Below are 72,089 nucleotides of genomic sequence, written 5' to 3'. Positions count from 1 at the left end.
GCGCGGGGGTGCAGGGCAGGCTGCGGAGGAGCTGGGGCCGCCCCAGGTCGGGCTCGGTTTATGGGGAGCAGGCACCAAAGCGTCGCAAGCCCGAGGCTGAGGGGATGGCTTGGGGCTGGGCCCTTCTCTTCCATCCCCCACCCGGCCCAGGCCTGCTAGGATTAGCCCGGGTGGGGTGGGGTCAGAGGTGAAGGGTGGGAGGCGGAGTGGGAGAAGAGAAGCTGCAGCTCGGCCTAGGGAGGCGCCTCCTGTCCCGGGAAGCTAGCGACTTAAAATTCCATTCCTGCCCACCTCTTCTGATTGTTTCCTGCAGTTCTCCTCGGGCTCTGGATGTTCTTTTTCTACCAGAGAAACCATTTAACTTTTTCCCCTAATAGGACCTGCCCACTCCTGCCCCTCCACCCCGCCCTCCCCTGGGGTCCTTGGAATGGAGTCTTTGACCCTTCTTTTCTGCCTGGACTATCACTCTTTTGTATTTTTGCTTTAACTTTATTACCATTTTACCTTAAATCCTACTTATGTGTATATCTATATCTATATCTATATATAGATCTATATCTCTCCCAATTTAATTTTTAAGGTCCAACAGGGTAAGACTAATCTTTGTATTTCAGAGTCTTGAATATAGTAAGCTAGTCACTTATTAAATACCTCCTGTTGATGAGTTCTGGACATGCAAAAATAAAAATAAGTGTTGGTCATAATGGAGCTTACAGTCTGATGAGAGGAGACATAAATCTATAACCGGATGGTGTTTGTCCTTTTGTTCTGGAAGAAGAACCCGACATCAGGGAGATGATGTCAGGAAAAGCAAGAGAATTGGGTCTCACTTTCTCCTGCAGAGCTATCTAGATCCGGTGGCCAATTATGAATTAGTATTACTGGAGCCAATCAAGGTTAAATGGCCTGGCCAAGGTCACGCAGTCAGCTTTGAATTCAGGACCTCCTGACTCCAGAGCTGTACCACCCACCTGCATGCCACCATAGACAGAATACATGCAGAGTAAAAGTCTGAACTAGTTAACATAAAGGAAAGCATATGGAGTCTTTAACTTTAAGCAGAAGCAATTAACCCTTGTTCTACTCCTTGTTGAATGGTAGAATTCTGGTTTCTAGTCCCTAATTGTTCAGAAATGCTGATGAGTGTGCAGTGGTGGAGTGTAAAGGAATAGGTATGAGAGGACTGATTTGCTTCCCAACTCATTCTTTAGATCTTAAGTTACTCTTCATACTCAACTGCACAGTTAGATTGTTCAGCTAAACTGTTTGTTGTCCTTTCACTGTTTCTTGGTCACTGGAGTACTGAGATTTCTTTGCATCTTAGCCCTGAACTTCACTCATTCAGCAAACATGTACTCTAGAGTGGTTTTCTGATAGACAAAAAAAGATTGACAATTTCTCCTAGATTTCATGGATTTTTAATGGAAGAGGTAAAGAAACTCAAATAATTAATATAAAATGGAGTGTGATAGATACATTTATTAGTTCATCAGAAAGGTGGTGTTATTATGATCCTGTTTGGGATTTTCTTGACAAAGATACTGAAATGGTTTGCTATTTTTCCTTCTGCATGTCATTTTACAGATGTGGAAACTGAGGCAACATGGTTAACTGATTTTGTCCAGAATCACACAGGTAGTCTGGGGCAGGCCTGTCAAATTTGAACTCAGGAATATGGGTCTTCATTTTGACACTTAACTGTTCATTGGAAAGGTACAGAGGGATAAATTAAAATTACTTCTCCAAAACAGAAGATAAGAGATAGTGTTTAAGCAGATCTGTGGAGAAATTGTAGTTAGGAAATTGGACATTAAGGAATTGGCACAAGCATGTTTCAGGTGCCAGTATATATAGTTTTGATTCCAATCAGGAGGAGTAACGAATGGGACATTTAAAGAAATGTACTTTAGGAGGAATACTGGGCTAAATGGATTTATATTTGATCCCTTTGAGAGTGGAAGCCATTCAGAATTTTTGAATTGGGGAATGAGGTGTTCAGATTTGTACTTTAGGTAGATTACTCTGGCAGCAATATTGGGATGGATTGAAGATCAGGAAGCCATTTAAAAATATTTTTTAATAATCTGCATGATAATGATGGCCTGAGTTTTGGTGGGAAAGGTAGAAATAGAGAGAAAGACATATGGGAAGAGTTGCTGAAGTGGCATATACTTAGTGAGGGTCCAGATGGTATGACATGTTAAAGGAAAAAGACTATGACATTTTTGAGCTGGAGTGACTAAGAAAAGGATGGTGGTTCCAAATAACGGAAATGGGGAAAACAACTGAGGAGGAGGGGCAGAGGTTTTTGATGTTTCATAATAGAGACAGGCAAAAAAGAGAAGACTTGAGAATTTCATAGATAAGTCAGAACGGAGGAGGGACAGAAAAGCTGCTACGACTGTTGAAGAGGACCCATTACATGGGGGAAAAAAAACTAAGAAACGACAACAACAAAACTTGAGAGCAAAAAGATTGTGTCAGAGAAACAATGGAGAAAGAAACAGAAATATGAGTGAGAAACAGTGTTAGAAACATAGGGACCACAGAAATAAGGGAAAGATAGGTTGGCAAAGATTAGAAGAAATTCAAAGACTCCCAAGGAAAGGGACAAATGTAGGCTTCAGAAACAGGAGATTAATGAAGAATTGGCAAATTCTAGCTGAAGTTTCCACTTAGAGCTTGATTTCCCATTATTTTGCTGACAACTTGGTGTCTTAAATGAAAGAAGGTTAAGTAGAAAAAGTAGAAAAAAACATGTTACCTGCCTCTGGATAATGATTATGGTCTAAGAATCTCTCTTCTTACTTCTAGCTCCTTAAGGTTTATTTCAGACTTGAAATACTGTTCATATAAGCTTGATATAATGGAAAGTTAGATCTGTTTTCCTTTTCTTTCTAATCATTTGATTTTTCTTGAAGTATCTGGAGATTAATTTGGGGGTGTGTATGTGTTGCTATAGGCAATATTGATAGTTTATACTATGCTAGCAGTTGGGAATGACTGAATATAGTTCTCCACCCACTGAAAAATTAAATAGAATTAGTGCAGATAATCGTGTCAATTACCTCATCTTCAATGTGTTTTGGAAAAGAACTTTGGAAGGCAAGTTAACTTATGGAATTGGGCCTGAAACCTTCATTCTTGGTGATAGAATGGGGTTTGTTTAGTGGAGTGGAGAAAGGGTGCTGAGGACCTAACTGAAAGGTTTAGGTACATAATTTTTCCTAGACATATAATCTAATGTCTGTCCCTTTGAAAATCAACTGGGCCAGGCTCTAATTATGTTTTCCATTTCCCTGAGAGGCAGCATGATGTGGTGGATAAGAGAGAGACTTAGAATCAGGAAGACCTCAGTTCAGGAACGCCTCAAATACTAGCATTATTTTTCTGTGGATGTCACCAAACCTCTATTTGCCTCAGTTTCCCCTACTTGTAAAATAAAGGATTAGACTTGAAGCCATCTAATGTTCCTTTTGGCACAAATCTGTGATCTTTCCCTTTGGTTCATGTATACATACCTCATTTTTACTTCCTGTTAAATCACAATATTTTAAAATCTCCTTTCTGTCTTGTAATGTCTTTCTGATGCAACTTCTTTGAAAACAGGGAAGAACCGGAGACTGAAGCAAGCAAAAGAAGAAGCTCAGGCTGAAATTGAGCAATACCGATTACAGAGAGAGAAAGAGTTTAAAGCCAAAGAAGCTGCGGTTGGTTCCCACTTATTGTTTGCCTTGTTCCCTTAGTCTTCAGATATGGAGACCATACTACTCCATTTGGAAGTATGCTTGTCCTTGCCTGATGGATACACTAGTGAAAATTAGCGGAGCTTAACTTCAGAGTTCATTGTTTTTAAGCCATAACCTATAAGCAAGTTTTATTTGGGAGTTGAGAACATCACTGAAAAATACTTTATACTACTTAAAAGAATTGCCTTCTTTTAAAAGTATTGGTATTAAAATTTGAAAGCATGCCTTTTTTCATTTAAACTCCAGATAATATAATTGAAATGTTTTCCTTAGTTACATAAAGGTTTTATTGGACTGCTGGGGTTATTGGTATGGTTGAGAGCTGTTGAACTTCAAATTTTTTCTTGTGTGGAAAATATGAATCCTTAATAGTGTTGTAAGCTGCTAACCTAATTATTATCTATATTCTTGGATATTTGGACATACTATGTTTTTGGACATTGTTATTCTTTCACTTAACAGAGTATATCAAAGCTGTTAAAAGTAAGATTTTTCCTGTGTAGGAACCATTCTTGCCTCCCAAAAGTTGGTAATTAAGTTCCTATAAAATTGATGCATAATTGATAGTTGTCAGGACCATGATTTATATCTAGAACCTAGAGTGACATTTTGAAATTGGTACAAAATGAGAGCTAATTTTTTGTGATTGGATGGTTTGAAGTGTATACCTGAAAATATAGTCATATTTTTTTTTAATATTTCTTGACTGTTTTCATGTGGAATTCTTAACTGTAGAAACTGAGATTTTTTCCATTACAAGCCTATTGGTATGTGTATTTCTTTATGCCTTCAGTATTTTAAACATCGCAAGATCCCCCAACATTTGAAACTAAGATATTAACCTGGAAGTGTTGCTGTCTGTAGAAGGAAAGTGTTCATTAAAAGTGCTTATTGCTGAATTATTTATATTATTGGTGAAATTATGTTTTTCTTGAAACTAAACAGTGTACTTTTTAGATTATTCCCTATAATCTTGACTTTTGTTCTCTATCCTTCCCCATCAGGCTCTTGGTAGCCATGGCAGTTGCAGCTCTGAAGTAGAGAAGGAAACCTTGGAGAAGATGTCTGTCCTCCAAAACCACTTCCAGAGGAACAGGGAAGAAGTCCTGGAAAACCTGCTGGCTTTTGTGTGTGACATCCATCCAGAAATCCATGAGAACTACCGCATAAATGGATAAGATAAAAGGAATAAGCTCACATTTGAAAGATGGATTGGCAGTTCAATTTGCCCTATTGTAGAATGTGAAGCTTTATCCATGCTGCAATTACATTCTTGTATAAAGATTTTAAATTATTTCTGTATAGTATTTGGTATAGTACTTCAATCATTTTGGAGTCTAGAGAATCTAGCTTCATAAAGACTGAAAGCTCATCCAAAGAGTTAATATCCTTTTTTTTCTTATTTCATACTAATTGATTTATTGAGTACAGCTTTTTTGTGCCTTTTTAGTTGGTAACCTGGAGAATGCTACATGTTTTCCTAGATGGTTTCAATGATGAAGAAAAGTCCAAGAAAGGAATTAAAATGTATTTGAATATGTATTCTAAGTAAGGTCTTCATTATTGTAAACATCAGAGAAATATTGGAAAGAAATGGGAATGCTTAAAATAGCCCTAGCTAGATGAGTTTTAGTGTAATAATGTTACTGATAGAGCCATTTAGAATCCTTTGAGTTACCCTTGATGGAAGAGAACCAGCTGACAGAACTCAGGTGCTTATGAAGACCTTGTTACATTTAGTACTCTTATGGTCTCTTGAAAGTAAAGACTATTCAATATAAGTATTCCTTAGCTTGAATTTTTTCCTTTGACTCAGGCTTTTTTAAAGCAATTAGTCTAAAAAAGTCAGTTGCTCAATTACATTGCTTGGGAAATTGATGGTCTCCAAAGCCTTCAGAAAATGTATATTATGGATACTGTAGGGAGAAAAAAGAATAAATTGTCTTAATGTTAAGTAGAACATGTTAAATCTGTTGGCCTTTTCTCAGGGGTTCCCCATATTACTGACTTTCTGTGTCTTATTTAATCTGAAAAATAATTTCTGGTGTTCTAGATGTTTAAAGCCAGTACATGCCATATATAGGCATGTAAGTTTATTATATGGGTCACTGAATTCAATCAAATATTTATTGAACTTCTACTCTGTGCTCAGTATTGTGTTGGGTTTAGTGAGGGCAGCACTAAAGTTATGGGTACAGGTACAAAAGGAGAAGGTGCCAGCCACTCCTCAAGGAATTCTTAGTCTACCCTTTTGTGGTTGCTAAGCTTTTTCATTATGGGAGAATGCACTGGAATTCATCGAGATTTCTTAAGGAAAATCTCATTCTACTGCTGACCCATCTTCTTCCTGTTGGAGGAAAGCTGTTACATTAAAAACATCTTCTATTACATTAGTACCATTTTCTCAAATCTCAGAAGTTTTAGAAGTGTTAAAAAAAAAGTGTTGCTGGCACAACTTTAAACTTGGAACCTCAGAGTTTATAAGACATGATAACTGTAAATCTGGCCCCTAGCATTTATTTTCCAGTTCCCCTCTAGAGAACTCCACTAGATACCCATTCCAGTTTGGTGATTCTCTAGAAAAGGTCACATTGTCTTAAATGAGTGTTGTAAAGATAGACCCCTGAATCATTTGAAGTAGTTGCACTGTAGTTTGACCAATAGGAAAGGATAGGGGCTGGACTTCTTGTTCTTAGTAATATAGGGAGTTCTTAGTGGAAAAAATTCCTACAAATGTAGGTCAGCATTTGTCTTAAGTCTGTTTGCCAGTAGTCTCTTTTTCTCCCATATTAGACCTGTGAGAATTGATCTGTGAGATTTGTGATGGCTCTTCTCAGATTTCTACCTGTTGCCATTTAATAACTTTTACTTCTCCCCATTTCAAGGACCACTTTTTCTTAAGATACCTCTCCCCTCAAAAGAAAGAAATATAAAGGAGAGGCATGATCATATTCAATCTCTGAGATCTGCCTACTGCTATAATTCTGTATATCTTTAGTAGTTGCTTTGTTCTATCACTTCTTCCAACCCTTGGCCATCCCAATTCACTTATATCTCACATGTTAAATTTCTCATATAATTGAGAAAACCTTTGATCCTAAACCCACATTTTCAGGAAACAACTAGATTAATCATCTGACTATCTTGGAAACCATTCAACATGGTCAGGGGCTAATAAATCCTTTTCTGAGTGGCATGGTTACCTATCTCCCAATGTCATGAGGAAAGCTCTATTAAAAACTTGAAATTTATTCAATTATTTCTGGGTAAAGGGACTACACTGGGTTTATGCTTCTAATTGGGTAGAGGTCATACCAACCTTGCTTCTAACTGGGTAGAGGTCATGACACTAATCTGAATAGGTTAATCTGCATTTTGTATGTGTACATCTGTGATATACATTGACTTGGATGATTTGACTATTAGCATTCACATTTGTATGGTTCTTGCTTAATTGCAATTATTAGCATTCCCAGTTGAGGGAACCAAAACTTAAAGGAGGTAAGGGGGAGGAAGTTAATCCTTTGTAACAATTTAATTTTAATAGTGGTTACCATACTTTTGGACTAACCATGTTTCTTTTTGTATGGTGCCTGACATTTGCAAAAATAGAAGTAAATGATTAATAAATGCTTTTTGAACCTATGACTAGTGTTTGTTTTTTGGAGGGGGAAGTATTAGCAAGGTATATTAAATAATAGGGAAAAATTTTTCTTTATATACAGGTTTCTGTGTCAAAGGGAAAGTCTATCTCAGGGTATTTCTTAGACTATATTTTTCATTGACAAGAATTGATATGTCTGCAGGTCATTTTTGCCAAAGTAGAAGCTTTTGGTTTCTTTAGTTCAATCAGGATGTTAAGTCAGGGAATTAATTATTTGAACTTGGGCAAGTCATTTCATCTGAAACAGTTTCCTCATGAGAGAATTGAGCTGGATGATCCTTTTTTTAATATTTAATATTTATTCTCATTTTGTACAAATAATTTTTTTATACATTAATAACATTCTTGTTTAAGAGTAAAGAAAATGCCCCCTCCCCTCCAAAAAATATAGACTCGCTTGAGTGATAAAGGGGGAGAGGAAAAAATTAAAATTAAAAAAATAATACTAATAATTGTAGGTATGGCCCGGTGGTACAATGGACAGAGCACCAGCCCTGGAGCCAGGAGCACCTGAGCCCATATCCAGCCCCATAGACCCAACAATCACCCAGTCGTGTGACATGCAAGCCACCCCAACCCCACTGCCTTGCAAAAACAAAACAAAAAAAAAGACCCCAAATAAAATAAAATAATAATAGTAGGGGTGACTGGGTGGCAGACAGAGCACCCGGTTCCAAATCCGGCCTCAGACACCCAATGATCACCCTGCTATGTGGCCCCAGGCAGGCAACCCAGCCCCATTTGCCCTGCCCCCCCAAATAATAAAAAACCGTGCTTCAGTCTTTGTTCCAACACCAACAACTCTGTTGCCGGTGGATCACATTCTTTAGGGTAAGTCCATCACAAAAGTGACTTCCATATTTTTCCACCTTTGCCATTGCTGATTGCAACTCCCTCCCCTCGTACTTCTCCATTACCATGTACCATATTTTCTCTCCCCCTTCACTCTGACTCTGCTGCAGGGTAGCTGAGTGGCACAGCAGACAGATCCCTGGTCCTGAGGCTAAGAGGCCCCGAGCTCCCCCACCCCCACCCCTTAGGCCCAGCATCCACCTGGCCCCATGGTCCCTGACAGGCCTTCCAATCCCAGCCCCTTGCAAGAAGTAAAAAAGAAAATGTGTTATATCTGACCACTCTTCCCATCATGCTCTATCCTCTCCATCACTCACATCCCCCCTTCCCTCTGTCCCCCCCTCTCCAGATGCCTGTGCCCCATTGAATATATATGCTGTTTCCTCTCCTAGCCACCTCTGATGAGAACGAAGACTCCCCCATTCCCCCCTGTCCTCCCCCCCTTCCATATCATTGCAACAGCTCACTGCAATAAAGAAAAATCCCACTATATGAAACATCCTGGCCTATTCCCCCTCTCCCCCCTCTTTCTCCCATTACATTTCCCTTTTTTCTATTGACAACATTTTTATACCATATTATTTTATCTTCAAATTCAGCTTTCTCCTGTGCTTCAACTATAAAGGCTCCTTCTACTGGCTCTATTAATTGAGGAGGTTCATATGAGTATTATCAGTGTCATTTTTCTATGCAGGAATACATGCAGTTCATCATCATTAAGTCCCTCATATTTTCCCCTTCTCCAATCTCTATGCTTCACCCGAGTCCTGTCTTTGAAGATCAAATCTGTTCAGCTCTGGCCATTCCAACAGGAACATTTGAAATTCCCCTGGTTCATTGAAAGTCCGTCTTTTTCCCTGGAAGAGGACATTCAGCCTTGCTGGGTAGTTGATTCTCAGTTGCATTCTAAGCTCTTTTGCCTTCCGGTGTATTATATTCCAAGCCCTAGAGCTTTTAATGTAGTTGCTGCTAAGTCCTGTGAGATCCTGACTACAGCTCCATGGTATTTGAATTATGTCCTTCTGGCTGCTTGTAATATTTTCTCTTTGACTTGGGAGTTCTGGAACTTGGCTATAATATTCCTAGGGCTTGGTTTTTTGAGATCTCTTTCTCAGGGGGATGGTTAGATTCTCTCCATTTCTATTTTGCCCTCTGCTTCTAGGATATCAGGGCAATTTTCCTGTAGTAATTCTTTGAAAATGATGTCAAGGCTCTTTTCCTGATCATGACTTTCAGGTATTCCAATAATTTTTAAATTATCTTTCCTAAATCTGTTTTCCATATCAGTTGTTTTTTCAATGAGATGTTTCACATTTTCTTCTAATTTTTCATATTTTTGGTTTTGAAGTAATGAGTCCTGATTTCTTGTAAATTCATGAATCTCCCCGAGTTATATTCTTTGTCTGAAGGATTTGTTTTCCTCAAAGAGTTTTCTTATCTCTTTTTCCATCTGGCTTTTTTAAGCATTCTTCTCAATAACTTTTTGAACTGTTTTATCCATTTGACCTAAGCTGGTTTTTAGCATGCTATTTTCTTCAGCATTTTTTTGGATTTCCTTGACTAAGCTGCTGACTTCATTTTCATGTTTTTCCTGCATCTCTCATTTCTTTTCCCAGTTTTTCTTCTAACTCCCTCATTTGATTTTCAAAGTCTTTTTTGAGCTCTGTCATAGCCTGATCCCAGTTTCTGTTTTTCTTGCAGTCTTTAGATGCAGGAGCTTGTGTTTCCTCACCTTCAGACTGAGTATATTGATCCTTCTTGGGATCATAGATAATGTATTTCTCAATGGTGTTCCTCTTATTTCTCTGCTTGCTCATTTTCCCAGCCTAAGCTTGTTTTTGGGGTGCTTCCTGAGCTTTTGGGACACTCCCACAAGGATCTCAGTGTGTGAGGCTCTGTCCTCCCTCCTGGTCTGTGAATAACCATATATGCTCCCCTCTCCTACGGGGCTGGGGTGGAGGGGGCCCCCCGCTGTTCTATGGGGAGCCTAGACTGAGATCAGGATCTGAATGTGGTCATTGCCCCAGAGTCCTGTTCCAGGGGCAGAGGACAGAGCTCAGCAGTCTCTCTCTTCACTCCCCTCTCTCAGATCAATGGGCTTATGCCCTGGGGGCTCCTACTTACCAGCTCTGCCTGCTTCTGTTTCCTGCCTTGGCCATGCTGCTTGCTGTGTACCCTGAGGGCTGGACTTAAAGTACTTGCTCTGGCAGAGGTCCCCTGCTGTTCCCCCAATTTGTATCTGGTGCTCCCCAGGTGTAGCTCAGGAATCTCCCCTGCTGCTGTGAACGGCAGCTCCCAGCACCCTGGGGCTGCCTCCAGGAGGCTGAAGTTCTTTTGCTCTTGTGGGCCACCCCTCTGGCGGGCCGCCCCTCTAACCCTGAGGAGCAGAGCCTTTCTGCTATTTTCCAGGTTACCTTGAGTAGGAGAACTGCCTCACTGGGTCCCTCTGTGGGTTCCGTCTCTCGAAAATTTAGTTAAAATCCTTAGTTTAGAAGTTTTATGAGAGAGTGCCTAAGACAGGATCCTCTCTTGTTGCCATCTTGGCTCCGCCCCTTCGAACTGGATGATCCTTAAGGGCCTTTCTAATATTCTTGAGTAGGTTGCAAGTAGCAGTTGGTTTGGCTTGGTGGAGAAAGAGAAAGAACCAGAGGAGCTTAAATTCCAGAATGGATGCATGGGAAGTAATCAGAACCTAGTGGAAACTCTTAGACATAATTCTAGAGCTGAAAGGATATTTAAAGAGCAGATTAATATACCAGGTTGGCTGGTCAAGGAATATGGAGCTAGGAAGAGTACTGCAAAGCAGGTGCCTTTTTATTTAGGTAAAAAGTTTGCTTTGAATTTGGGAGGTCAAATATTTGGGCTAAGACTGGAAAAGTGACTGCAGTGTAAGAGGCTGTTTAATGGATGAAAGTAAATTGGAAAATTAAAGGTATTAAGCTGTTTTTGAAGAAAGTGCTTTAAGCCAGGTGATAAGTTTTTTGTGCCTCATTTTTTTTGTTATTTTTATGTTACCAATGTTCATTTTTTTTGACCTCTCCTATTTGTGCAAATCAAAACAAAATCCCCATACACTCATACACATATATACACAATCCAGCAAAAATTTCCACATTAACCATTTCTAAAAGTGCATGTCTCAACAATGTTAACTTCATTTCCTTCTGAGGAGTCAAATGGGCACAAAAAAAAATTGGTGTTTGACTACCACGTGAAGAATCTCTCTTAGACTATGCAATGAGCAGCATATATCATCAGGCCTAAATCTGCCTTTCCAAAATGGTAGAATTTGTCAGAACTTGCCCTCCACAGAAGAAACCCTTCAAGAACCTATGGTTATGTCCTTCTTAGAAAGAATGAATTAAAGTAGTACAGAGCTAGAATTAAAGGAAGCATGAAAGACATTGAAAATGAGGATAGAGAAGAAAGGGGAAGAAATACAGTGCTAGGATTGAAGATTTAGGAATAGAAGATAGAAATATTTTTGAAGGAATTACCACAATAGGTAAATGATTGGAGGTAAGAGGTGAAGGGGAGAAGGAGTTAAACTCACGGGTTATAAATACTGGACTCAATGAATGAATGGGGAGGTATTGACAATTGACAAGAGAAGGTTTGGGGGAAAACTATCTGAGTTTTGTAAATTTTAAAATTGAGGTACCAGTGGGGCATCTGGGTGGAAATGTAGGTGATTGCAAAACACTTTGTATACACACAAACATATATATATGTATATAGTATATAGTGTATTATGCATATACATAGAAATGTTTTAAAAACATTTAAAAATTAACAATTATTTTCTCTCCCCCATACCTGCAAAAACAATTGGGAAAAATCAATGTCCAAAAAATTTATGTCTCAATACCATCTCTTGTCATGAATTGAGTGAATTGAGTAGCATGTTTCAGCATGAGTCCTTTGGAATATACCTATTATGAATTTTATTCTTTTTTGCATGCCAAATCCAAATCCAAATCCAACACAGCACAGGAATACTATCTCAGAAGCTATTCTAAATTGAAGTTGGAGAACCTGGATTTGTGATTACATTCCTGGCTATATACATGACATGTAACCTCCTTGAGGAACATTCCTAACTGCTCTGTTGACTCACCAGATTGGTGACAGTGAAGATAGTATGTGTAACTAGAATTTTAATGATTCCATAAGGTTTGCAAAGCACTTTACTTTTTTTTTAATTTAAAGATTTTATTTTTTTGAATTTTACAATTTTCCCCCTAATCTTACTTCCCTCCCCCCACCCTCCACAGAAGGCAATTTGCCAGTCTTTACATTGTTTCCATGGTATACATTGATCCAAATTGAATGTGATGAGAGAGAAATCATATCCTTATGGAAGAGCAAAAGAATAATAAAATAATAAATAATAAAGTTATAAAAATAAAGTAAAAGAGATAGCAAGCTCAGACAATAAGATATCAGTTTTTTTTTCCTAAATTAAAGGTAATAGTCCTTGGTCTTTGTTCAAACTCCACAGTTCTTTCTCTGGGTACAGATGGTATTCTCCATTGCAGACAGCCCCAAATTGTCCCTGATTGTTGCACTGATGGAATGAGCAAGTCCATCAAAGTTGATCACCCCCATGTTGCTATCAGGGTGTACAATGTTCTTCTGGTTCTGCTCATCTGGCTCAGCATCAGTTCATGCAGATCCTCCAGGTTTCCCTGAATTCCCATCCCTCCTGGTTTCTAATAGAACAATAATGTTCCATGACATACATATACCACAGTTTACTAAGACATTCCCCAACTGAAGGACATTTACTTGACTTCCAATTCTTTGCCACCACAAACAGGGCTGCTATGTATATTTTTGTATAAGTGAAAGTACTTTATTTTTAATGGACATCATCTCGTCAAAGACCTATCCAGCATGGTGCAATGATAAGAGCTTGGGATTTGACCTAAACTACTCAGGTCAATTCCTGACTTTTTTTCTTACCTGTGGGACTATAGCAAGTCATGTCATTTTTCCTGGGATTGATCGTCTCAAAATTTGCTCTAAATCTATGATCTTAGGATACAATTTTTTTTTCCTTAAGAGTGAGAAAACTCATAACGGTTGTATAAATTTGGAAATACCTGCCTCTCAAGCCTCCATCAGTTAAATGAAGTGCTTTCATCAAGTATATGTCACCATATATTTAAGGCAACTAGGCCTTTGGGAAACACAATAATAACCTATGCTTTCAAGTAGTTTATAGATGACTGATAAAACATGCACAAATAATATTCAAGATAGAATATGATGGGGCAGCTAGATGGTGCAGTGGAAAGAGCACCAGCCCTGGAGTCAGGAGTACCTGAGTTCAAATTCGGCCTCAAACACTAAAAAATTACCTAGCTGTGTGGCCTTGGGCAAGCCACTTAAACCCCATTGCTTAGCAAAAACCTTAAAAAAAACAACAAAAAAAGATAGAATGTGATAAGTGTCTTGAAATTCAACAGAGTGGTTGGAAAGGGAAGGAACAAATACTAGTTGGGCATACTGGGGAATATGATACCTGACTTGGGCCTAGGGAAAAGGAAAGGAAGGTTTTTCAGCAGTTAGAGATGTGGTATAGGGTCCCATACAAATTCAACTAATATATCCTGTAGTCCTTCATAGAGTCTCTTTGAAGGTCAAAAATAAGGATCTCTATTATTTTTACATACTATAATTTTATATCTTCCCATGTTCCTCAAATAGTTTTCCTCTGATCCACTCCATTTAGATATATTGGCAGTATCTATCCCTCCTCCCACCCCCCCCCATAAAAACCAGAAAAGAAAACCTAGGTTGAATTAAAAACCTTTTAAATTTTATCAGAGTAATTGAATCCAGTTCATTAGAAGGAAAAAAAAATCCTTATCCTTAAAAAGTTTGATTTCTAAAGGAAAAAAGAAAGCTTTCATGTTCAAGGTCCTATTGTACAGCATGTCCCCAAAGTCTTAGTGCATTTTTAAGCTTTAGTACCTTTAGAAGTACAAATGCTATACTTACAAAAGATATTTTAAAATTTAGTTATTTAAATCTTTTTAAAATTCATTTGGTTTTCTGAGTTTTGTGGAAGAACAAGATGGGTCAGTTTATATGCATTGAATATATGAAGTTTCATGAATATTGCTTGAACACTTGATCACCTGGTCTATGCCCATTGAACTTTTTCTTGTGAGGTATTATACATACATCAAAACCTCATACTCTATCTTTGAATGATCTTAGAATTAGAATTATAACTTTGAATCTTTTAGTCCTTGAGTAGCTGCTAATGAAAACTTTGACAATATTTGCAGATTATTGGACTTGGACAATAGTACAAGAAGGTAGCTATGTTTAATTTTAATAAGTAACACCAACATTTAAAAAATTGTAAATAATTGATCAGATATTTTTGTAAGCTTTTAGCATTTACTCCTCTGAATTTTTTAAAAGCTGAAAACTACACTAAGACTTTTGTGTTATTTATTTATTATTCATACAAGTCTTTGTATTAGTCATTATTTGTATTAAATATAATTGTATTAAATATAATTACACTGAAATAGTCCATTTTAGCTTATAGAAGCACTGTTTGATAAGTTTTGTATGCTATATTTTAAATTTCTCTGTTTAATGTAAATTGATATACTCAAGGGTATTTTTTTTTTCCTTTTCTTGTGAGCTGACCTCACCTATTTCAGTGGCTTTGAAATCCTGGAAAATGGTTGATTAGCAGGATTTGGCAAACCTTTGATGAATGCTTAAGTTGGTGGTTGTGTGGGTGTGAGAGCTGTAAGACACAGTTATATTTAACTGTTGTCAGCAGCTACTTCAACTTAAAAACTAAAACAAAAACAAAAACATATCTGTAACTATACTTCCAGTTCTGGGTTATTAGAAGGCAGAATCTGGACTCCAGGGCTCTCCATGTTTTGTTTTTGTTTTGGGGAAGCCAGGGAATAAATGCTGGGGACAAGCTAACCTAAGGAAAGGCAGTATGAACTGATCATGATTTTAAGGCATTTTTTGGAATTGTTTATTATTGTTATCTAGTTTTTTTAAATAAAATAAAGATTTTATTTATTTTGAATTTTACAATTTTTTCCTCTAATCTTGCTTCCCCCCCACACACAGAAGGCAGTCTCTTAGTCTTTACATTGTTCCTATGGTATACACTGATATAAGTTGAATGTGATGAGAGGAAGAAAAATAAAGTATAAGATAGCAAGATTACATAATAGGGTAATGTTTTTTTTTTTTTTTTAAGTTAAAGGTAATAGTCTTTGGTTTAAACTCCACAATTCTTTCTCTGGATACAGATGGTATTCTCCATCACAGATAGCCCCAAATTGTCCCTGATTGTTGCACCGATGTAATGAGCAAGTTTGTCAAAGTTGATCATCACCCCCATGTTGCTGTTAGGGTGTACAATGTTTTTCTGGTTCTGCTCATCTCACACAGAATCAGTTCATGCAAATCCTTCCATGCTTCCCTGAATTCCCATCCCTCCTGGTTTCTAATAGAACAATAGTGTTCCAAGACATACATATACCACAGTTTGTTAAAACATTCCCCAATTGATGGACATTCACTTAATTTCCAATTCTTTGCCACCACACAAACAGGGCTGCTATGAATATTTTTGTACTGATGTTTTTACCCTTTTTCATAATCTCTTTAGGGTATAGACCCAGTAGTGGTATTGCTGGATCAAAGGGTATGCACATTTTTGTTGCCCTTTGGGCATAATTCCAAATTGCTCTCCAGAAAGGTTGGATGAGCTCCACCAACAATGTATTTAGTATCCCAGATTTCCTGCATCCCTTTCAACATTGACCATTTTCCTTTCTGGTCATATTGGCCAGTCTGAGAGGTGTGAGGTGGTACCTTAGGTTAACTGGGGTTTTTAAGGAGAAAGATATAAACATATAAATGATTGATAAAAGAGCATTTGCTCTTTTGATCATAGTATCAACTATGGAATATTAACTTTTATTTAATGAATTTTAAAAATGAATATGAAACTGGTAGGCCCGGTATCTTAAAATATTTTTTTCATTCTGTCACAGATAAGAGAATCCACCTCTTAAAATCATTTCTCAGATTTCATCTGTTATTTTCCTCAGGGAAGTATTTTTAAATAAAGTTCAAGTAGATCTTGGGCATATCTTTTATTGTTTTTGCTCAATCTTGACCTCATGGACCATGCCATGAACCCTTCTATTCTCCACAGTCTCTCAAAGTCTGTCCAACCACATGTTCTTTGAGCCTAGCTGCTGAAGTCATTAATTAGTTTGCTCTTAATAGTAGCTGCGGATACTCTGAAACTGGACTTTGGATCTTTGTAGAATAGCCATTTTATAGAAGTCTGTGCAGTAGGAAAACTTTATGTCTACTGGAGTTTTGGACCAGGCTAGAATGAGAAAATTTCCAAGCTGGAAGAAATCTTTACCAAGTCCAGTCCTCTCATTTTACAGTGGAGGGGACTAATCAATCAGGACATTGAGTCTCCCAGATCATATAGACATCATATGCCACTTCTTCTCTGCTCCTACCCTTGCTTAACTCAGTGGGAAGTAATATAATTGCTCCATAAGTATGTATTGAGTTACTATTTCATTGTAGGCCCTGGCTCTCAAGGATCTTGCTCTGAGAAAAATTCCAGTGTGGTCTATTGTCATAAACTCAGTTTTGGTACTTGAGTATGCCTGGCAAAAGTTTGGAGGATAGAGAGATCAAGTGAAGGTTGTCAAGTAAGCCTTTATGATGAGAAGACTTGAGGTAGGTAGGATTTGTTTAGATAAAGGGGACTGAAAGGGATAATTATTTCAAATTATACATTTTATTTAAAAAATAACTTCATTGTATTTAAATAACTCTAGCTTCTTCCCCCTCCCCTAATTCTTTTTCCTTTTTTTTTTAAATAAAGTAGATTAACCTTACTTTACTAGCCTGTTGCTTCAGTACTGTCCTGCCTAAGCTACCTTTTGCTTCCCTTATGAGGCCTCTTCGATTACTACTCAATCTCCAGGTTATAGTTATTTAATCTTATGGAAGACTGCTGTTCCTCTGGAAATGAAAAGTAAAGCTGTACTTGATGCTGGCAGACTGTGCGGAAGCCATTTCAGCTGCCAAAGCCAACTGCAACTAGCTCAGGAGAACAAATTGTAAAAACAAATAATTATTTTTGGGAAATCAGAACTTGATTCATCACTTTGTTAATTGTCCAAACTTTAAAAAGCGATGAAGAAAATGTTAATAATGTAAATTAAACTTGAATCTGTGTCATTTGTACATTTTCCAGCACACTTCTGATTTAGGAATCTTTCCTCTACCCTGTTCCTCCATGGTTCAATCAGCATTTATTGAGTGATTTCAGTAAAATTTGTCGAATTGAATGAAACTGATTCCAGAAGTTGAGGCACTATGAACTATTCCTGTAATTTCAGAATTCTTCTTATTAAGGGTTTTTCATCAAACCGGAAGAGGACTAAGAATACAGAAATGAAGAGCTGGAGAGAATTTAGTGATAATGAAGAATGGGTCCATTCCTAGTGGAGGAGGAAATGATGGTGTCCAAGATTGTGCAGTGAGCAAGCTCGGGTGAAGGTAGAGTTCGAGGAACTCATTGCGGGGTGCTCTTGCCTCTCCCTGGGGAAGGGGGTGTGTGTGACTCTTCTAACCCCAGTGTCCTCATCTGTAACATGGAGATACTGGTAGCGCTTATCTCCCAGGCTTGCTGAGAAGATAAAGCGGATGATGTTGGCAAAGTCTTTGCAAACCTTAAAGGCTTAGCCATTGTTTGAGTTCGTCTTTGTCTTCCCGGTGTTTCAGCAGGGGGACGTCGGGACTAGAGTAGGTGCTTCTTGCTCCTTGGGATTGTTCGGCTCCTTCTCTACGCAGCGGCTACCAGGGCCCTTCCAGCTTGAGGTTCCCGGGTTTCTGGTCTCCGTTCCACCTCCCCGTTCTGCGCAGTGGCCTCGTCGGGGGCGGGACCGGGGGGGGGGGGGATCCCCACGCGGGTGCACAAGTGCGTGCCTGTGGCGCAACCAGGTGACCCGGCCGGCCCCGGAGCGGCTCCAGAGTGCGCTGGGCGGGAGGTGCGGGCGGCCCCGGGCAGCGGGCGGCGGGGCTCCAAGCTGCCGCTCCACCTGGAGACGGGCGCGGGGCCGGGGGCGCCGGCCTTCCCTGCCCCGCCGGCGGCGCCCGGCTCCGTACCTGCCGCAGGACCGGCCCGCGGCCCCCGCCCGCGAGGAGCCCCCGCCAAGGCCGGCTGCCGCGGGATTCCAGGGTGAGTGTGTGCGCGCCTGCAGCGCCGGACAGCTCCCGGGCCCGGCCCGGCCCAGCCCTCCCAGCCAGGGTCCGGCCCTGGGCCCGGGCCGGGGCTGCGCGCCGGGCCAGGAGGGGCGGCGCTGCGGCCTGGCCGGGCGAGGCCCCGCCATTCCCAGGGGGGCTGGCGCCAAAGGCGGAGAGTCCGGGCCCGCCTGGCTGGGAGGAGAGAAGGCGCTGGATCCGGGAGGCTCGGGAGACAGAGCTTGTTTGGGCCTATCTGGGGCCAGAGACGGCCAGGGGTCGGCCCCTTCTCTCCTGGGGGGCTGGACCCGGCTTCCCTCGGGCTCCGGGGCATCTCCAGCCGCTGCCTCTGCGGCTTGCCCGGGGTCCGCTCCCCAAGGGCAGAAGCCCGGCTAGGACATTCTGCTGAGTCCTCCCTTGGGGAGGAGAATGAAGTGCAGCCCCAGGAAGAGCGCAATTCCCCCAGTGTCGCAAGCGGTGGCCAGGGTTCAAACCAAATGCCAGAGATGAAAGTCTGTGCCCAGGCTTCCCCATTCATGATGTTTTAGTTGAGTTGTGCTGTGGGACACACACACACACACACACACACACACACACACACACACACACACCCCATGCGACTGACTCTGTAACGGAGACTGATTCTTACTGTCACACACAATCTGGGGTTAACTCTGACCTTGGTCATGGTACTGCTCCCAGGAGCCTCAGAAGCCTTCTCTTTAAAATGAAAAGGTTGAAGCTAGAAGATCTCTGTCTCCTCCCAGCTCTGTGCTTTTTAATGATCTGACTTTGCAGTATAAGATTTGAATCTTTTCTATAACTTCCTGCTGCCATAGTTAGTAACTGCCATCTCTGTGGAATGAGACCAAGCAGGACTGCGGTGCATTATCCTTGGAGGGGTCTCTGGAGCCCCTTGAAAGAATAAACTCCATAATCAGATCCTGAGCATTTTTTCCCCCTTTTTGACAGAAGAAGAGTAAGAAATGATCTAGAAAAGAGATAAGCACAGGAAAAGACAAGTTACATTGGAAAATAAAGTCAAAACTTATTATATCAGGTCCAGGAACATAGAAAGACCTAAGTAAGGGGTAGAGACTATTAATATTTAAGGATCTCTTTGGACAACCATTATAATTTTTGTTGTCATCTTTGTTGTTCTTTTCAGGCTCTCCCAGGTTGGGTGGCTAGGGACTCTGATGTCTTTTCCAGTGCCATGACCACCCAGCACTTCTAATCTTGAAAAGCCTACATAGGAAGCACACCATAAAGTCATGACACTCCCTGGGTCTCATAGGCCTTATCTGAGAAGTAAGGATTTAGAGCTGAAAGGAGTTTTTGAAATCATCCAACATAAAGCTTTCAGATAAGGAAACTGAGATCCAGACATGTTTTGTCAGTGATAAACAGGTATAGATAAAAAAGGTAGTAAGTAGCTGAGCTGGGATTCCAACCCAGAGGAGTTAGTTTCTCTGATCTTATTTTAGTGCATAAATGAGGCAGTTGGTTTAGATGATTTCTGTGTTTCCTTCCCTCCTTCTGTGTTTTAGACAGAAGTTGATTATTGTTGGTTCCTTTCTTCTTCTTTTACATTCTATCTCTGTCACCTAGGTTTTTAACATTCCTACTTGGATAAGTTGAGAGGAGTGAAGAGGAAGGCTTACCCAACTTGATTTTTCATTTGGTTGATCCTTTCCAGTAGAGAAGCTCCCACATATGTTATAATGATATTCATTCACTTTGTTGTTGTTCAGTCATGTCCTATTCTTTGTGACCCTATTTAAGTTTTTCTTGGCATAGACACTGGAGTGGTTTGCTCTTTTCTTCTCTGGCTCATTTTATAGCTGAAGAGACTGAGGCAAACAGGGTTAAGTGACTTGCCTAAGGTCACACACCTAGAAAGTATCTGAGACCAGATTTAAACTGATCCAACTGATCCCAGATCCAATGGTATGTCTACTGCTACTTAACTGCTCACTCATTTAGCAGAGTTTAATTAAACATAATTCTGTGCACAGGTGAGGATGGGAAGATGCAAAGTCTTCCTGAAGTCTCTAGTCCAATAGCAAGATAAAATACAAGTTCATGAATAACTCTATTGTACAACATTGTATGATGATGATAACTCATTTCTATAGTGTGCCAAAGCTGATGAACTAGCTTCTAACAATCCTGTTAGATAGAGAGCTGTAAGCATAATTATCCCTATTTGACATAGGAAGAAACCCAGGGAGGAAAAGTCACTTATTCAGGGCCACACAGTTATTAAACATGGAAGTTGCATTCAAAACCAGGCCTCTCCTCTTTCCATTATACCATACTCAAAGTGAATTAGAGAGGTACAGAATGGAACTGAGAGATCCAAGTGCAAATGTCATGACCAATATATTTCCTTGAAACAAGGGATAAAGGTTCTGGGTTTCAGTTCCAGCATTGTTACTACCCTAGTGACCTAGAATAAAATAAATCAAGAAGCAGCATGGTACAATGGTAGTTAGAGTGGAAGGAACTGGCTTTAGATCCTAGCTTCACCATTTACTGTGTGACTATGAACAAAATGTTTAACCTTTCAAGGACTTCCTAAGTAAGTTGGAACTAGATGATTCTTAAGGATCATTTGATCAGAATAAACAAGAACAATGGCATGTTATGGTGTCAAAGGACACTGGCTAAAAAGGCTAGCCAAATTGATATATGTAATTTAGGGACAGTTATATGGTTCAGTGGAGAGGTATAGAATTGGGAAAACCTACATTCAAATCTGGCCTTAGGTACTTAGATTAGCTGTGTGACCTGAGCAAGTCACTTAATCTGTTTTTATCTGTTTCCTCCATTTAAAAATGAACTTCATAACAGTACCTACCTTTCAGGGTTGTAGTGAGGATAAAATGAGATAATATTTATGAAGTATGTGGCATAATATTTTATACAGAGTAAGTGCCATATAAATATTTATGGCTGCCTCTACCACTACTACTTCTACCACCACCACTACTACCACTACATCTTCTACAACTACTACTACCACCACCACTACCACCATTACCACTACTACTGCTACTAGTGATTTCCCTTGAATAATTCATTATAAGAAGTAGTGTGATGTAGTACACTAAATAAAGAGATATGTTTTAGAGTCCCAGTGACTATATAGCAGACATTTCCTTTCTCTAGGCATTGGTTTTATTAATTGGCTAGCACTTACTAAATGTCCACTATAGATCTTTGGGTAAGAGATGCAGATGGAAAGAATGAAACAGTCTTTGGTCCCAAAGCAAACCTTACACTTTATCAGGGAAGGCACTTAGTGATATGTACATATAAATATATGTCTATTTACATATATCTATATAAACATATGCAAAATAAATTACAAATTATATATATTAGGTCATTTGGGGGACATTAGAAATTGAGATCAAGAAAAATTTCATGTAGAAGCTTGGACTCAATTTTGGAGGAATTAAAGGATTCTGTGAGGTCTAGATAGGGAGGGAAAACCTGAGGGATGTTCAGTGCAAAGTCATAGAGGTGGAGTTGGAATGCCTTATGTGAGGGACAGAGGGAAAGCCAGTTTGGTTTACCATAGAGTGTAGGGAATAGGGTAATGTATAACAGAGATAGAAGAGTAGTTAGGAACCAAACTGTAGAGGGCTTTAAATATAATACCCAGAAGAATTTACATTTTATTCTGCAGATAATAGGGAACCACTGGGTTTGTGGAATAGGGAATATTGGAATATTGGAAATATGGAATAGATTAGACAGTGCTTTAGAAAGGTCACTTTGGCAACTGTATGAAGGATGGATTGCAGGAAGGTGAGGCAGAGAGATCAGACAGGAACCTCTGTCCTCATCTAGGTGAGAAGAGATGAGATTCTGATCCAAGGGGGTGACTGTAAAAGTAAGAAGGGGACAGGTGCTGGAGGTGTAAGATTTGACCACTGATTGGCACTGTGAGATGAAGGAAAGTGAGTTCAGGATAACATGGAAATTTTGTACCTGGGATCATAGAAGTTTGGAGTGAAGTTTGGAGAAGGGGTTGAGTTTGGGAGAAAGATAATAAAGTTTTGTAGATGTAGAATCAATAAATCAAACTGAATATTTGTTAAGTACCTACTATGGGTCAGACAGTATGCTAAGTGATTCAAAAAGTGAAAGACAATTACTGCCCTCAAAGAGCTTATACTCTAACAGGGGATGGAGAGAGGAGACAATATACACACATATATATATACCTTCATACATACACACACACATATACATACATAAAGCAAACTATCCACAGTTTAAGGAGGAAATATTTAAAAGAATTAAGAGGGGTTAGGGACGCTTCCTCTAGAAGGTGGGGTCAGGGGTGGCTAGGTGGCGCAATGGATAAAGCACAGGCCTTGGAATGAGGAGTACCTGGGTTCAAATCCGATCTCAGACACTTAATAAATTACCTAGCTGTGTGGCCTTGGGCAAGCCACTTAACCCCATTTGCCTTGCAAAAACAAAAAAAAAAACCCTAGAAGGTGGGGTTTTAGTTGGGATTTGAAGTAAGCCAGAGAGGTAAGTAGTCAAAATGAAGCAGAGAGAAGAGGTTCCAGCCATGGAGGACAGCCAGAGAAAATGTCTAGAGCCCTAAGACAAAATGTCTTTTTCATGGAACAGATAGGAGGCCAGTGTTACTGGATGAGAGTACATGTTGGGGAATGAGTGGTAGGAAGGGATTATTTTGTGAAGATCTGTAATACTAAACAGTATTTTGTATTTTTTCTTGGATATAATAGGGAGTCACCAGAGTTTATTGAGTATGTGTGTGTGTGGGGAGGGTGACATGATAGGAGCTGTGTTTTCTGAAAACCACTTTTGAGGCTGAATAGAGAATATTTGAGTGGAGAGACTTGAAGCATGCAGATTCACTTGCATGCTCTTGCAAAAATTCAGATGTGAGGTGAGAATTTTGGCAGAATAGAGCTTAGAACAGAAACTGGGGGGGGTGATATTTAGAAATGGGAGTCATGTTTGAAGAGATCATAATTAAATTCTTGGGAGCTGATCAGGTCACCAGCTGAAAGAGTAAAGAGAAGAGAAAGAAAAGGTCCACAACAAAGCCTTGGGGTCAGAGGTTTGCTGGAGCCAACTCATAGAAGTTCATTTGCTTACTGTAAGCAAAATCAACTACTACAAATCAGGACTTGATTTATTGTTTTGTTGTTGCTAGTCTAGACCTGAGAGTCATGAAGAAAATGTTAATCATATAGATTAAACTTAAAAGTGTATCACCCATGAATTTTCCTCCTGAAGAGTCAGTTGTTAAACATTTTATTAGCACAGAAGACACCATATGAATGAATTAGCAAAGGAGAATGAGGAGCAATCAGACAAAGTGGGAGGTTAGCCAGAGAGCAGGGTCATGAAAACCCAGAGTAGAGACAGTATGCAGGAGGAAAGGAGGGGAGCAGGATTAGGGGCCCACAAGGGAGTTATTCAACCATCTTTCCCTGTATTAAGCGGCTAGGTGGTATGTTGGATAGAGCAATGAGTCTGGAGTCAGGAAAACCTGAGTTCAAATTTAAGCCTCAGACACTAACTGTGTGACCCTGGACAAATCCCTTAACCTCTATCTGCTTCAGTTCTCTCAACTCTAAAATGAGGATGGTAATAATATCTACCTCCCAGGGTTGTTGTGAGGCTCAAAGGAGATAATATTTGTAAAGTACTTAGCATATATTAGGTGTCAAATAAAAGTTTGTTCCCTTCTCCCTTTTTCTCTCCTTTTTACCAAGAGTTAGTGGTAGATGGTACCACATAATTAATGTCTAGTCTATCATCCACATCACACTGAATTCAGTGTTAGGGACCCAGGGTTTCTTTACCTCTGTGGGTGCAACCTTCAGGATGGCAGATTTATGAGATGAAAATTTTTGGAAATGTGTGTGTTTTATTCAACATTTTTGAAACATCTATGATGTACTTGCTTAAAATGAGAAAAGCGGAGAGCACCCGCCTTCAGAGAGCTTCCATGGGACTGGAGGAATAAAACGCAAACACATCTGGAGAGATGGAAAGCAAAAAACAAGAATAATTTCAAGAGGGAGAAAGTGCTAATAATGGAGGGGTCAGAAAGGTCTCCTTTAGGAGGTGGCCCCTGAGCTGTGCTCTTAATGAGCTAAGGGTATCTTGAAGTAGAATTGAGGAAGGAGGGTGTTCTCTTTATGCATGAGGGAAACATCTATAAATATTATCTCCTTTGAGCCTCACAACAACCCTGGGAGGTAGATATTACCATCCTTATTTTAGAGTTGAGAGAACTGAAGCAGATAGAGGTTAAGGGATTTGTCCAAGGTCACACAGTTAGTGTCTGAAACACAGAGGAAAGTATGTTAAATGTATTTGGAGAACCAGCAGGGTATTTTTTTGGCTAGATCAGAGAGTTGGTGAAAGGTAATGAGATGACCAAATTTAGATTAGGAATAATACCAGAAAAGTGGAATTCACTTTATGGAGATCTTTAAATGCCAGATTCAGTGCTTTGCATTTTGCTTTAAAGTCAATAATGAGGGTGGCTCGGTGGGGCAGTGGATAAAGCACCAGCCCTGGAGTCAGGATTACCTGGGTTCAAATCTGGTCTCAGACACTTAATAATTACCTAGCTGTGTGGCCTTGGGCAAGCCACTTAACCCCATTTGCCTTGCAAAAAAACAAAACCCCTAAAGTCAGTAATGAATCACTGAAGTTTTTTGGGTAGGGCATCATCTTGGTGGTTATTTAGAAACACTTTAATTACTTGTTTTCTTAACCATTATCTCTAAAAGTAAAAAGAGGCTTGTTTCCTTGACTTTGCTCTGTGGTGTAGCTTCTGCTAAACAAATGGCTAAACTATGCAAGTCACTTGGTCTTGCTTTGTTTGGAATTTATTCTTAAAACACCCTGAGAGGGAAAGGTGGTGAATGAACTGAAGTATTTGGGGAAAAAAACAAATACAAAAAGACTGGCCCCTAGATCTTCTTCCCAGTGCCTGGACACACTGGAGGAAAGGGGTGAGATTTCAGGTAAAAGTTTGAGGTGCAGATTGTTCCTAAGAGAGAGACAAGTTCAAAGGAAAATAAAGTACTTCAATTGGTGGAAGTGTGAAGTAATCCAGAAATTCTGGAGAATGACTGACTTGGAGTATGCCCAAAGGACTATGTATATGTATAAACCACTACTAAGTCTGAACCCCAAAGAGATCAAAGAAAAGGGACCAACAGGTACAAAATATTTATATCAGTTCTTTTTGTGGTAGCAAAGAACTGGAAATCTAAGAGATGGGCAATTAATTGGGGAATGGCTAAACAAGTAGTAGTTTATGATTGTGATGGAGTACAATTGTGCTATAAGAAATGACCTGTGGGATGTTTTTAGAAAAATCTGGATAGACGTATATTAACTGATTCAAAGTGAAGTGAAGCAGAACCAGAAGAATATTATATATAGTAACAGCAATTTTGTTATAATGAGCAACTATGAAAGACTTAGATACTCTTATCAAAACAATTATCTGAGATAATTCCAAAGGATTCATGAAGAATAATGCAATTTGTAATTAGAGAGAACTGATGAACTCTGTATGCAGATTGAAGTATACCTTTTTCACTTATTTTATTTTTCTTGCTTTTTTTTGAGTGTATTCAATATGGATGTGTATTTTGCATGACTTCACAAGTATAATTGATATCATGTTGCTTGCCTTCTCTATGGGTGGGAGAGGGACTGAATAAAGAAGATTATTAGCAACTCAAAATTTTAAAAAATAAATGTTAAAATATATCACACCTATATATTTAGAAGACTGTTCTTGCTATCTAAAGGGAAACAATCATTTAGTCTTGAAGAGTCAACAATAACCCTGCAATGTCCTTGCAGTTTTGAGTTCTCTGTCCTCTAAATTTCCTTTAATTCCAAATTAAAAATCATATTTCTCTAAGAGTTATAAGAATGATTAAACTCAGTGGAAACAATGAAAAAATCCCATGTTACTGTGAATGATTTGTTCTAAGATCATAGGTCCAATTTTGGAGGAATGATCACTGTTCGTGGTCTTTCTACATATTGAACCTTTTATTTTGTTTTGGCCTTTTGTCTCCAGAATTGACCAAAGGTATCCTGAATTGAGTTGGCTGGTCTCTAGAGAGACAAAGAAGATGAGGTAACTTCTCATGAAGTTGGTATAAAGTTTGAAGAAGATTGTCCTGAGTTTTCTCTTCACTATGGCATATGACCTTCCCAGAGACCCTGGTGGGGAACCTGGACCTTCTCGCACTTCCTTCTCTGAATGGAGCACTCTCATACAGGAGGATACTTCCTGCTTGGAGAGAAGAGGTAAGACTTCATCTTTTCCTGATAGTACTCTGATGTCATCCAGGAGCCATCATTATTTCTAGGCCATTCATAAGTCCCCAGGAACATACAGTAATAAAGTTTCTTAGAGTTTAGTTTCTCCTTGATATGTGTTACTGAGGCTAGACAGCACTCCATCAGTTGGGTGAGCTGAGGCAGCACAGAGGTCCAAGATGAATTATGAATTATAGGCATAGCTTCCAAGTAAGTCTTTTTTCCCCCTATTTTTACAAGGCAATGGTCACACAGCTAGGTAATTATTAAGTGCCTGAGCTCACATTTGAACTCAGGTTCTCCTGACTCCAGGGCCAGTGTTCTATCCACTGCACTATCTAGCTCCCCCTCCAAATAAATCTTAAGGTAAATTGCTTCAGGGTAGGAGGAGAACAGTCCTCCTAGGAAGTAGCTTGTGATAATTTTGTAAGTTCTGGTTTTGCAAGTAGGTCTTAATGAGGTCATTCTCATTCCTGGAAGCAGGCTAATATGGGTTAGCCCAAGACTCTACAAGGTGGAGCTCAAAAAGTATTCCTAAGTAAAAGTCTTCTTGAACCTGCTTCAATGGGTAGCCAGTTGAGGGCAGACTGATGCTTGGCCAAAAAAGGTGGCTACAATGAGAGCCCTGAGATGAACTGTTTTTTAAAAGATTGTTTTTTCAAACCCTGCTGTGGGTCTTAGGGAAACAGAAAGCAGCAAGTGGAAAGAACATTGGTTTGTCCTCCAAATAGGCAGCTGGAGGGCTATATATGGATGGATTGTATCCAGGTTACTGAATGATCTGTTTTGCTTCTCACCCCCCCCCCCCCCAAATTTCATTCCAGGGATGCTGGTGGCTTTGCTTGGGATCAATTATTTCAACTTGCTAAGTGCTGGGGTTGTAAATGTAAAACTAAAACCAAAACCTCCTCTTCTTTCAAGGACTCAACATCCATGTACTCTTTCTAAAAAAATATATTTAAGACAATAGGGCTAAGTGACTTGGCCAAAGTCATGCAGCTAGGCAATTACCTAGTGTTATTTAAGTGTCCAAAGTCAGATTTAAACTTAGGTCCTCCTGACTCTAGGGCCAGTGCATTATCTATTGTGCTACCTAGCTGCCCCTAATCTACATACTCTTATAAGAAAATGCCTTTTGTTTTGATGGTGTTGGTGGTGGGGGAGTCAGAGACCAGCAGCTGGGGAATGATCAGGAGAAGCTTCATGAAAGGGCAGCACTTAAGCTACTGAATATCAACTTTTTAAAAAATCTGACCTGACCTATAATGTCTAAGTAGTCTTAAGCTAATCTATTTTTTCCTAGCCTCCTGAAATGACCTTTTATTCACTTATCTGAATCCTATCCTAGAATGTAATCTTAAGGGCAAGGATCTTTTTTTCATTTGTGTCTGTGCCATCTCCATGATCATCAACAAGCATTTATTATGAACTTATCCTATATGTCTTAACATTATACTAAGCACTATGGATCCAAAGAGAAAGCTCCAAAGATCCAAAAACAAACTCCCATGCTCAAGAAATTCATATACTAATAGGGGAAACAACATGTAATGACTAGGGGCGGCTAGGTGGCACAGTGGATAAATCACTGGCCCTGGAATCAGGAGTACCTGGATTCAAATCCAGTCTCAGACACTTAATAATTACCTAGCTGTGTGGCCTTGGGCAAGCCACTTAACCCCATTTGCCTTGCAAAAAAAAACTAAAAAAAACCCCCATGTAATGACTAGATAAACATTCCAAGAGTTAGAGGGAAGGAATATGAATATTGTAGGCATGGGGAAAAGACATAGTCAGGAGGAGTGTCACATGTAAGAACAAAATAAGGCTAGTGATTCTAGATTGTAGAGTACATGAAAGGGAGTAAGATTGGAAAGCCAGGAAGAAGCCAGGATGTGAAGGGTTTTAAAACCCAAATATTGAACTTTATATTTGATTTTGGAGGATATAGGGAGCCACTGGAGTTAATTGAGATGGAGTGAGCAATGAAAAAGTCAGACCAGGGATTTAGGAAGATTACTGTGGTAGCTGAATGGAGGGTGGACTGGAGGGGAGAGATCTAGAGATTAATAAACAGACTATTGCAGTAGTTTCAACATGAGGTCATAATGACTTGTACCAGGATAGTAGCTGCAAAAGCGGAGGGGGATTGCAAGTGAATGCTCCAGGTTGACACTAAGGTGACCTCTAGCACAAGGTCTCACACCTAATAGGAACTAAATAAATGTTAATTAGGGTGGATAAAATGCTGAACCTGGAATCAGGAAGATTCATCTTCATGAGCTCAAATCTAGATGCAGACACTATTTATTAGCAGTGTGACCTGGGTAAGTCACTTAACCCAGTTTGCCTCAGTTTCTTCAACTAGAAAATTATCTGGGAAAGGAAATGATAAGCTCCTCCAGTATCTTTGCCCTCAGAAACCCCAACTGAGATCCCAAAGTATTGGAAACAACTAACAACAATTAAATCAAGAAATTTGTTTGAACCAGTACCTGTGAATAAAAGATGACCAGGAAAGTACACTAAAACTTGAAAACCTAGCAGGCACAGGCTTCTAATGTGTTCTAATCAGATCAACTACTTTCATTATAAAATATTTTAGGACTAATTCACAAAAGTGCTTCCTTTCACCTTCCTAGTAGTGTTTTTATTCTACATTTACTGTTAATTTTTACCACCAAATAATACTATGTCACTATGTAACTACTGGCTGAGCTTTTTTCACCAACTAACTCAATAAAGTTTCCTTCATGGAATTCTCTAAATATTTGTTGGGCAAGTCACTTAACCCCATTGTCTTGCAAAATTAAAACGAAAAATATTTGCACCCATGTGTTATACCCCTGTGCCTAGAAGTTTTAATAAAGTGATGAGGTTAAAAATTTTGCAGTTTAGCAAACAAAATAACCTTAAGACCGAAATGCTTACTTGACTCAGAGAGTGATGCTAATGGACAAGCAAAAGGTCTAGATATTTGGGGTTAAAAATCTGTGGGTTTTTTCCCCCTTTATTTAAAAATTCAGTTCAGCAACTGTCTTTTCTTTTTTGAAGATAGATTTTTAGTTTTTTTGTAAGGCAATGGGATTAAGAGACTTGCCCAAGGTCATACAGCTAGGCAATTATTAAGTGTCTGAGGCTGGATTTGAGCTCAGGTCCTCCTGACTCCAGAGCTAGTACTCTATACACTGAGCCAATAGCTGCCTCAGCAACTGTCTTTTCAAATGTACTCCACATTCTAGACAGTATATGGTGTTGCTCTTGGCCACTGGACCCAGATTACTCTGGAGGAGAAAATGAGGCTGGTGACTTTGCACAGCAAACTTCTCCAACCCTTAAATCCAATTTATAGCATCATTGTCCTCTTTGAGAAAGAAATCACTTGGATTGTACTTGGCAGGAAGGTAGGGATTCTGGAAGATGAAAATGAGGGAGGAGTACATTCCAGGCCTGAGAAATGCAAGGTGGGATGGATCACTGAGTATGGGAAATATCAAATAATCATTTTGTCTGTAACATGGAATGCATAGATTTTTCTCTTGTCATATTTTGGCTATTTCAGTCTCCATCAAAACTTACTTTGGAGAGGGCTGAGTGATGAGGTAAGACTTCATAAGATCATAGTGTCATTGATCTAGAAAGATGTCATCCAATGTAACCCCTTCATTTAATAGATGGTAAAAGTAAAGGTAGAGTCAGGATTTTAACCTAGATCCTTTGATTCTACAATATTCTTTTCACCATAGCCTATTGCTTCCCATTAATTCCTTTGTTGTAATTTCTGATTAAATGAATCACAGTTGTGGAAGATGTGCTTCTTTATTTGTGTTTCCTAATTATAAATTTGTCATTCAGATCTTTCTTGTTCCCTACAGTGGACTATTTGAAACTTGCTGACTTTTTGGTTAACTTTTATTTATAAACCTTTGACTTATAAACCTTGTAAAAGAGCCCAAGACCTAATTTCTCCCATATCCTTCCTCTTTTATCTGGCTATTCTTTTTTCTTTAATTTTAGGTTTTTGCAAGGCAATGGGGTTAAGTGGCTTGCCCAAGGCCACACAGCTAGGTAATTATTAAGTGTCTGAGACCGGATTTGAACCCAGGTACTCCTGATTCCAGGGCCGGTGCTCAATCCACTGCACCACCTAGCCACCCCTATCTGGATATTCCTTACAGCTCTCCCCTTGCCCTACAACCTTCCAGTCTTCCTGACTTCTTTTCTCTAGAATTCAGGAAAGGAGTTAATAAAATGGAAATTAGAATATTCTCTGTTTTTTATGGTGAGGTTCATTCCTTTTTCTTCTTCTTCCAGCCCTACTTCCCCATCTAGAATTTTTGGGTCATTTTACTAACAAAAATGAATCATAGTATCCATTAAATATAATTTCAATTTTATTTGAAGAGCTAAAAGGCAGTTCAGGGCACCTTGTTTTGAAACATGACTGTGAACTGCATTTTCTGTAATGTTTTGTAATGATTTAACATCTCCAAGCCTCAATTTTTTTACCTGTAAAATGAAGGAGTTGGATATAATATCCTCTGAGGTCTCTTCCAGCTCTAAATCTTATGATCCTTAGACCTATTTGAAGAATTAATAATTTTCTCCATTTATCAACTGCTGTTTTGTTTCCATAAAGATACCCATCATGGATAGGCAAATCAAGCCTCCATGATCACTGATTCCGGTTTTTCTTTCTCTTCCATTCTCAGGTCTTACCAATGGCCAGCTCCTCATGGTCTTAAATACAGATAGTAGCTGTGAAGCAGCCTCCTTTAACATAGAAGTCTCCCAGGAGAAACTGAAGACTTGGGGGATACAGGTGAGTCAAAACCTTCTGTTAGACTTGGATAGATCCAGAACTAAAGATGATGAGATCTTAGAGATTGTCTGAGACCTTTCATTTTACAAATGGTCACTTGTTTATAATCACAGCTCCTTTAGTAGACAATAAATATTTTTTGAATGAATGCTTAAATAGTATATAAATGACTGTTAAATAATTGTTACATTTCCTCCTTCAGCTATGACTAGGATGGATAAACCTTTTTAGGGAATAGAATTTTCTCCTACTTGGTCTGGTTATTGTTATATTTCATATTCTCCTTCTAGCTCCCACACCTGAATCTTAATTATATTTAATTTAGTTCAGTTTCAATTCATTGAGCTTGTCTTAAGCAACAACTATGTACAGTGTACAGCAAATACAAAAATGAAGAATGTTTCCTGCTCTCAAAGAATATACAGTCTACTGAGAAGAACCACAGTGAAATAGAAAAGTAAATAAAATATAATTTCAGGGCAAAGAGCATCAGCAATAAGGAATCACAGGGAAGGCTTCCTAGAGAAGTTGGTGCTTGAGCTGAAGAATGATAAAGGTTCTGAGTGTTGGATTAAAGAGAAAGAGTGCATTCCAGGCATGTGTGATGGTGGGTATGGTGGGACATGGGCCAAGGCACTGAAATCAGAAATGAAAGGCTGAATTTGGGGATCTTCAGTCAGCTGGTTTGGCTGAAACTTAGAGTTAAGGGGAGTACTCTGAAGTAAGGATTAGAGGATAAACAGGCCAGATTATAAAGGGCCTTCAGAGTGGCAGCCAGGTAGCTCAGACATTAGAACCTAGAGTCAGGAAGACTTCAGACACATACTAGCTGTGTGATTCTGGGCAAGTCACTTAACCTCTTGTTTGCCTCAGTTTCCTCAACTGTAAAATCAAGATAGTAGTAGCCCCTACTTCTCAGGATTGTTTTGAGAATCAAACAAGAGAATAACTGTTAACATTCTTAGTGCAGTGCCTAGAACACAGTAAGCACCATATTAATGTTAACTTTTATTATTATATCCATGGAAGGATTTTGAGCAAGTTCAGATTTTGACATGGTCAGACCTTTGGTTTAGGAAACTTGGGTTGCATGAAGGATGAATTAGAAAGGAAGAGAATGAAAACAAGGAGCTCAATTGGGAAAAGCTAGTGAGGTTGTATTTAACTGTAGACAAGGGGATAGACAGAAGGGAGGGAGGGAAGGGAAAAGTGCCTGTTATCAAATGTCTAATATTTGTCAGATACTGTGTTTTCCAAATATTATCTCAGTCAATCCCAACAACTCTGGGAAGTAGGTGCTGCTGTTATCTGTATTTTACATTAGAGGAAACTGAGACAGAGATTAAGTGACTTACCCAGAGTCACACATTTAGTTAAATGTCTGAGTTCAGATTTGAATTCAGGTCTTCCTATGTTTCCAAGTATTGAGGAGGGAGACCCAGGGATGTGTGGGTCCTGTGATGACTCCAGTAAGAGTCCTGTGATGAGAAGGAATGATGAGGAGTATGAGGACAGGTCTAAAGATAAAGTAAATTTTGTCAGTGATACAAAGGGAATTACAGAGAGTACATTCAGTGTCAGGACCTTTGCCTCCACTCAAGATGGCAGAAGAAGCAGCAATACCACCATTAGGTCTGTATGCCAAAGAGATTTGAAAAGGGGTAAAAAGTCCACATGTACAAAAATATTTATAGCAGCTCTTTTCATAGAGGCAAGCTGTTGGAAATTGAGGGGATTCCCATCAATTGAAGAATGGCTGAACAAATTGTGGTTTATAAATATACTGGAACACTATTGTTCTATAAGAACTCATGAGGGATGGGACTTCAAAATAGATGAGAAAGACTTGCATGAGCTAATGTGGAATGAAATGAGCAGAACCAAAATATTATACACACTAACAGCAACACTGAATGATGGTCAACTATGATGGACTGGTTCATTTCAGCAGAACAATAATCAAAGGCAATTCTAGAAGACTTGTGATGGAAAATACCATCTATATACAGAGAAGGAACTGTGGAGTTTAAATACAGACCAAAGCTTATTATCTTCAATTTTTAAAAGTTGTCTTAGGTATTTTTTTTTCCTATTTTGATTTGATTCTTCTTTCACAACATGATTCATATGATCTATGTTTAGCATGGTTAAATATGTATATAACATATTAAATTACTTTCTGTTGAGGAAGGAAAGAGGAAGAGAGGGAGAGAGAAAAATGTAAAACTCAAAACACTGTAAAAAAATAATTGTTGAGGGCAGCTAGGTGGCTCAGTGGATAAAGCACCAGCCCTGGAGTCAGGAGTACCTGAGTTCAAATCCAGTCTCAGACATTTAACAATTACCTAGCTGTGTGGCCTTGGGCAAGCCACATAACCCCATTGCCTGGCAAAAACTAAAAAAAATGTTGAAAAATCCTGTTGCATGTAGTTGGGAAAAAAAAGATGACAGAAGATGCCCAGTCAGAAGGTAGCATGCTTCTGGATTGTATATGGGGCTGCTGGTGGACCTTTGGTCTGAGGCTTCACTCCTGAAGGAAGTCCTGATGTATGAGACTTTTCCTGGGTAAGGAGAGAAGGCTTGCTGTGTCTGGCCATGGTGGACTGGGACTTGTTTTTTTTTTTTTCCCTCTTGTATGGTTTGATAAAGCAGGGCAGAGAATGTCTGCCCTTCATATATTGCAGTAGGCATAGATTTCCAAATCCAATCCCTGGGATCTTGATGGGAAGGAATCTTAGCATAACGCCCAGTTCATAGTAGGTACGTAATAAATTGTTTGTTGGCTGGCTGACCAAGGAAGGGATGTTGCATTAGAGTAGAACCAGAGACAAGTAGATTCGACCTTCCCATGGTGCTAGAATGAGGAGAGCAGGAGGTCTCTCAGGACCAGTGATTGAGAAGGTAGGAGCAGGTGCTGGTGTTACTGAGGCATTGAACAGGGACACCTAAAACTTTTAATAATCCAGAACTAGGTTTGGTGATAACTGTAAAAAGCAATTAACATTATTCCAGGCATATAATAGGCTCCATGTAAATCCTTATTCTGTCTTTCCCCTTTTTGAAATCAAATTCATCAGTAATATAGTTCCATTGACTATCTTATACCTACTCATCACCTTTCATCACATCACTTCTTTTCTTTCTTTCTTTTTTAAAATTTATTTATTTATTTAGAATTTTACAATTTTTTCCCCTAATCTCGCTTCCCTCCCCCACCCTCCACAAAAGGTAGTTAGTGTTTATATTGTTTCAATGGTATACATTGATCTAAGTTTAATTGATGAGAGAGAAATCATATCCTTAAAGAAGAAAAATAAGGTATAAGAGATAGCAAAATTATACAATAAGATAGCATTTTTTTTTAATTAAGGGCAATAGTCTTTGTTCAAAATCCACAATTCTTTCTCTGGATACAGATGGTATTGTCCATCATAGATAGCCCCAAAATTGTCCCTGATTGTTGCACTGATGGAATGAGCAAGTCCATTAAGGTTGATCATCACCCCCATGTTGCTGTTAAGGGTGTACAGTGTTTCTCTGGTTCTGGTCATCTGGCTCAGCATCAGTTCATGCAAATCTTTCCAGACTTCCCTGAATTCCCATCCCTCCTGGGTTATAATAGAACAATAGTGTTCCATGACATATACATACCACAGTTTGCTAAGCCATTCCCCAATTGATAGACATTCACTTAATTCCAATTCTTTGCCACCACAAACAGCTGCTATGAATATTTTTGTACTTGATGTTTTTACTCTTTTTCATAATCTCTTCAGGGTATAGACCCAGTAGTAGTATTGCTGGACCAAAGGGTATGCACATTTTTGTTGCCCTTTGGGTATAATTCCAAATTGCTCTCCAGAAAGGTTGAATGAGTTCACAGCTCCACCAATAATGTATTAGTGTCCCAGATTTCCCACATTCCTTCCAGCATTGATCATTGTCCTTTCTGGTCATATTGGCCAGTCTGAGAGGTGTGAGGTGTTACCTCAGAGATGCTTTAATTTGCATTTCTCTAATAAGTAGTTATTTAGAGCAATTTTTCATATGACTATGAATCACTTTGATTTTCTCATCTTTAAATTGCCTTTGCATATCCTTTGACCATTTGTCAATTGGGGAATAGCTTGTTTTTTTTAAAAAATTTGATTCAGTTCTCTATATTTTAGAAATGAGTCCTTTGTCAGAAATACTAATTGTAAAAATTGTTTCCCAATTTACTGCATTTCTTTTGATCTTGGTTACAGTGATTTTGTCCATCACATCACTTCTTAAATAAGCTCTAGTGTCCTGACCCACCCTTATTCTTTCCAGTGTTTACTATTTCCTATGGTGGTAAGTAGTCAGATAAATGAAAGCATCTGCTTTTCTCAGAAAAAGTTGTAAGGAGGGACATCTCCCTGCCTGAAGTCAAACATGGTTTCTATTTTGGGTTGTTAAGCAGGTGCCAACAGAAGAGTACAAGAGTTTAATTGAGAATGCCATCTTAGATCCCCAAGTAAGAAGATTCGTGTTCTATAACTCCAGGCCTTTCCAGCTGGCCATTGCTGTGGTAAGGATTCAGATATGTTCCCTGATTGCCCCTATACTTGTTCCTCTTGTCTGAAAAGACCATGATCACATGCTAAAGGGAGGCATATTTAAAGCAAACATCACTGAATTCAGGTAGTACTTCCACATAGTCTGTTTTTTAAAAAAAATTTAAGGCAATGGGGTTAAGTGATTTGCCCAAGGTCACACAGCTAGGCAATATTTTTTTAAGTTTCTGAGGCTGGATTTGAACCCAGGTCCTCCTGACTCCATGGCTAGTACTCTGTTCACTGGGCCACCTACCTGCCCCTCCCCTCTGTTGAAGAGAGTGTTGGAAGCTATGAGTCGGTAACATCCTTTGGAAGATAACCTACTCTTTCTGAGTGTGGGAATGCTTACCTTTACCTGGGGGCTCTCTGACATTTAGGCCTTACAGATGCATAATTCTGGCAAAGACTTGCTGTTGGATCTTGAGACAAGCAAATCTTGAGGCAAGGTGGCCTTTGATTTGGAGTGGGAAGAGTGGTTGAAAGAAGGCAGGGAAGCTACCTATGTGATTCCGATCCCAAGCTCAGGGTCCATTCTGTCTTCTTTAATATGCTGTTTTTTATAGATTTGACATTTATATAACTTTTTAAATCTTCAACATATATATTTAACTTGAAAAACTTGTGGGCTAGCAATAAATTATTCAACCTTCTATTCCCTGTAGGATAAAGTAGGATTTCCTTATAGTTATCATAAATGTCCCTATTATTCCATTGAACTTATTCATCCTCCTATTCTCAGCTTCAAGATTTTGTAGACTTGGATCATTGCATTCCAGTCTCTGGCTTAGGGTTTAGCTTTATTCCTTGTTATGGCAAGTAGGTGACCCTGACTCTCTTGGTCATGCTTAGGGAGTCCAAACTTAAGCCAATCCTACCTAGATGGGAAAGTGCAAATTTTAGGCTCTACAATGAATCATAGCAGCATACATTTAGAGCTGGGAGTGATTTTAAGAGGTCACTGAGTCTAGTCTTATTGTTTTAGGATAAGAAATTGAGACTCAAAGAAGTTAAATAATTATCCCAAGTAATACAGAGGCATAATTTGAAGCACCAAAGTTTTCCTGACTCTAATCTAGTGCTCTTTTCACTCTGCTATACAGTCAGTTGAGGAGTTGTCTGGCCAGATTTGCAGACTAATCACCAGGTTGGCCCATGAGGAATGCATTCTTGGTCCACAAAATTCTCCAAGATCATCTGTTAAATTACAGAGGGATTGTGATATGCTATATTGGGGTGACACTGATTGTGATGATACTTCAGGCCAACAGGTTCATGGATTGAGTGGCACTGGAGACCTTACTTTACATAATTTTGAGAAGTTAATGGTCTTGCCCAAAATCACAGTTGTAGTAAGTGGTAGAGGTAAGGTGGGATTTAAGCCTAAATCCACTGATTGCAAATCCATTGCTTTTTCCATGTTGTTTTTATGGCATCAAAGTAATTCTTTGGGTGCTTGCTATGCCATTTGCCTTTTTTTTTTAAGTTTTTGCAAGGCATTGGGTTTAAGTGGCTTGCCCAAGGCCACACAGCTAGGTAATTATTAAGTATATGAGGCCAGGTTTGAATTCAGGTCCTACTGACTCCAGGGCTGGTACTCTATCCACTGTGCCACCTAGCTGCCCCAGCCACTTGCTTTTTGAAGTGTGAGAAAACACACTAGGATCAGCAAGGACCATATCCTTGCTCATATCCTTGTTACTTCCTCCCCTCTCACATTTCATTTGATATAAATTTCACTTTATGATTAGTTTTTATACTTTTTAAACTCTCTCTCTTTTCTTTGTACAAGGCAATAGAGTTAAGTGGCTTGCCCAAGGCCACACAGCTAGGTAATTATTAAGTGTCTGAGGCTGGATTTGAACTCAGGTACTCCTGACTCCAGGGCCGGTGATCTATCCATTGCGCCACTTAGCTGCCCCTTTTTAAACTCTCTTGGAGAGGACAAGTGCCATAAAAAACAGTGACTAGTTTACTTCTCAAGGTGAATTTTTTCTGAACAAGGGGCAATATAGAGGATGATACCACACTTTGACCTCTGACTTTGTTAGCTTCAGTTTCCTTAGTGCAATGAGAGTAGTAATACCTAGGATACCTAGGGTTGTTGTCAAGCTCCAATGAAATTAGATAATACAAAGCAGTCTGCAAACTTTATTATCCTCTATCTATTGTAACACATTGCCCCTTTTTCTCAATTTTAGTTATTTTTTTTTTGTTCACTAAATGGAATTATTTGGTCTGAATTGAGACAGAATACAGGAGAGCCAGTAGAACTGGCATAGGTTTATATAATCATGTATGAGTTCCCTACAACTCATGGTACATGGGTATTCTGGAGTGAGCCCTTGGAAAACCATTGCTTTAAATTATGAAAACCAGTTTGATGATGATGATTTTTTTGCTTTATTTTCTGGTTATTTGTTCCTCTAGGTTTTCTATATAGCAATGTGGGCTAATCTCTATTCTACCAGCCAGATGTTTTCTTTGGGAAGACACTGGGCAACGGTGGTTCTTGTGACCCTTGGAACTGTATTAGCTACTGTCATTCTCATTCTCATCTTTGACAGGCATCAGAGGAAGGTAAGGGGGATACTACTGTAAAGTGAATATTATTTATGGCCCTTCCACTTTGAAGGACATGGAAAGCACAATCCTAGATCTTTTTAGATAGATGCTCATTACCCTTTTCTGTCTCCCCCCACAGAATATAGTAGGTAGGTATTTTGTAAATATTGAGTTGAATCTCCAAAGCTCTCTCCCAGGCTGAATTTGAAACTTTATCTCTTTTAAACTTACTCATTCTCTTATTTATTTATGGTTTTGCAAGGCAATGGGGTTAAGTGACTTGTCCAAGGTCACACAGCTTGGTAATCATTAGGTGTATGAGGCTGGATTTGAACTCAGTCCTTCTGACTCCAGGGCCTGTGCTCCATCCACTGTGCCACCTAGCTGCCCCTTTATTCATTTATTTATTATCTCTTTTAAACTTTGTCTCTTTTAAACCTATTTTTTGTCCACTTGTCATGTTTCTTCTCTGATCCATTATATTCCTAGAGTAAAATATGGTGGCAACCTTTTATAATTGCTGGACAGAGGGAAACAGTTTGTCAGTAGTGGATGTTTAGCAAATACAATCTAATGTACTATAAGCTGGGAGAAATGCCAACTTTAAGTAAGACCTGATCCCTGTCCCCAAGAAGTTGACAGCTTACTCCGAATGATGAGATCAAGGATTTAGACCTGGAAAGGACCTCGGAGATCATCTAGCCCAATTCTTTCACTTGTAGGTGAGGATACTAAGCTTTTGGGAAGTGGATAGAATGAGTGGCCCAGAATTAGGAAGACGAGTTCAAATTCAGCCTCTCCTACAACTAGTTGGGAAGTCATTTAACCTTAGCCTACACATAACCACTCCTTTGCCAAGAAAACACTCATGGACAGTTGGTACACAGAGTTATAAAAAGTCAGATATAACTGAACAATAATAGAGGAATATGAGCCAATATTTCAGGTCAAGTCATATGATCTCTCATGTCTGAACCTCTTTATGAGTTATATATGGCAGAGTAGGCATTGATCTACATTAGTAGAAATCTGCTCATTCCCTATGTACAAAAGTCCTGTCCCTTCTTCTATCATATTCCACACACAGGGTCCAGAGTGCTTCATACTATAAGAAAATCCAGAGAATAAGGTGCAGCATCTCAGAGTGGGAAGGGACTTCAGAAGACATCATCTCCTTTACCACCTAACTGCCTGTGGTCCCCCACTCCCAACATTATAGAAATCTTAAAGGGAGAAAAGATCACCAAAAAAACCCCTTAAATATACAGTTTGTATTGAGGCAAAAATTATTGTTTAACAAGTCTTGTCATTCCCTTCTGGCTCATTTCCCATTCCTGGACCTCTTCCCTTCTATATATCTTAATCCTTTCTCAAAGGAGAAGGATTGGTTCTTGCTCCTATCACCTTTGGTGGATGGAGTGGTTATAGGATAACCAAACTAGGTTTACCCTTTGTTAAAAGATCTGATATCACCCTTTCTCTAATTCTCTAAGAAAAACTTAATTTTGTTCTTTATCATATTCATTTCCTAGGGGCTTTCCCCAGAATTCTGATAAAAACTTCAGAGAAAATACTATTTCTTAAAATTCCCAGGGAAACTTAGAAAAAGATTTTGTATATGCTTCTGCAGTGACCAGTAAGGAAGAGCAGAGGAAACACATGAATAGATCTATGTATAAGAATGATTACTGTGAACTCGGTGTAGGAAGGATAGATTGGGATTGGGAGATGAGAGTTTGGGAATGGGCTAGATAGGACAAAGATAGGAAAGAAGATGATAGGAGGTATTCCTTTACCTTTTAGTGTGCTGTGTTAGATTGGTTTGGGGTTCTTTTATTTGAGGGCTCACATTTGGTCCATGGTACCTCTCTGAATCTGTATAACAAGTTTATGTTTAAATGGGGTTCTTGTGTGATTTGAGAGTTACCCTGAGACAAGATGGTCTTGATATATTTCTTGAATGCTGAATTTACAGGCAAACAAGAACACAGACCTCCGTTTGGCAGCTGCCAATGAAACACTGATGCCATACCACATGCTCCTGGGAGTGACTGGTGAGGTGGAGGGCTGCCAGACTGTACTGCAGGTATCACTTCTCTGAATGATTCATCCCAGCAGATCAGTTCTCTAAGAAGAAAAGAAAGGGTCTTCTCATCCAAAGGATGAGGACCCTGGAGAAAGGGGCAAAGGATATGGAACTGCTTTTCTCTGAAGTGGACCTAAAGATGAAGTCTGGAGACAAGAAAAGATCCCTGGATTTGAAATTATAGGATTTGGATTTGATTGCTGGCCCTGCTGTTTACTATTTTTGTTACTTTGGGTGAATCACTGGGAATCTCAATTTCTTCATCTGTAGAATAAAGTGGTTCAATTCAGTTCATAGGATAGAAGATTCAGAACTAGAAGGGACTTTATGGGTCATCAAGTTGATCCTCATCATTTTATAGATGAGGAAACTGAGTCTCAGAAAGAGTAACTGAATTCAATCCCTGGTTACCTGACTGGTGTCAGTTTCAGGATCGGAATCCAGGACTTCCCAACTCCAAATCTAGTGCTCTGTTCACTGTTAAGTTCCCTTTCATTGTATCGCTTGTTAATAGATTGTACTAAGGGCACATAAATTTTCTCAAGACAAGTCTTTTCCTTTAATGTCAGAAGGATCCAAATTTAAAACTATCTCAAAGGACCAAATTATGTCCGTTGGTTCAGTGTATTTTTTTTTATCCATAAGGCAAAGAAAATAGAAATAGGATAAAAATTCTTAAAGGATAATTATAATAAATATTTTTTTTGCATCAATTGATGTTCCTGATCCTTCTTTAATTAGTAGGATGCCTACTAATTTAATGACAGGAGAAGAAAACACTTTGCCAACAGGATTGGACATTTTTTATTTTTATGAAAAGCAAGTTTCCTACTTGCCAGAAAAATTAGAGTTAATTATAGAGCAATACACAGAGAGGGAACAGAATGGTGTGTTCCTGCTACAGTGAGCACAGTGAAACAGAAAGTCTTCATATAAAAGGTCTGTTTTCAATATTGAAATGAAGACAATGCAAGGGGAGAACAGTGAGAAAGAGGACATAGTGAATGGGGTGTGGGGACCAGGAGCCAAGCTGATGCTTTCTTCTCTTCTCTTCCATTCTTTCTAGTTTTGGTTTGTTTACTTCCATTTAGAGAGCTGTCTACAGTCTTTATCAGAGTGTATCCGAGAACTGAAGACCAATCAAGAGGTAATCCACTCATCCAATGGTCTGAATTGACTGTTTACTCTGGGATGACTCTGAGTTGGGGGAGAAGAAAACATACCAAGATGGTGTTGGAGGGCATCCCTACCTATCAAAGCAGTACCTACTGTGTAATAGGAAGGTTGCTAGAGTCAGGGAGAGGACCTGGGTTAAAATGCCAACTGTGCCATTGAAAGTTATCCCTTCCTATCTTTGGGCCTCTGTTTCCTCAGCTATAAAATGAGGGACTTAGTCTGGATGACAACAAAGGGTCTTTACAATTCTAAATCTAGACAGGATCTCAATAGAGGATAGTAGATTTAGGACTAGAAGGGACCTTTGACATCATCAGGTTAAGTCCTTAATTTTCAGAGATGTTCATTTTAAATTGAAAGGCCAGGGAATTGCATAAACAGGTCCCCTACCTTAATATCATATCAGAGAGACAAGCCTAGTGATATGCTTGGCTCATGCAAGAACAGAGGAAAACAATGGATGGGGAGTTGGGCCACCTGCTTTTTAGTTCCAGTTTTGTCCCAACTTGATGTTAGATGAGGCCTATAATCACATTAAGATTCAGTTTCCTCATATTCTAAATGAAGGAATTGAATAATATGTTTTCAAAGGGCTCTTCCAGCTTAGGAATTCTTTATTTCCAACTTTAAATTTCCTTTCTTGGCATATCTTTGCAGTATGGTGGTTCAGTCATTTTAGTAGTGTCTGACTCTTTGAAACCCATTTGGAGTTTTCTTGGCAAAGATACTATAGTGGTTTGCCATTTCCTTCTCTAGCCCATTTTTTACAGATGAAGAAACTGAGGCAAGCAGGATTAAATGACTGGTCCAGGGTCACACAATTAGTATGTGTTTGAGGTCAGATTTGAATTCAGGAAGATCAGTCTTCCTGACTTCAGACCTGGCACTCTTATTTGCTAGCTAGGGCACTTACCCTAATTAAATGGAAAAGGAATTAGCTTAAAGTGATTTGTGCTATTTCTGCATGACTTTTGGCAGTTGAAAGAGATAATATCTTACATTCCTCTAATGCTTTTAACTTTTAAAAGTGTCTTTATATCTATTTTTTCTCCCCTTTCTTTTTTTGGTCATAGCAGTCTGGTCTGGAAAGCAGGACAGGTTGTTTCAATGCCATTTTGTTGGAGAAATTCAGTGACTCATCTAAGAGCCCATGATTGGTTTGTCCTAGGGCATCTTAGTTTTGTGATTCCCAACTCCTGCAGCCTAGCCCCTGGACTGTGCTGCTCCTCCCTCAAGTATACTGTCAGTAGGTGTCCAACCATTCTGCTTCCTGGGTAGATAAGGACAGGCAGGGATTGGGCCAGTTTTTCTTGTTCTTTCTGGCCTCACTCAGATGTGGAATAGAGAAGCAGTGGGGTTGCCGTTAAAGATCCTTTGTTCAAGAGCTGGCCCAGGCACATTCTCTGGCTTTCTTTTCAGTCAGTGCTAAAACACAGCCTGAATCAATTCCAAGTGGTTGTGGAGACAGTAGTGAGTCCTGCCCGGGAAGAGGGTGAAGAAAATGAGAATCTCACTGAGGAATCTCCTCTGCTGCCTGGTGGTGGGACAGAGTCAAGGAAAGGAGTGGTCACACGTATGGTCCTTCATCACCTCATTCCAGAGGCTGCCCCAGAGGTAACTATCATTTCTCAGAGAGGCCCTTTGGAGTCAGACTCCACCTTGGAGGATAGCTGGGTATTTTGTTTACCTCTGATAGTCATGATCTTGAGGATACACATTTGAATTCTTTTTTTTCTTTATTGAAATTTTATCTAATTTTTCCAATTACATGAAAAGGTTGTTTTTAACATTCATCCATTTGCAAGTTTATGAGTTTCACATTTTTCCACATCCTCCTTTCCTTTCCCTTTCCCCATGGCAACAAACAAACTGATAACAAATTTGAATTCTTGATGACATAAGTATTTGACATAGTTTTATATTTATATATATGTATGTATACATATATATATATATATATATATATATATATATATATAAATATATGGAGAGAGAGAGAGAGAGATATTAAGGTCAGAATATTTGTAAAAAAGCACCTACCACAGTGCTTGATACATAGTAGTTACCTTAGAAATATTTAAATAATTCCATTGAAGCAGATTTCAGTCACAGATTTAGAGCTCCAAAATGCTTTAAGGGTCATTAAGTCAAACTCCCTCATTTTACAGATGAGTTAACTAAGGTCCAGGTGGAGAGTCACTCAGGGCCATACTCAAATGTTTAAGGTAGGAGTTGAACCCTGGTCTTGATTCTTAAATTCAGTGCCTGTAATCTACATTATGCTTCTAATTTCTGTTCAGGGTTATGTAAAGCTCCCTAATAATTATATTGTCCCAAAGGAACTGGATTGACTTAGAAGGGAGATAGTGAGCTCTTTACTTGAAATTAAGCAAAGACTGGTTGACCAGTTATCAGATATACAGTAGAAGAGATTCCTGGGAGGTTTTTTGGTTGTTCTTTTTCTTTCTGCATCACCTTTAGTTTCAAATATATCTCTCCCCCTCTACTACCCAAAAAGCCATCCCATTACTAATAATTTTTTCTTTTTTTGTTTTTGTTTTTTGATGGGGCTATAGGGTTGTGACTTGCTAAGTCACTCAACTAGTGAGTATCAAGCACCTCAGGCTGTATTTGAACTCATGACTACAAGGGTGGTGCTCTATCCCTGCACCTCTATCCCTAGTTACACCAATTTATTTAAAATGAAAATTATTCAACAAACTAACCAATACATCAAATGTTCTATGCATTGTCCTATACCATGATCTCCCACTCCTACAAAAGAGGAAAAGATGTTACATCTTTCCTCTTTTCTTAGGAGGAAGGGAATTACTTTTTGTACATGTATCTAAAATATCTGGCCTCTGAGGTTCCTTCTCACTGTGAAAGTCTGAAATTCTTTATGTGATTCACTAGTGAGATGAATAACACTGTTTCTTCTAGTATTCTAAGATTACCTTTATTTTGCAAAGTAACACCATTGTATTTTGGATTTTTGCAACAGTGGGGAATATATTATATCCCTCTTTCCCCTCCAAGATCTAGTTTGGGGACCACATTAGGAGTTTTCTCAAATGTCTCATGTCAGTAATTCCCTTTTCCTCTCTGATCTCATGACACTTGGTGCCTTTCTTTTTACTTAAATAATTTTTACTTATTTTGGTGCCTGTCTTATCTCTTCCTATTAGAATGTTGCAACATGTATATAATTGTATCCTTCTCACCCCCCATGCACTAATAAATTCTCAAGCCATCAGTGCTTATTAGGTGGAAAGGATTTAATTTGTATTAATGGAATTATAGAATCTTTGAGATTTTTGATCTTTCTTGTATTAAAACCCCCAGCTCATTAATCAGAGGTCCTTTTTTTTTTTTTTAGATTTTTCAAGGCAATGGGGTTAAGGCTTGCCCAAGGCCACACAGCTAGGTAATTATTAAGTGTCTGAGGTCGGATTTGAACCCAGGTACTCCTGACTCCAAGGCTGGTTCTCTATTCACTGCCCCACCTAGCTGCCCTCAGAGGTCCTTAATAAAGCCCTTTTTTCATCTTTGGGGTTTATTAAAATTCATAAAAAAGAATGTGCGGTATTGAGCACTGAAATCCTTTTTCCCGAAATCCTTTCTGTACTGCATATATATATACTTGGCTCTAGACACTATATTCATGAAAAGTTTAATGAAAATGTAATTTTCATAAATTGAATCTCATTCTAAGTTTCTGGTATCTTTTGTAAAGATCTCTCTCTCTCTCTCTCTCTCTCTCACACACACACACACACACACACACACACACACACACACACACACACACAATCTCACTCTCAGTCTCACACTCACACATAGTTTTTTTCTCTGCCACTCTAGATTTTCATGTGGCTGGTTTTTGGAAAGAGAAATCTAGGTGCGAATTTGCTTGGCATGCCCTTTCTCTGCCGTGTACTGGCACAGAACAGCCTTTCTGTTCCAAGTTGGAAGTTGGGGAGTTGGAAGGCATGTCATTCGACTGTCTTTGCTTCCTTCTTCTGGTTCTCTGCCTAGATGTCTGCCCAAGGAGCACTTATGATGCTTTCTGATTCCTTCCAGGTGATGGCCCGACAAATGCTGGTAGTCTTTGGTGGATTGTACATCAGACTCTTGGTAACCAATCAGCTCCCAGAGACTACTGCAGCATCAAGGCATGCCGAGTCACTGCAAGGCCCTTGCCCCTGCCAGTTCATTGAGACTCATATCCTAGGTGCTGGGTGCTGTTCCCCCTTGGCCAGGTGATGATTGCAGAGACCAGAGAACTGGTCTGGATTAAGGACCTGAGGTGTAGGATCTATTGCCAAGGGAAGCTCAGCTGCAAGCAGCAGACTGGAGGGGCCATTGACCCCCTTGAACCATGTGGCACAGCACCATTGGTAAGGAGAAGTTGCCAGCCCAGATGGCATCCTCTGCACATCCATGGAGTCTGCTGAAACAGCTCTTCCCACTGTGAAATTGAACACTATGCTCCAAGCTTGCAAACGTGGTTGTGAATGGACCCAGCTTCAAGTTTTATTCTTTGCTTTGTTTATTTCTAGGCACTAAAGTGAAGGGCTTTCCTCTGAATTACACAGGCCTTCTCTAGTCATCCTGGAGGTGACCTGTGTATCAATATTGCCCATAGGACAATTGCAAGCATGGTAAAGTGGAAAGAGTTCAGGATCTGGGATTAAAGGACTTGGGGGTCTCCCTCTTAACCTCTTGTGGGACCTTGGGTATGTCACTTCATTTCCTGTTCTGTAATATGAGAGGATTGGGTTGGATGACCTCTGAAGTCCTTTCCAATTCTGATCCTTGGGAGCTCCTCATCCTATCATTCAAGACTCTCTTTAAGAGGGCCATAATCTATTTTTATAACCTTATTTACCACTGCTGCTCCCTTAAATAAGCTCAGTACATTAGCCAAACTTGTCCTTAACACATGCCTTGCCTTTTTTCTAATTCCATACTTTTGTTCATACCTTTCTTCCCATTTGGAATTCTTCCTTCCTATTTCTTCTCCCATTCCCCTTGCACTCTCTGCTTTGACAATCATCAAAATTCTACTCCTTTTTCAAGAGGAAGGGGAAATTTTCCTTTTGGCACAGATAGGCAGTTTTAATTGGGTTTGACAGGAGCAAGTTCTGAGGACTTCCTTTGGAGTGAGAAGATTGTGAAAATTAAGTTGCCATTTTGGGGAACAGCTATGTGGGGGCAAATCTGGCCCAGGAGGATGAGAACTGAATTGATATCAAGAGCTCAGGTTCATTCCAGTCTTAGTATCTTGGAGATTCCATTTTCTCTTCTGTGTGGTGAACATAATGGTCCATCTTACCTGCTATTGTGAGTAATCAAATGATGAATTCAATGTGAGAGTGCTTTGAATACCTTAAAGCACTATTGGAGTCTTATTTGTGGGATTCCTGCTCTTATTTGTGTGTGTGTGTGTGTGTGTGTGTGTGTGTGTGTGTGTGTGGTCAGGACTAGGGTAGAAATGTTTCCAGGGCAACAGGGAAGGAGACATATTCCCTGTTGATCTGGAGGCTCCCTTGAGAACTCATACTGCTGACCTCATCATTGGGTTTCATGTCAAAAAAAGAATTACTCATAAAGGTAACAACAGTGGCAATGCTGATAAGTCCAGGGTGCAAAGAATTTCAAGTCTACTACTGGGGACAAAAGGCATGACAAATGGTCAAATGACTATCTCTCAAATTGAATTTCTCTATTAAAGACTTCTGTGAAATCACCTGACTTTTTATTTTTTATTGTTTTTTGAGTTTTACAATTTCCCCCATCTTACTTCCCTCCCCCCAGAAGACAGTCTGATAGTCTATATGTTGTTTCCATGATACACATTGATCAAAATTGAATGTATTGAGAAATCATATCCTTAAGGGAAAAATAAAATATAAAAGATAGCAAAATTACATAATAAGATAACTTTTTATTTTTTAATTTTTTTTGCACCCCCATATCACCTATTTTAATTTTTTATCTTTATAATTTAATATTTATTTATTCTCATTTTGTACGAATAATGTTTTTATACATTAATAAAATATTCTTGTTTAAGAGTAAACAAAATACCCCCTCCCCCCAAAATAGACTCACTTGAGCAATAAAGGGGAGAGAAAAAATTAAAATTAAAAAAAATAATAGTAATAATTGTAGGTATGGCCAGGTGGCACAATGGATGGAGCACTAGCCCTGGAGCCATGAGCACCTGAGCCCACATCCAGCCCCATACACCCATCAATCACCCAACTGTGTGACATGCAAGTCACCCCAACCCCACTGCCCTGCAAAAACCAAAAAAAAGAAAAAAAAAGACCCAAAATAAAATAAAATAGTAATAATAGTAGGGGAGGGTGGCGGACAGAGCACTGGCCCTTGAGCCAGTGCTCCTGCACCGGGTTCCAAATCCGGCATCAGACACCTAACAATCACCCTGCTATGCGGCCCCAGGCAGGCAACCCAGCCCCATTTGCCCTGCTCCCCCAAAATAATAATAATAAAAAATGTGCTTCAGTCTTTGTTCCAACACCAACAACTCTGTCGCGGGTGGATCACATTCTTTATAAGTCCATTGCAAAAGTTACTTCCATATTTTTCCACCGTTGCCATTGCTGATAGCAACTCCCTCCTTTCATATTTTTCCACTACCATGTACTATATTTTCTCTCTCCTTTCACTCTGACTCTACTGTAGGGTAGCTGAGTGGTGCAGCAGACAGATCCCTGGCCCTAGGGCCAAGAGGCCCTGAGCCCCCCTACCACCCTTTAGGCCCAGCATCCACCTGGCCCTATGGTCCCGGACAGGCCTTCCAATCCCAGCCCCTTGCAAGAAGTAAAAAAGAAAATGTGTTATATCTGATCACTCTTCCACCATGGTCCATCCTCTCCTCCATCACTCACATCACCCCCCTTCCCCCTGTCCCCCCCCCCCCTTCTTACTCCAGTAAGATACCTTTTTTAAAAAAAAATTAGGATGGGAATTCAGGGAAGCCTGGAAGGATTTGCATGAACTGATGTTGAGTGAGATGAGCAGAACCAGAAGAACACTGTACACCCTAACAGCAACATGGGGGTGATGATCAACCTCGATGGACTTGTTCATTACATCAATGCAACAATCAGGGACAGTTCTGGGGTATCTACGATGGAGAATGCCTTCTGTATCCAGAGAAAGAACTGTGGAGTGTGAACAAAGACCAAAGACTATTACCTTCAATTTAGAAAAAAAAACAACCCATTATCTTACTCTGTAATTTTGCTGCCTCTTACACTTTATTTTTCTTCCTTAAGGATATGATATTTCTCTCTCATCCCATTCAACTGAGATCAATGTAAAGACTAACAGAATGCCTTCTGAGGGGAGTGGTGGGGAGGGAAGCAAGAATAGGGGAAACAGTGTAATACTCAAAATAAAATCTTTCTTAAAAAAAATTAAAGGCATTATCTTTGGTTTTTGTTTAAATTCCACACTTCTTTCTTTGGATACAGATGGTATTCTCCATCACAGATACCCTAAAATTGTCCCTGATTGTTGCACTGATGAAATGAGCAAGTCCATTAATATTGATCATCAATCCCTTGTTGCTGTTAGGGTGTACAGTGTTCTTCTGATTCTTCTCATCTCACTCAGCATTAGTTCATGCAAATCCTTCCAGGATTCTCTGAATTCCCATCCCTCTTGGTTTTTAATAGAACAATAGTGTTCCATAACATATATATACACATATATATATACCACAATTTGTTCAGCCATTCCCCAACTGATGGACATTCACTCAATTTCCAATTCTTTGTCAACACACACAGGGCTGCTATGAATATTTTTGTACATGATTTTTTATTTTTTAAGTTTTCTTTCCTCTACACATTCTAGTGATTTTATTTTATGGCATGGAGAATATAGATTATACATAAGGAAGAACTTTCCAACAGTGAAGATTGAAAAACACTGGGAAGCTTTGAAACCTTTTACATGGTGGGTGTTGAAAAATAGGCATAGGTTTATCTTAGGAACAGTTTAGACATAGTCCTTCCCCTATTGAAGTGAAAAAGCATTTGTCACATACCTACTATTTAACCTGGCTAGCTAGGTGATAGACCACCAGCCCTGGAGTCAGGGGAACCTGAGTTCTAATCTGAACTCAAACAGTTGATCTTTACTGTGTGATCTTGGGCAAGTCACTTAACCGTGATTGCATTGTATCCAGGACCATCTCCAGCCATCCTGATTTATATCTGGCCACTGGACCTAGATGGTTTCAGAGGAGAAAAGTGAGACTGGTGACTTAGCACAGAAACCTCCTTACTCAAATCTAATTCATTGGCATGTCATAGCATCACCTTCCTGATGTCATGGTCTTCTTTTAGAATGAAGGACAAACAATAAGAACAGAACAACAACTATATGCTAGGTACTACACTGGTCCAAGGGATACAAAAATAGAAATAAAACATCCCTTGCCTTTAGGGAGCTTGTGATAAATAGTATGTATACAGATGAATAGGAGATGAAAAGAAGTGCTGACTACTAGTAGAGTCAAGATAGCCCAGTCTCCTTTGAAAGAAGCTAAGGATTCTATGAGGCAGAGATGAGTATGGAGAGGATTCCAGGCATGGTAGACAAATACTAGAAGTGGAAAATAGAGTGTTATACATAGGGAAGAGAAAAGATGCCAGTTTAAATATTTTGAAGAAAGGGGGGAAAAGAAGTATTGAGGGACATGAGGTGAGAGTAAATGAATCCTTAAAGCTCCCTAATGTGATGTTCTATGAAATTAATTTAATTTACTTTCTATCTTCATGTCATATCCAACAAGACATGTCCACCTGGATTTGGCGTAAGAAAACATGAGATTATCACTTAATCTTTCTGGGACTTTAGAAAATAAGGGGGAGGGGGGAAGCTAGGTGGCACAATGGACAGAGTAGCACAGTGGATGATTTCAAATCCAGCTTCAGATATTTAATTGCCTAGTTGTGCGGTCTTGGGCAAGTCACTTAACCCCATTGCCTTGAAAAAAACAACAACAAATGAAAAAAGAATAAAGGAGGCAGCTAGGTGTTACAGTGGATAAAGCACCGACCCTAGTGTCAGTTCAAATCTGATCTTTCAGATTCTTTACTAGCTATGTGTCTTAACAAGTCACTTAACCTTAGTTACTTCCCCATCCATTCTCCTTGATTTCCCTTCTAAAAAAATAGAGTTGTGATAGATTTGCGCCATCTTTAATACTTCCTACCTGTATGATCTTGGGCAAGTCATCTCAGATGTGGGTATCAATGGCCTTTTAAGGTCTGTTCCAGTTCTAAAATCTATGAAATATATTCTCTTGGGTCCTTTCCAGCTTTCAAGCCTATTCTAAGGAACCCCTGACCCCCAAACCATTGTTGAAAGTTATGAGTACTGTCCTCAGGCCTAGCAAGTCCTCCCCCCTTCCCCTTCCTATCAAGTGAATTAAGAAAGTCTGGTAAGATTATAACTTCAGCGGTCCATTATCCTAGGGAAGCTTATCCTCCCGAAGAAGTTTGATTTAGTGATGCTCTGCATTAGCAAGGCCAAAATTCATATTTTTCCCTTTATCCTGAATTCTTTAATCAGAAAAACATTTAATAAGCTTTAACTACTTAGAATATACAAGTAACTGTGAGGGACACTGGAAAGTCCTTACCCTCGAAGAGTTTTCATTTTACTCATGCTAGAGAATATGATTTATTCAGAGCATACCTAAAATACAGTGTTGGTGGGAAGGTATGTCAGAAAAGGATTTGCTGTAGAGTGTCACTTCCAGGGACTTTTCAGGGACCAGAATAAGATGTAGAACTGAGGAAGCAGAGCATTCTAAGATGAGACAAGCAAGATCAAGAAACAAACATGGTTTTTGGGAATAGCCAAGCACACAAGACTAGGCAGTGTGGAGCAGAAACAGAATTTGAATCTTGTTCCTCTTGACTAAGGCCAGCTTTTTAAGGGCTATATCAATGCTGCTTCTCATCATGTACCATATACCATAATCAACTCCAAAGGGAAATACAATCTATATACATTATTTTTAAAAAAAGGGATTCCAGTAAAATGCACAGAGTCATACTCATGATCATCTAATCTAGCCTGACTCCCAGTACATAAAACACCATACCTTTTAGAGATCTATACTTCCCTTCTCATCCTTGCCACCCATCTCCCTCAGGTTTTCATTAAACTTCATTAATTTAAAAGTTCACGGATTAGGACTTTTAAGACATTTAAAGTAGAGATTTTTACAAAGGTTTTTCTTTGTTTATATATTGTTAAGCAAATTAATATTTCAAAATTGTTTTGAAAGTCTTAACACTTACCAATTTCAAAATACCAAACATTTGAGCAACTTCCTAATATATCCAATTAATGTGTTATGCTAATTATCAAGCACTTACTTGGTTATTAATTAGATCCTTAAAGGATTTTTACTTAGGCAATATTCTGATGGCCTAGTTGGAATTACTGAAAAGATTTTAAGAATAATAAAACAATCAATAACAAGCCTGAATTATTATACTTTTTTTTAAAGCACCATCTCTCCCAATGGACTGAATTAGAAATATATAGACATAGAAGTGAGAGTACACAGATATGTTTATTTTGTGTAACAGCTTTAATTGGTGGCTGTTCCTCAGAGATAGGATGCCCCAGATATAGGCTTTCTGAAGTTTTCTTTTTTCTTCAGTGTGCATGTACCACAGGGAAGGATCAGACCATTTCTCCTCACCTAGGAAAGTTTCTGAATTGGCCTTCATTGATCCTGCTTTACAACACAGTACATTTTTTTTCCCTTTAGGAGATAAAGTTTCTATATCACCATCAGCTGATCTAAAGATGCTGAAATCTTAGGTAGTTTCAGATGATGGTGCTAACTAAAACCATCAGGGCCTCCTCTGGATGCAGGTCTGGGAATTATACCCGGTGAAATGGCCCAGACTTTTCTTGTAATAATCTTCCAAAGGCTTTTGCACCTTTACCTCTGAAAGAACAAAGAAACAAGTGCTATAATTAGTGGAAAGACAAGTGGAAAAAATGCCAGACAAATTAAGGGATCTAAGTAGTGATACGTGGTGGGGTCTAACAACTAGGGAGATGAGAACAGTATCAAAGTCGGGATTTATACTGTATGAATCTAATAGAGGTAGCACAGGCATACCCTCTTCAGGGAGACAGATATACTGGCTGCCTCACCTGGTGGTTTTTTAGGCAGTTAAAATCAAAGTCAAAAATGCCAAATATTTTATATACATATGTGAAATATATCATATAGAATATGCAAAGTGAGTACATATATAATAAAAGGATCTACAAACAATACACTGATGACACAGAAATAACAACAGACGTGAGCTGAATGTATGAGTTCAACCCAATTTGTGAGGGGTTGTGTAATCTGAGATGAGGCCCATCTGTATTTGAGGCTAAAATACACAAATTCAACTGTTTTTGCTTATGAAAATGACTGGAATCATATAGAAATTAAATATATAATACAGATCAGTGAGCAAATATTAATATTCATTTGTTTTTGTTTTTGTTTTTCATGTTAGCTAAGACTCTGCCTCCTTTGCCTTCCTTAAACTCAAGTCCCTGAACCTAAGTCAATTGCTAACTTTGACTCTTAACTTAGGGCAAATCACTTCTGAGTGTGTTTTTCATCTCTGAAGTAAGGAAATTTGGTTCTCAATGACTGATCACCTTCCACTCAGCACTCAGAATCTATATTCTAAATATAATCTTGACCAACCTCAATAGTCTGTGTTATATGTAATAGAATACTATTTTATGCTATAAGAAATGATGAGCAGGATGATTTTAGAAAAACCTGGGAAGACTTAAATGAATTGATGCAAAGCAAAGAGAGCAAAACCAGAAGAACATTGTACACAGTAGCAGCAACACTACAAAGATGATCAACTGTTAAATATTTAGCTACTCTGATCAAGGAAATAATCCAAGACAATAGGACTCATGATGAAAAATGCAATCCAGCTCCAGAGAGAGAAGTGATGAACTCAGAATACATTTTGAATTATAATTTTTGTACTTTATTTTTTGGCCTTTTTTTGCAACATAGCTAATATGAAAGTGTTTTGCAAGACTAAACATGTATAATTGAAATCATATTGCTTACCTTCTCAAGGGATGGGGGAAAGGTTGGAGGGCAGGAGTGGTTTCAGAATGCAATTTTTAAAAAAACAAATGATAAGAATAAATATAAATTTATTATTTTTTTAAAAATTCTACATTCTAAATTCCTTTTCAGGTCAGATGTTCTTTGTTTTAAGTTTCCTTCAAGTTCTAACATCCTGTTTGTGTTCTGAGGTCACTTTCTGTTCTGTTTTAAATAACAGATTCCTCCCTTACTCAACTAAGAGAATTGGGGGTGGGGGAGAAATGCAAAATTTGAAGATGTGATTGCTTTTCCTCTGGGAGCTTACTGTCTTGGAAATTTCTAAGGCTGATATTTTCTATTGCTTAAGTAAATTGGACAACAACTAGGGTTGGAAATTTTTTATTAAATGAAGATTTCTTGTGTTACTCTTTTTGGGATCTGACCTGGAGGTACCAATAGATTAAACATTAGCATTTAACTGCTTCTAAGTGGAGACTACCTTATAGTCTAGGAAGCTGGAGGATCTGCCTTTAGTTACCTCTCCTGTACTCCCCTCTTCCACCAGATAAGCACTTTTATCTTCCCTTGCCCTATGATGGGCTTAAGGTCAGAACTACCTGTTGTTTAATATTATTTTCTTCCTGCTTGGCCAGGAAGACCATAAGAAGCTTCTGCTTGAGCTATATTACCTTGCCTACTGAGGCAATTAGATTCTCCTCACTTGATAGCTAATGACTTGACTTCCTTTTTGGCCCTCCCTAATCCCTCATCCCAGTTGCTTGATTTATTATGGCCTGTGTGTTCTTTGTTCCTCAAAGGAAAATGGTAAAGTGGTAAAATCTCTCTAAATTGAATGACTAGTGATAAGCACTGGAGGACACCATGGGTAAGAGAGATAAACTTGGAGTCAAGATCTGAATGAAAATCCCACTTTGGACACTTATTTTCTGTGTGACCTTGGGCAAGTCACTTAACATTTCTTAGAGAACAAGTGATTTTTTAAAAAATGTTATAATGTTAATAAACCATGGAATCATTCGTTGTCAGCACTGGAAAAATTCTTTGATATCAGCTAATCCAGTTCCTATTTGCATAGGAGAAAACAGACTAGAAAAAGGAAATCACATTTCTAAGATGAATACAACAAATAAATGGGATTCTGAGTTAGCACCATGGTCTCCTTTCCCTAACTTTCATGAATATACTTTCTAACTTGTCCAGTTAGCAATACCCAAATTCAATGGATGACTTATAAACAACTCGAATTCAACATGTCCAAAAGACATTTCAGAAGAGGGTAATGTTTGGGAGTAAAGAGCTTTTCTTTATTACCAAACCTTCCCCTCTTCTGAAATTCCCTATTACTGTTGACAGTCTTCTGTCAACTGGCCAGGTTTGCAATAATGGTATCATCCTTGACTCCTTTCTTTCACCCTACAATCTGTTCTAATACCAAATATCGTTTCTACTTTCATAACATCTCTTGTTTATTCTTTCCTCTCACAGTCACCACCCAATTTCAGACCTTTATCACCTCTCACCTGGATTATTGAGGTCACTTCATATTGTTCTCCTTATCTAATTGTATCTCCTCATCCTGCTTCGACTCACTCTCCACTTGGTTGCTAAAATGATTTTCCTAACCTAGGTCTCTTCCCTACTCAATAAACTCCAGAAGTTTCCTTTTACTTCTAGGATGTAATATAAAGTTCTCTGTGTAGTATATCATACTTTTCCCAAATTGGTCCTTTCTACCTTTCCAGTCATTGTAATGTTACTCTCTTTCATGCATGTTGTGACCTAGTTACACTGACCTGTTTCCCTTTGTTGTCTCCCTTTTCTGCTTTTGCACTGGTTGTCCCTCATGTCTGAAAGACTCCCCCTTTCCTTCTGTCTCTTGGAATCCCCTGGCTTCCTTCAAGATTCAACTTAAATGCCACCTTCTTCTGAAAGCCTTTACAATTAAGTTTATTTCATAATTATTTCATATATATTTCTAAACATTTCATATATAATATATGTCTTTGTATGTATATAAAAACATCTTTTTATAATTTTTAATAAAAATATTCAATTTATTTATTTAAACTCCCAAGGGCTGGCACTGTTTTTGCCTTTCTTTGTATTTCCAGGGCTTAAGCCAGGGCAGACCCATAATAAGTGCTTAATAAATTCTTGTTGGCCAATTTTATACCTTTGAATATGGTGCAGCATCAGGCAACATCTGGAAAACCCATGTAACCCAATAATTGATGCTTACACAGAAGTAGCGATAACCCAAAAAATGAAGGCTGATTTGGGAATGAGGAGCCCCTGTATTCAAGCCTCATATCTGATACATACTAGCTCTGTGATTATGGACAATCATTTGATTTCTCTGTGTAGCTCTCTAAGACTAAATTATAAAATAGGTACTGAGCTGCATTGTTTGAGGGAGTTTCCATATGGGTAGTCCCCTACTCTTTTGAACTTATGCATCAGGACCAAAAAAGATTAAAACAAAAACTACTAGGCAGCTAGTTTTCCTTCCCCCTTTTTCTCTGTGGCTCTTTTTCACTCATCTTTATACAAAAATATTAATTATTGCCTAATAAGACTTGACAGATTGCTAGTATATATAATCTAGGGGTTACAATTGAGGTAAATAAAGTTGACAAAGTATAGACTGGAGAATAGGAAGATTCAAATTTTGCTTTGATTATTAATTATGTGACCAGGGACACTTAATTATGTGACCAGGGACAATTCACTTGATCTCTGAAAATAATAGCTGTTGTATTTACTTTATAATGTTATTGCTAGGATTATAGATTTGGAGTTGAACCTTAGAGGCTGACTAGCTTACCTTCCTATTTTTCAGTTGAGAAAATTGAGGCCCAAGGAGATTAAATGACTTAGATGACAGATTTAAAGCTAGAAGGAATTTTGGAGATCACAATGAACAAACTGAAGGCCAGAGATATTAAATGATTTGTCTAAAGTCTTCATGGAGTAACTGTCACAGGTAGACTATAGACCAAAGTCTTCTAACTTGAAAGTTCATTTTATTTTATTTTATTTTATTTTATTTTATTTAGGTTTTTTTGCAAGGCAAATGGGGTTGAGTGGCTTGCCCAAGGCCACCCAGCTAGGTAATTATTACGTGTTTGAGACCAGATTTGAACCTAGGTACTCCTGAGTCCAGGGCTGGTGCTTTATCCACTACGCCACCTAGCCACCCCAAATGTTCACTTTATTTTCACTCTGTTATACTGGGTTATTGATAGGAAATGACAGTAGCCAAATTTGAACCCTGGACCTCTGATTCTTGGGTGATCTTTCCACCATAATGCTGTGAAGGTTGAGTGAGAAAAATGTATACGAAGTACTTTGTCCACTAAAAATGCTATAAACTTAAAAAGTATTATGGGAATATTAGTCATAATTACCTGCTAATTAATTTATACACACACACACACACACACACACACACACACACACACACACACACATACAGTGAGGCCTTGAGACTTTACTAAAACTGGACCTGTAGTATCATTGGTAACAGAATTTCAGGTAAGGAAACCTGTCTTCTATTGTAGATTGACAATATCTCTCTAGAAGTTCAAGTTACAGAGTTACCTAGGGACATGGAAAGGTTGAAGGGACTTATCTAAGGTCACACATCTGGGATATGTAAATGAATAAGTCAGTCATTTGAAGTCATTTATTTTATATCAAAGGAAAAACTTGAACAGGTCTTCTGACTTCCAGACTAGATCACTATTATAACACTGGTTCTTATTTAAGTAGCACTTTAAAAATAATAGTGATAATAAACATTAATATAGCGACATTAGTGATATTTATTACACAAATATTTTTGATTATTTACAATGGTGTACTTGTAAAACACTGTTAAGGACTAATCGTGTCCATTGCATACAGGGCAAGACAGTGTATTTGTGGGACTACCAAGAGAAGGTGAGGAGTAGATTTTGAAGGAAACTGCCTCTTTTAATTCCTATGGTGGACATGATTAACATGATCACCTTCTGCTATCTCCTTCCTTTATACATATTTCATTCTCTCTTCCTCTATTTTTCTTCCTTGGTAGCAAGTCCCATCTCTGTCATTTGAGCACAAGCCCCATAATCAAATGAAAACATATTTGCATTTTAAAACTGCATTTAGGCTAGGAATCAGAAGGGTGATATACCAAGTTTCTGCCATACTTTGTATGACAAAATTCCCTGAAATTACCAATGAAATCATAGGCTCAGAGGGAAATATATATATATATACATATATATATATATATACACATATATATACATATATATATATGATATAAATAAATAATATATGCACACATGCACATCTATAAGAGAGTCTTGTGTAGCCTTCAGGACATCCCAAGCAGTTCTCAGAGAAATGAATTTTCTAGTTACCAGCACTGAATCATGGTCCTTTAGATGATTTAAGCATTTTTTAAAAAAGGAAATATTTTTGATAGTGATCTTTCTGAAACATCTTAATGGATATAAAAACAACTACTAAGATTTATATGGTGCTTACTATATGTATCATTCACTGCACTAAACATATTACAATTATTCTCTCATTTGATTCTCACAACAATCCCAGAAAGCAGGTGCCATTATTATTCCCCTTTTACAAATGAGGAAACTGAGGCAGGATATGCTTAACTGACTTGTCACAAAGTTAGTGTCTGGGACTGGATTGAATTCAGGTCTTCCTGACTCAGTCCTGGTGCTCTATCCATTGTACCTTCTAGCTGCCTCAACTTGTTGACTCAAGATTCTCATTCTAAATATTAGTTCATGTCCCATGCTATAATACAGTGATATCCTTCCTCTAGGCACTGTCAGCTGGATCAAGCTTTTTGCTTCTATACTGCTAGGAACTCTAAAGGCAAGAAGTGCAGTGATTAGAGAGTTGGCCTTGAAGTCAAGAAAACCTGCCTTTAAGTCTTGCCTCTGACTCCTATTGGCTAAGAGATCTTGGGCAAATCACTTAATTTATGAGCTCCAGGCAACTCTTCAAGATGGGAAAGAGCTGACCTGTGCTGATAGAGGGAATTTCTTCATCAGAGAGTTCCTTATGTCCATGAAATCATAGGTCCAGTCCCTATCCCTTAACCTACTTCTCATGAATTGAGGAGGGAAGGGAGTTATGGAAGCTAACTGGAGATTTCCACATTTATATTCTTGAACTGTGATATGGTCCAGATAATTTCATCTCTCTGGGACTCATTTTCCTCATTGGTCAAATGGAAATGATAATACAAATATTACCTCACTGCCTCATTGAGTGGTTGTCCAGATGATCTCTTGGGAACCATAAAGAAGGATCTAAATGGGAATTCTGCATTTCCATCATAAAACACTAGAACTCATCACTGCTATAAATGGTAGGAGCATTAGAATTGGAGGCAGAAAGACTAAAGTTTAAATCTTGCTTCAGATATATATATATATATATATATATATATATATATATATATATATATATATATATATATACACACTGTGGAACTTTAAGCAATCATTTGTTTGCCTCATTTTCACAACTGTAAATGGAGATAATAATAATAATAACACCTATCTCCTAAGGCTGTTGAGAGGGTCAAATGAAATAGTTAATTATAAAGGAATTTGAAAAATTTAGTGTGACCTTAATACCAGCTATTAGTAGAATTAGGACTCCAGGCTACCAAACATAGAGTGAATAAGGACACAATTGAGGAATGGTCTGAGGATTAAGCAGAACTGAGCGTAGACTAGGGAGCTGAAGTTACCTGGAGAAACCTGGCTTTAGTTTCCATGTAACACTCACCCATGTTCCCACAACTAAATAATTCAAGCTGACTGGGCAGTAGTTCACTAAGTCTTTGTTTTCCAAGGAACCATCTTGGTCTTACACAGACTTCTGAAGGATTGGTGACTGAATAGAGCACACTTTTACCTGAGAATGTCAGGGTCATTGGGTTCAAGTTCCCATCTGGTATCTTGTCAGGGAGCCTTCCATAGACTTACCAGTTTAAGGGAGATCAATTAGAAAGCTATTGTTTTCAGAACTCATAAAGGTCTAAATGGCTGATTGTAGAAAACTATCTTTGCATGTAATTGGAAAAAAATTTTTAAAAAGCTGCTGTTTTAAGGGACAGCTAGGGGGCACAGTGGATAGTAGAATCAGGAGATCTTCAGTTCAAATCAGGTCTCAGACACTTATTACCTGTGTGACCCTGGGCAAGTCACTTTAACCCTCCCCCCCCCCCCAAATAGTATTGCTTTTGTCTAGGAAAAAAAGCCTGAATTATGTGTTTGGGGAGGAGACAGTACTAGGAGTAGTGGTAGAATACAATTGACTAGACTTGGTAGAATTGTATATGGAAGGTGAAGGAGATGAACCAGTTAGTTGAGTGTGAATATGAGCTTATGATACCAGGTGACTAGCAGGAAGGTGATGTCAGAGACCAACTAAGCAATTGATAAGTATGTTAAGTTACTATATGGCAGATAGATGAGGGTAACAAGAGAAAAATGAAACAGTCCCAGTTCCTCTGGCACTTTCCTTTTAGGTTAGGGGGTTCTCAGTGTGTGTGTGTGTGTGTGTGTGTGTGTGTGTGTGTGTGTGTGTGTGTGTGTGTGTGTGTTTGTCCCTGTATGAAGACTCTTTTTGCCAATTTGACAAAGCTTATGGACCTCAGAAAAAAAGGTTTAAATATATAAAAATATAAAAGATATAAAATATTGGAAGCAATTATATTGAAATAAAGATATAGCTTCCCCCCCATCCAACTTCACAGGATAAGTATCTATGCTTTATACGATATTCCATATAAAGAGAAATAGGAAAGTTACAGAGGAGGAGGTTGGGGGTCTACTGGGACCATTGCTTCTTGCCCTGGGGGTACAGTTGCTGTGTTAGGATAGGGTCATGGGATGAAGGTCTGGCACTCCTTAAATAGTCTTAGAGAGCTTGGTCAGAAGCTCTCTTTATCCCTATAACTTCCCATCTTGTAATATACTTATTAGTATATGTGTCTTAGTTGTCTTCTTGAACCCTATCTTGCCTCCTAGGAAAATGGAAGTTTCTTGAGGGCAATAGCTGTTTCATTTTTTTCCTTTGCATCTCCCAGTATCTAGCACAATGTCTTTCACATTTTGGTGTGAGGAGGGGAGGAGGGACAGTATTTTTTTATCCTCACTAGCACTTGAAACTGCTATCACAGATATAGAGGATCAAGTAGTCTGTAACCAAGAGCTACTTGAGACATGAACTGGTCCCAGTTAACTGTTAGAGATAGGATTTGAACTCAAGACATAACTGATTCTAAGGCTGGCCCTCTAATTATGTCAACATGCCTCTTATTTTGTACATGATAAATGATAGAATAATATTTGTTATCATTGGATATGTATATGATATCTCTCTATTCTAGTCTAAGTTCCATGAAGTCAAGGACCCTGTTGTAGTTAAACTTTTTGATTTCTCCCATCCATAAGCATAGGACTCCTCAAATAACAATAAAAAAAATTATTAAGTACCTGCTTCATACTTGGACTAGGTGCTAGGGATACAATTAATAAAAAGAAAGACAGTCCCTGCTCTAAAGGGAGAAATCTGATTTTTCCACAGGCTTCCACAAGCTTGAAATCTAAAACTTCCAGATGGTTGGATTTAGGAGTCAAGAGAACAGGGTTTGAGGAGGCAGTATGGCATGGGAGAGTTAAAGGAACTCCAGTTTTGGTGTCAAAGAACTCACATCTAATACTATTTGCCTATGTGACCTTGTGCAATTTAACATCTTTGGCTCTCATTCCTCAACTGTAAAATGGAGCTGGGAGGAGGAAAGGTTGGACTAGGTGTTCTCTAAGCTTTTTTTCCAGTTATGAGTCTATGGTTGATGACTTAATATTTGTGTGCCAACAGAAATCTCACAGAACTGCCACTAGGTCTGTATCCCAAAGAGGTCATAAGAAAGAGTAAAAAAAAAACCTACATGTACAAAAATATTTATAGAAACTCTTCATAGAGACAAAGATTTGGAAATTGAGGGGATACCCATCAATTGGGGAATTGCTGAACAAGCTGTGGTATATTAATGTGATGGAATTCTATTGTTCTGTAAGAAATCATCTGGGGCAACACTAAAGAAAAGTCTGGAAAGACTTGCAGGTGAATGAAGTGAGGAGCAGAATCAGAATATTGTACACATTAACAGTAACATTGTTTAATGATCAACTATAATGGACTCAGCTCTCCTTAGCAGTATGATAATCAAAGACAATTCTAAAGGACTTGTGATGGAAAATACCATCCACACCCAGAGAAGGTATTATGGAGACTAAGTGTGGATCAAAGCTTATTATTTTCAATTTTTAAAATTTGTTTTGTATTTTATGGGTTTTCCCCCTTTTCATGGTTTTTCCCCTTTTTTTTGTTCTGATTCTTCTTTCACATCATAATCAATATGGAAAAATGTTTAGCATAGTCATACATGTATAACCTATATTAGATTGTTCTCTGGCAGGGGGGGAGGGTGAAGAGAAGGGAAAGGAGGGAGAAAAATGTGAAGCTCAAAACCTTACAAAAATGATTATTGAAAACTACCTTTGTATGTAGTTGGGAAAATAAATAAGTTAATTAAAAAAGGAAATCTCACAGAATCTCCTCTAGTTTCTAGTCTTACAGGATAGGGAAATCAGAAGAAAATTTTGTAATCTCAGCAACATCATCTAGTGGAAAGAATGCCTACTGTATAGTCAGAGGGGCTTAATTCTAGTTCCACTTCAAGCACGACCTTGGGAAGACACATTAACTTCTCTTTTAGCTTGCATTTTCTCATCTGTAGTTTGAATTTACCATCTACTTATAGGGGCATTGAATGAGGTCTCTGCCAGGTCTCTAGGTTCATGATCTGAAGAAAGGAAGCTTAGACCTTGACCTTTCTCCTCCCAAGGTCACACAAATAGGTAGTGGCAGAACCAGGGTGTAAATGCCCATCTGTTGAATCCTGAAGCTGGTGCTTCTGCTCTCCATCACACTATTATTGTCTCTGAATCACAATTTTCTCACCTGTAAAATGGGCATAATGATAAGTCCTGCTGCACAGGGTTCTTTTAAGGACAGGGCTTTGTAAACCTTAAAGCTTAAATAGAAATAAGCTTTCACCAATTATTAATTTTGCACTTTGGTACAGGGCTTTGTCCAAGACTCTAAAAACCAAAGGAAAAAAAAGTTCCAGGAAACAGAGAAAAGAACCCTTGGAATGCTATCTGAAAGGTTTATTTCCAGTTGGTTCAGCTTTTAATTTTGTAGATGGGGAAGAAAGCAATGGCTTTCTTATACAACGAGTTGGGAAAGCATAAAATCATAGATTGTAAAAACTTGGAAAAAATTTAGAGATCATATAATGTTCTCACTTTATAGATGGGAAAAACTGACAAAAGAGTCTCAGTGACTGGTGTCTGAGGACATCAAAGCTGAAAAGGACAGCATTTGCAAAGTACTTAATGTATGGTATCTCATTTGATCCTCACTAGAACCCTGTGAGATTGGTGTTATGATTACCCTGATTTTATAGATAAGGAAACTGAAATTGAGAGAGGTTAAGTGATTTCTTCAGTGTTATGCAACTAATAAGTGTCCCATGTAGGATTTGAACCCAGTCTTCCTAACTCCAAGTCTTAGCACTCTTTATTTTAGCGCTCAAACTATAGATTCTCTAATTAGAGATAGCTAGCCTATAGTCAAGAAAACTCATCTTCCTCAATTCAAATCTAGCCTCAGAATTTTCTAACTGGGAGACTTTGGGCAAGTCAGCTTCACCCTGTTTGTCTCAGTTTCCTCATCTGGAAAATGAACTGGAGAAGGAAATGACAAACCACTCCACTATCTCTGTCAAGAAAACTCCAAATGGGAGCAAGAGAGTCAGATAAGATTGAAACAACTGAACAACAGCAAAAAATTCAGTCCTACCACTTTAGTAGGGAAATAAAAGTCCAGATAGCCTTTTGGATATGTCCCAGTATATCATAGAGAAAGAATGACACTGCTTGTTTTTTCCACCTACCCATTTGGGATTGTTTCACTCTTGAGAGAGAACTTTTGATGGAGGTGTCAGATACTTCTTTATCACTGCAGCACGGGCAGAGATACTTCATAAAAAGGCTGTAGGGTTCTAGACAGAATGGGGGGCAGGAAGGAAGAAGACAAAAAAAAACTTGAGACTAGGGAGGTGAGAAGAGTTAGCCCCTTCCTTTTACTGGTGGGGCAACAGTGGTCTAGAGGGTCTCAGGGACTTAACTAAGCTAGCACAGGGAGTGAGAGGCAATACTTTTACTTGGTTATTTTTTCACCTACTCCATGAGGTTGATTTCACAGTTGATCTTGGAGAGTTCTTGATGGCGACTTCTGGCTTTGCCTCCCTGCAGCACATGCAGAGAAATTTGGATACCAGTTAGATGGAGGGGGGAAAAACAAAGAAAGGAGGAGGACAACGACAAATAGGAAACAGATAAGGGAGATTGAATCTGTAAACCAGAGGACAGGAACTAAAGTTGCAGGGTAAACTTGGAAATGATGGGTAGGTGTACAGATGGGAGACAGAGGGAGAGAGAGAGATAGAGCTCTATCACAGAATCCTAGAATGTCAGAACTGGAAGAGACCTTGGGAAGCTGCTCCAAAATTCCCTATGGTTTTGTTCTGCCTATTGGATAAAAGCCAAACTCCTTGGTTTAGTATTTAAGTCCCTGTCTACTACTCCAAACCTTTTTTTTGTTCTCCCTCTCCTCTATCTTTCTCTCTGAGTCTCTGTCTCTCTCCTTTCTGTTTCTCTCCTCTCTGTCTCTCTCCCTTCTCTATTTCTGTTTCTCTGCTTCTCTCTGTCTCTGTCTCTCTCTCTGTCTTTGTCTCTGTCTCTCCTCCCCCGCCTTTAAGTCCCAAGTCAAATATCTTATTGTCCACTAGGAGGCATCATAGTGTAGCAAAAGGAGAATACCCCTAACATCAGGAAAAGATGGCATCTGATGTACTGATTCAGAGGATGGAGAGAGCTCTATTCAGAATGATAGAGCTAGAAAAGACCTTCTAGGTCCAGTACTTTCATTTTTATAGGTGGGGAAACAGAGACCTAGAGAGCCTCAATGACTTGCCTAACCTTCAACAAATTTACTTTGCAATCTTGACTCTGTCTCCTGGAAAGTAGCTTCTCTTCACCCTAAACAAGAATGATGCTTGTCTTCCTAGATAAAGTTCTAAATAAAAATGAATTATTATTATTATTATTTCTCTACCTTTGCAAATGCTTTTTGCTCATGGTGATCTCTCCCTTCTCTGTTCTTTTTTTTTATTTTGTTTTTTGCAAGGCAATAGGGTTAAGTGTTAAGGTCACACAACTAGGTAATTATTAAGTGTCTGAGGCCAGATTTGACCTCAGGTTTCTGTCTCTAGGATGGATGCTCTCTCTACGGCACCACCTAGCTGTTCCCCTTCTTTGGTCTTCTTGGGGGATAATGTAGTCCAATGGAAATAATGCTTAAATGGGGATTGAGTTAAGGCTTTCATTCCTAGCTTTATGATCTTGGTAGGTGACAATTTTTTTTTAAGCAAGTTTTCTCATCTGCAAGATGGATATAATAACACTCACATGTTTGTTGGTAGGAAAGCTCTTTGTAGTTTGTGAAGAACCATATTTATATTAACCTATAATTATTTCCCATAATAATTTCCTATATATGCATCCCAACTACATATGATCCAATGACACTTGGAATACGATATCCAGTTCTGGATCTCCTACTCTCTAAGTATCACTGAATATCCAGTGATCCCTGAGAATAGTGCCTAGGGTGAAAATCATGCCTGAGAGCCATCATTTGTAGGTCCTGAGGATGCCTTCTATTTAAGGGGACAAATTTGTTGTTTTTTGGATTTATCAAGATATAAAAAGCACTTAAGATCTGCTGAATATTGAACTTCAACAGGTAAGAGAAGTGATATTGATCTATTTTCAGGCTAGTTTGAATTTGGAAATGGGGTATATATGTTTTTTCTTAAGTCAAAAGATAACTTTGCTTCTTTAGAGGGAGCTCAAGCCAAATAAGTTGAACTCCTTAGACCAGTGGTTCTCCAAGTATGATCCTCAGACTTCTGCAGTTTCCCAAGATCCTTTGGGGGGGGGTCTGCAAGGTCAAAGCTATATTTACCAAAATACTAAGATGTTATTTGCCTCTTCTGTTTTTTGGATACATATTTATGTGAGGTTAGATTTTCTTCATATGCTAGATCCAAAACAATGAATTGCAGCAGATTGAATATGAAAGCAGATAATGGGAATCCAACTGTCTTCTATTAAGCCAGACATTAAATTTGCAAAAAAATGTGAAATAATGCCATTTTTTAAAACTTTTTTTGTTTTGGAAAATATATTTTCTATAAAATGTTATTTATGTTAACATGTAATAGACCTATTGTAATTATTTTAAAATCAATCAATAAATATATTAAAATTTAATTACTTTAATTTCTAAATCCATATTATTAGATATAAGCCATATAAACAAAAGCTAGCTGGGATCATAAACAATATTTTAGAATGTAAAGAGGTCCTGAGACCAAAAAATTTGAGAACTGTCATCCTGATTAAATCCAAGTCATCTTCTCTTAACACTCCTAGGCAAGAAAACTGAAATAGAAAAATAAATAGAAGATGGAATTAAATTGAATTACAATATTTTGGTGCATGAGAAATAACCATTGCCATCAACTAATACTGCTGTATTGATTTGGTTTATTTCACTTTGGGTTAATTTATATCATGATGAGGCTACAATAGTGGAAAACTATTGATTAGACTAGGAGCATGAGGATTGAGACTGAAACCCCCGATTCCACACTAGTTTTTATTATTTAATTTTCTTTAGGGTTTTTTTTTTTAGGTTTTTTGCAAGGCAAATGGGGTTAAGTGGCTTGCCCAAGGCCAGACAGCAAGGTAATTATCGTGTCTGAGACCGGATTTGAACCCAGGTAATCCTGACTCCAGGGCTGGTGCTTTATCCACTGTGCCACCTAACTGCCTCTCCACACTAGTTTTTAAACCCTGAGTAAATTCTTTCACTTCTTTGAGCTTTTTGTTCATCTAAAAATGACAATAATAATATTTGTTGTATTAGCTCACAGAATCTGGTCTCAAGACATTTAATAATAATTACCTAAATGTAAGCAAAAATTTCCTAACATTCAGAGCTATCTAATAAAGGAATAGGTTGCCTTGTGAGGTAATGTTCCCTATGTTTAGCAGTATTCTACTAAAGTTCTGCTCAGTGTTCAAATAGATAGCCACTGCTTCTACCATTTGAGGAACAGTCAAGGAACAGTCTGGAGGGAATTCCTGTATCTTCTAGAAAGATCTTAAAATCTGGGACTCTCCTAGCTGCCAGTTGAAGGCATCTCCTATTTTCTATCCATGCTAAGGCTAAGCTAACTTCCTGACCCCCAGCTAAGTCTCTTCTGTTTTACTCACATTTTCTTACCCTTCAGAAGAGCTCTGAGGATTAACTTCACCAAGCTCTACCTCTGAGGAGCTCTGGGCCTTCCTTCAGGGCCAGCTTCTTACAGACCTGTTTTCCAAACTCTGGTTCATTTCCTGGCTGAACATAATCCTAGAGGTAAAGAAAAGTTGTCATGTTTCTGTATTTATACTCATGAAGTCCAGTTTAGGTTAAGGATCCTTTCCATGGAATTCACAGATAACTCTCCAAAAACACACTTGGATATATCTGAAATAAAGTGTTTAGGAACAGAATATGTATGTGTTTATTTTTGTGTGTGTATGTATGTATGGTATAACAGAGAGTCACATAGGATAATAAAATCATAGAATCTTAAGAGCTGAAAGGCTCTCTAGAGGTCATCTGCTCTAACCCACTTCAAGACAAAAATCTTCTCTCCAGTATTCACAATAAGAGGTCATCTAGTGTCTGCTTGAACACCTACAAAGAAAGGGAACTTTCTACCTCAGGAGTCAGCACATTCCATGATAACTGGAGAATTCTCTATTTTAGCAACAACTACTTCTTTCTTCTTCTCTTTCTTTCTTTCTTTCTTTCTTTCTTTCTTTCTTTCTTTCTTTCTTTCTTTCTTTCTTTCTTTTTCTTTTTCTTTTTCTTTCTTCTTGTTCTTTTGTCTTCTTCCTCAATTCTTCATCTTCCTCTTCTTACTCCTCCTTCCTCCTTCTTCTGAAATATGATCCCTTGTAACTCCTCCTCCACTGCCTTGTTCCTAGTTTTGCTATCTAGAGGTTTCTGAGAACAAGAACTGTCTCATTTTTGTCTTTGTATATCTAGTACATAACTATGACTGGCATGTACCAAGTACTTAATATTTGTTTGATTGATTGACAAAACAAAACATCTGAGATTTTTTTTTAACTAGTTCATTATATGAGGTAGTTTCCAGTCCTTCTGCCTCCACCGTCTTGGCTTTGGACAGGCTTCAGTTTGTTATTTCAGGAGAATCAGATTTCACCTGATGCCATTCAGTATCCATCTTCATTCCATGCCTTTAACTGTTGACACTGTCTTTGCCCTCCTCAGTGATAGTCTAATCTTCAAATCCATATCTGATAATTTCTATAAAAACACCTTTTAAAATCTGCATCCAGAGAAAGAACTGAAAAAATAGAAGGATGTATAGAATAATTTCACATACACATGTTTGTATCTAAAGGGGAGGGGAAGTTGGTAAGGGAAGAAAATAAAAGAAAAAAGAAATTTTCAAGATAGCTTTGTTGTATGTCTAAAAGGTATAGCAAGTTGTACATTGTAGATTTGCATTTTCATGTGCAATCATCTTTTTTATTATACTATATTATGGAAATTGTTGTTTTAATTCCAGTAATTTAAAAAAAATTAAAATACTTTTCGTTTTTAAATATACTAATCCTATTTTCTACAGGGAGATTTTGAATGTTTTAATTCTTATAATGTTTCTTTTACTGTTAAATTAGAGTTGTATTATGAATTTCATTTTTCAGTGTTGAATCTTTTTCAAATTGTTGGTTGTATAGTTTGGTTTAGTCATTTTTCTTAAGAAATTGCAAATTCAAATCCTGCACTGATCCTTGCATGGTGGTATAGTTAAAAATATCCAAGGATTTGGCTTTTAATTCTGACTCTAACACTTCTGATTTTTGTGATATTGGGACATTGCTTTAGCTCTCTCTGAGTCTCAATTTTCCTATCTAGAAAATGAAGGTATTGGTTTAGAATATATGGCTTCTAAGTTCCTTTCAACTTTAAATCTCCGATCTTATGAGTAGCCCCCAACTGCAGCTACTTTGCACATTTGAGCAGCCCCCAACTACTTTGTATGTATTGTAACTCTCAGAAGAGAATTCCTTAAAAAGGGTAGAAATGGTGGGACCATATTGTCTTTGAGAGATAGGGTGTTGATGAATTGAAGACTGATCTCCTAGTCAAAAAGATTTGATTCAGTTTCTGTCTCTCTGATACATAATGATTGGATGATAGTGGTCAAGTCTCTTATCTTTTTAGTGCCCCAGGCAATTTCCCAAGATTCCATGATACTATTTACATTGATAGAGTTTTTTTGTCTGGGACTCCCCATATTAAAAAACAGGTCTGGTTTAAAATAACAACCAGAGTTTTTGTACATTGTAGATGAAGATTGTACAAAAAGTTCTAAATTTTCAATACTACTTCCCAGTAAATCTTGTAAAACCTTGTCCAAAAGATGATTTCAAGTAGTACCACTACTATTAACCCATTATCTAACTTTGAGCAAATTTCTTAAACTTTTCTGGACCTCACTTTTCTTAGAGTGGAGGAACTAAATTTTATCATCCTTATGTCCCTTCTAGCACTCATATTTTATAAGATAGTATGAAGCTTCAGTATTTCCTGTACTTCATATTCACCCAAATTAAAAAATTAATGATTCAGATGATTATTTTGTTGCATTTTCATTCCAAACACAAGACTTATCCAATACTCTAAGAGCAGCAAAATGTCCTGACCTCAATCAGTATCAGATAGGGTGGAAGGTGGAGTGAGTGGAATAAGGAGGATAGACATGGACAAGTGTAACAGAAAGGGAAGGATTGAGCAACTTTCTCATCTTAGATTTTTTTTTTTGATAGCCTTACTTTGGGAGGGGTAGTCTGTACTGCACTACTTTTTTTTTTACCCTCTTTGATATAGATTCAAAGGTGAAGCTATTCACCAACAACTAGATGAGCTAGAGAAACCAAAGTTCAACCAGAAAGAATCATGAACACTGGAGATGAAAGGGACCTTAGAGATGAAAATTCAGTAATTCATAAATTCATAAAGCACCATTAATGGACAGATCTGTTAAAAAGTTCTGTATTGGGCAGCTGGATGGCACAATTGATAGAGCACTGACCCTGGAGTGAGGAGGTCCTGCATTCAAATTTGACCTCAGACACTTAAATAATTACCTAGCTGTGTGACCTTGGGCAAGTCACTTAACCCCATTGCCTTTCCAAAAAAAGACTCACAAAAAGTTCTATATCTTAAGGTTAAATCTTCCTCCTTGCATTCCTTTCCCCCCAACCAACTCCCATTCCCATTAATCATTTTGGAATGATGATTTTTTTTGGGGGGGTCTTTTCACCTTATGGTTATTTTCTTCTTTCCCATCAATCCTATTGTTTTCTCATTCACATTATAGTCTTTGGGATATATGTTGAGAATAATCATGTTTCCCCAAAGTTTTCTTTTTATTCAACATCCTTATTTCCTAAACCATTATCAATAGTAGGAATCATTCATTGAGTCAAGGGTTTATAATTTCCACAGTTCTTTCCTATTGTAGATGGAAACATATCTATAATCTAGTAAACAAGTTTTTGGTTATTGCCTCAGGAGCAGGGAGATTGTAATTTGTTTCTGGTTACCCAGCCAATATTCTCAGTAGTAGGGCTGAATCTAGATCTATACTCTCAATGATGATCTCTGTTTTACCTCGGGTTCAATTAATCATCTCTTTGCAGGTAACTTTCGAAACTATAATTCTAGCCCTAATTTATTATCAGAACTCTATTTTCATATCTCAGACTGCTTATTGACACTTCTACTTGTGTGTGTGACTCATCAAAATCTCAAACTCATGTCCATAATGAATCTCATCATCCTTCCCAGAAAGCCACCCCTCCCTCCAACTTTTTATTTCTAGACATATTTCAAGTCATTATACATGTCGTCTTAATGTTGTTCTTGACTCTTTACACTCTTCCCTTCCCTAAAATCTATCAGTTATCATGTCTTTCTTACTCTCTATAATATCACTTGAATCTATCACCTCTTCACTTGTGTGAATACTTACTTCTTGTCCTCAAAATATCTCATATTGACTATTGTAGTAGCTTATTTGTTTTATTTATTTACTCTGCAGTCAATTTGCCATACAACTTCCAAAATAATCTTCTGAAGAAACAGTTTCAACCACACATCTTTCACTTGCTCAAAAATTTTGAGTTTTTAATCCCTAGGATGAAATTCAAACTGGCATTCACAATCTGGGTTCAACTTACCTTTATAGTCTTATTTTATAATCACTTTCCTTTGTACATTCTGTGTTTCAAGCAAGCTAGACAATTAGTTCCTCCTTGAATGTATGAATTTGTGATTTTGCATATTTGAATTATGATAAGTCACATCCCCATATACCTAGCATGCATTCCTCCTGATTAAAAAAAATTATTCAATCTTCTTTGACTTTCCATGATCCCATTTGGGATTTTCTTGTAAAAG

The 72,089-nt window shown here is 38.4% G+C and overlaps 2 protein-coding genes across 5 annotated transcripts in view; both read left to right on the top strand.

Moving 5' to 3' along the window:
* The window catches only part of ATP6V1G1 (ATPase H+ transporting V1 subunit G1), a 7,599-nt gene extending 205 nt beyond the window's left edge, over positions 1-7,394 (top strand). The window contains exons 2-3 of the mRNA XM_074211751.1: positions 3,610-3,710; positions 4,754-7,394. Of these exons, the coding sequence (XP_074067852.1) occupies positions 3,610-3,710; positions 4,754-4,927 (275 nt within the window). The 3' untranslated portion in view covers positions 4,928-7,394. The remainder of the gene's footprint in view (positions 1-3,609; positions 3,711-4,753) is intronic.
* Positions 7,395-18,436: 11,042 nt separating this feature from the next.
* TMEM268 (transmembrane protein 268) lies at positions 18,437-48,049 on the top strand. 4 transcript variants are annotated; one of them, XM_074211747.1, is made up of 9 exons: positions 18,437-18,541; positions 26,660-26,892; positions 31,617-31,726; positions 36,168-36,278; positions 38,734-38,883; positions 40,844-40,954; positions 42,021-42,101; positions 43,550-43,744; positions 46,214-48,045. In XM_074211747.1, exons 2-9 carry the CDS (start codon positions 26,781-26,783, stop codon positions 46,394-46,396), a joined length of 1,053 nt encoding a protein of 350 aa, XP_074067848.1. In that variant the 5' UTR covers positions 18,437-18,541; positions 26,660-26,780; the 3' UTR covers positions 46,397-48,045. The 4 variants fall into 4 exon arrangements, with proteins under 4 accessions (XP_074067848.1, XP_074067849.1, XP_074067851.1 ...); XM_074211748.1 differs by having other exon boundaries at positions 36,171-36,278; positions 46,214-48,042; XM_074211750.1 differs by lacking the exon at positions 38,734-38,883 and having other exon boundaries at positions 46,214-48,049.
* Positions 48,050-72,089: the final 24,040 nt, after the last annotated feature.

Source organism: Macrotis lagotis, chromosome 1, assembly GCF_037893015.1.
Source record: "Macrotis lagotis isolate mMagLag1 chromosome 1, bilby.v1.9.chrom.fasta, whole genome shotgun sequence".
NCBI classification, from domain to species: Eukaryota; Metazoa; Chordata; class Mammalia; order Peramelemorphia; family Peramelidae; genus Macrotis; species Macrotis lagotis.
Note: the sequence above shows the minus strand (reverse complement) of the source record. Positions and strands in the feature narration are given on the sequence as shown.

Bases quoted from the DNA above. Each gene is read 5' to 3' on its own strand.
- TMEM268 (XM_074211747.1), top strand. From the start codon at position 26,781: ATGGCATATGACCTTCCCAGAGACCCTGGTGGGGAACCTGGACCTTCT. The intron at 31,727-36,167 runs GTGAGTCAAAAC...TGGGTTGTTAAG, and splicing joins TGAAGACTTGGGGGATACAG to CAGGTGCCAACAGAAGAGTA. The intron at 38,884-40,843 runs GTAAGGGGGATA...CTGAATTTACAG, and splicing joins TTGACAGGCATCAGAGGAAG to GCAAACAAGAACACAGACCT.